This window comes from Mus caroli, unplaced genomic scaffold (genome assembly GCF_978045245.1).
Source record: "Mus caroli unplaced genomic scaffold, Mus_caroli_1 scaffold_4, whole genome shotgun sequence".
Taxonomy (NCBI): Eukaryota; Metazoa; Chordata; class Mammalia; order Rodentia; family Muridae; genus Mus; species Mus caroli.
In genome coordinates this window covers 119,382,715-119,451,518 of record NW_028227259.1, presented here as the reverse complement: position 1 = coordinate 119,451,518, position 68,804 = coordinate 119,382,715, and the positions used below count along the sequence as shown (strand labels likewise).

Here is a 68,804-nt window from a genome sequence, read left to right as displayed (position 1 = left end):
ACCTTTGTCTCAAAACGTACATCCAAAAAGGCAGCATATTTCTTACCTTGCCCTCTTCCGTTTTCTAACATTATTATTATGTATTTTCGGTGTGGGCCATGTCTCACGTTGCCAGAGGACAACTCAGTGAGGTTGGTTTTCTCCTTCTGCCTGTATGGACTTCCTGCAGATCACATTCGGGTTCTCCAGCGTGCATCGCAAATGCTTTTACTCTGGAACCATCTTACTGGCCCCTTTAAATCTCCTGATCTTCTAAGATGGGCTGGGATGTCATAAGACCTAGACATTTCACATTTTCAGTCATATTTCCCGAGTACATTCTTTTTCCTGGCATAGGGAGAAACCTAGGGCCTTTCTTACGCTAACCAGTGGCCCCACCCCTGAGCTACATCCCTAGCCCTAGACAGTGAAGTGGATGCTGAAGTTGGAATAGGGAACGGGAGAGACAGGACCCATGAACACTCACCCGGAAGGACAACGCAGGAGCTAATCCCTCTGGGGAAAGCACAAGGCAAACTTCATGGAGGGGATCTAAGTGTTCTAGGACACAACAGCATGGTGGTGAGAGGCAAACAGGAATTCAGGGGAAGGAGCCACTATAGCTGATACCTGATTAGACAGGGTTGGGGAAATGGCTCTGCTGGTAGAATATTTGCCTAGACTCACAAGACCCTGGCTCAGTTCTTGTACCCCTTAAAACTAGGTTTGGTGGCCTGTGCCTTAAATTCAAGTCCTTGAAATGTGGGAGCAGGGAGATCAGGGATTCAAGGTAACCCCAGCTGCACAGCTTCGCCAAGAACGTAAATACAGAGGGTCCCCTTGGGGCTGGAAAGAGCTCAGCAGTTACATATGTTCTTCTGAGGATCCAGGTTCAATTCCCATCGCCCATATGGCAGTTTACAACTCTCTGAAATCCCAGAGCCAGACCACCCAATGCCCTTTCCTGTCCTCCCTGAGTACCAGGCACAGATGTGGCACAGGGACATACAACCAAACACCCACAAACATTTTTTTTTTTTTTTTTTTTTTTTTTTTTTAGTTTTTTCGAGACAGGGTTTCTCTGTATAGCCCTGGCTGTCCTGGAACTCACTCTGTAGACCAGGCTGGCCTCGAACTCAGAAATCTGCCTGCCTCTGCTCCCAAGTGCTGGGATTAAAGGTGTGCGCCACACGCCTGGCTACATTTTTTTTTTTTTTTTTTTTTTTAAGAGAGGAAGAAAAAGAAGATCGTCTCAGACACAACTGTTGTGAGTGGTATGGTGCTGAGCAGAGGTCAAGCACCCACTCACTGCTGCTGACTCGTTTCATTTAATTTATTGGGGGGGGGGGAGCAGTTTACACAGGATCTCATGTAGCCCAGGCTAGCCTGGGTGCCATCTATCCAAAGCTGGACTTGAATTTCTGATCCTTCTGTTCCCATCTCCCAGTGCTCTGACTCCCTCCTGGAGCCTGCTGGGGATCAAATATGCCGCCTCTGGCCTCACTCATACCAAGCAAATGCTCTACCGACGGAGCGGTAGCCCAGTATTTTCTTATTTTTATTTATTTAATTTATTATGTGGGTACTATTAGTCATAAATGCCAGAGGAGACACATCTTAAGATCACTTTTTTAAGATATGTCTTCCTTTGTATAAATAAATCCTCAGCCAAGAAACTTTGCCCAAATGGACATTCTATCTGAGGAAGCAGCCTCACCTGTACACACTCCGCATCCACCCACATTCCAGATCTTGAGGTCCTCACTGCCTGGCATACAGGCTCTACCTCCTGGATATGCGATCCCTTTCCCGGAATCTCTCCTTCAATCATTAGGCTATCAGTATGTATACGGTCTCCTAGGGCAGTACCAGCTACACAGGGGCAACAGTACGAAATAAGCATGTAGTATCATGTTATAAAATTCAGAATTTAACCCGGTGTGATGGTGCATGGGGGAGGCGCCAAAAAGAACTGCGAACTTTAGATCATCCTGGGGCTACCTAGGGAGACGGTGCTAAGGTAGGGTGGGGAGGACACGGGCAGAAAAAACGAAAAAGAAAGAAAACAGGGTTCAGTGGCAGAACGTAGAACTTGCCTCTCAAGCCCAGGGCCTCCTCAGACACACGCACGCACTTACAAACTTCAGGAATGTGACAGCAGAGCTTCGAACCAAGCCCTTCGAGACCCTGAGTGCAACTGCATCGATGGCTCACCCTTGCTAAGCTCGAGGCCACCTGTCAAAGGCCAGAAATCATGCGGACCCCGGGTGGGTGGGGGGAGATGGTGGAAATGGGCGGCACCTGGGGCGGCAGCTCCCGGCCTTCTAGAACCTGCGATTCCAGAACACTCCCTGCGCTAACCTCAGTGGGGCCCCCGAGCGGAAGATGCCCGCCCTCACCGCCTTCCAGACTGCTGGGTGGTCCGGGAGCCAGCCACTCGACCCGGGGCTCCGCCTTCAGGGTGTGTGGGCCTCTGCACGCGTGCCGCGCATCGCCCGGGCAACCGACGCTGTGCGCGGTGCATTGTGGTCTGCAACAAAACGCGGGGGAAAGATCCTGGGGGAACCATTGAATCCGCGAGCCAATCGGAAGAGGCTGGCGGTCGCGGATGGCCAATAGCGACGCGGGGCGGGGGCGGGGCCGCGGGCGCAGGGCGGGGCCTAGGGATTAGGCGGCGGCGGCTGGCGTGGGGCGGCTTAGATGCGCCACGGCTTCGGTAGCGACCGGCTGTCCTCTGCTGCTTGAGCGGCGCCCGCACCTTCCCTAGGAGCTCGCAGCAGCCGGCTGGCCTCTGCTCCACGGTGAGACCGGGCTCAGGTCCTCCCTGTCCCCCCAACCTCGGGCCTGCGGTGCGGACCGCGGGAGCTGCCCCTCGGAAGCGGGTGGGGGCGTCGTCCTCAAGGGGGGTGCCGGTCGGGAGGGCAGCGAGCGCGGCCCGCACCCCGACCCCTCTCCCTCTTCCCTGCGCTTCGTCCCCACACAGGTAACCATGTGCGACCGGAAGGCGGTGATCAAAAATGCAGACATGTCGGAAGAGATGCAACAGGACTCGGTGGAGTGCGCTACCCAGGCGTTGGAGAAGTACAACATCGAGAAGGATATTGCGGCCCATATCAAGAAGGTGAGGACCCGGCGCCGCGTAGTTCACTGGGCGTCTGGCAGAGTTTTCCTGTAGCACTCAGGGCGGCTCGGGATATGGATAGTTCTAGAAAGGACGCAAGGGTTTCACGTTCCTCTGGGGAAGACCAGACCCTCAACGCCAGAAGTTTTTTTTTTTTTTTTTTTTAAACCCCCAGCTCCTTGGGGGAAAGCGCCACCTAGCAACGGTTACCAAGATCAGGGAGTTGCGAGCAGTTCCCCCTGCTGTAGGATTCCTGCGCCGAGGATCCATCTGGGTGTTCCGGAGGGGGGTGGGGGGGTTGCGCCTGCCTGCGTGGGTGTTTCCAGCCGGGCTAGGAGGAGATCTTGCCAGCCTTCTAGCCGGGAGTTAGTCGACAGTTCAGGGAAAGTGGGTGGCAGTGGTGGTTTGGGGGGCTTGGGTGGAGGCTTGGTAAATGGCAGTTTTGTAGAAAGCTGGCGCAAGACTGCCAACTTCTTAAGCTGTGTTTGCTGGAAGGAAACTGGAAGCCGAAGCTGTGGGAGGGTTCCAGTGGAGAACGGGAAGATGAAAGACTCACATGGAACAGAAATGAATACCTTTTTTCTTTTTTTTTGTTTTTCGAGACAGGGTTTCTCTGTATAGCCTTGGCTGTCCTGGAACTCACTTTGTAGACCAGGCTGGCCTCGAACTCAGAAATCCGCCTGCCTCTGTCTCCCGAGTGCTGGGATTAAAGGCGTGCAAGACCACGCCCGGCTTGAATACCTTTTTTTGACAAATGCAGCAGTATGTGCGTCTGGATTGTAAAAGACATTCTGCTTAATAAATGAGGCTTTCATACCGATTTCCCGATAAGATAGTAGGAGCCCTAAAGAATTTTACATCATCTCTGGCCCTGGTTCTATCCCACTAGTGAAGAAATGAACACATTGCTAGTTTTAATGTCCATGGGATGGGAGAATCAGGTAGCAGATGCTCTCTGACTTGCTAATTTTTAAGACTGGGTAGGAGATGTGGAGGAGAGCGATTTTTAAAAGATAAAGTCCTGGTACTTAACTGTCAGGTTCTGTTGCATTTCTTTTTCAGCCTGGCTTGATTTAAGTGGTAATTGAGACTTTGTCCTTTGGTCTCTTGGGGGGTGGGGTGGGAGTGGATGTCTTCCTGATTTGGGGTGCATGGCAAATACAGTGGTAGGAGCAGCCTGATGAACTCCAAGTGCTGATGTCATCTACCTCCATCAAATTGCTGGAGTCAGAGGTGAGGTGCAGATGGGCCTTTTAACCCCAGCACTAGGAAGGCAGAGGCAGGCAGATCTCATTGATTTTTGAGACCAAACCAGTTCTAGGGCGGTCAGGACCTCAGAGAGACCCTGTCTTTAGGGAAAAAAAAAAACAAAAACTCAAAGTAGTCAAGACTGAAACAGAACTGTCCTTGAAAATGACCCTTCTACTTTTGATCTTCTCAGCTCCCATTCCTGGTTTACCTCAGACTGCAAGCATTTTGCATTAGGTAGATGATTTAAAGCCAGGGAACATTCTCTTAAGAATTTGCTGGGGCTGTGGTGAATGCTTGCCTGCATGCCCATGGCCCTGGATTCAGTCCCAGTGTGGAGACAATTACAGACGCCAGGATTGCCCTTTCTGGTCCTACAGCCTCTGGAAAGTGAATCCTCCAGGTGTACCACTAAAATTCTGTTTCTTCCTAGGAGTTTGACAAGAAGTACAACCCTACCTGGCACTGCATTGTGGGCCGAAACTTCGGTAGTTATGTGACACATGAAACCAAACACTTCATCTACTTCTACCTGGGTCAGGTGGCCATTCTTCTGTTCAAATCTGGTTAAAAGCATGGACTGTGCCAAACACCCAGTGATCCATCCAAAAACAAGGACTGCATCCAAATTCCAAATACCAGAGACTGAATCTTCAGCCTTGCTAAGGGAACACCTCGTTTGAATCTGTTGTGTTGTGTACAGGGCCTCATTCTCTGTACAAGTCTGTGGTTATAAAATTAGTAAAACAGCTGACATTTGTATTTATTTTCTAGTCCATACTTCTGTACCCCCGTTTTTTTCTCCCTTAGGTCATTCCTTTAAAAATAAATCTGTTGGAGATGTATATGTCTCTGCTAGTTTGTTCAAGTAAGATAGGGTTGATGAGGCTTAGCAGTTGGTAAGTGACTTGGTCTGTTGTCTGAGGTGCTCCTGTTCTGTACGATTAGTGTAGTTCTCTTGCTGGAGTGTTTGGCAGGCCACACCTGTCTTTCCAGATTATTTGGATTATTAGCCACAGGTCTGAGGCCCTTTCCCTGTCAGCCTAGCACTTGGGAAGCTAAGGAAGGAGTAGAGCAGGTTCTAGGCGATCCTGGATTAGAGGACAGTAAGAGTTCATTTGCCAGGCTGCTGCTTTCACTGGCTGTGCTCAGAAATCATCAGTACATGTGAGTCATAGCTTCACTTGGGGACCTAATGAAAGCTGTGGGCCTGGAGTCACCAAGTTGCCTTGTTGTCAGTTGGAGCTACTGTAGCCCAAGGAGAGGCCTGCATAGGAGACTGCTGCAGGTAGAGGCTGAGGCAGCCAACCCACACTTCAGGAGTCATTTTCAGTTTCTCTGTGTAGCCCTGGCTGCCATCGTGATTTTTTTTTTTTTCTTCTGAGACAGGGTTTCTCTGTCCTGAAACTCATTCTGTAGACCAGGCTGGCCTCGAACTCAGAGATCGCCTGCCTCTGCTGAGGTTAAAGGCATGCACCACCACTGCCTGGCTTTGGCCTATGCTTCTTATGGAGAGCCTCAGGACAGCTTTGTAAGCTGAACTTGGTCAGACACTGTGTACTGTCAGGACCAGGAGTGTGAGACTTTGCTGTTCGTGTGTGTTGCAGTCAGAGATTCTAAGACTCAGCAGCATAAGCCATCTCGAAAGCCTGTTTCTTTGTGACAGTGTCTTAGGAAATCCAGTCTGGCCTCAAACTATGTCATGGTTAGGGATAACCTTAGTATTCCTTTTTGCTTTTGTTTTGAGGCAGGGTTTCTCTGTGTTTCCCTGGCTGTCCTGGAACTCGCTCTGTAGACCAGGCTGGTCTCGAACTCAGAAATCCACCTGCCTCTGCTGGGATTAAAGGTATGCACCACCACTGCCTGGCAACCTTAAGTGTTCGTTTGTCCCTGCCAAGTACTGGGATTGCAGATGAGCACCCCTCCTGATTGTTTTACCGTTTTGTGACAGTAGACATATGTCTCCTACTATCTGCAGAAACGCTGGGGTACTTGGAGTCATGTGACCACAGGTAGGGCAGTTCAGTTTGTCTATTTTTGAGCAGGTAAAAATGTTTGCATGAATGGAGTCCCTCTCCCTCCTTGTGACCCGACTAGTTTTGGCCATCAGACTGTAATTGCTAAGTCTCCAGTAGCAGTCCCCAGAGCCACGCAAGGCTGCATGGCTGGATACTAAGGGGTCTAACTTGATCAGAGCTGGTGACTTGTATTTTCAGGTTCAGATGTGAGAACACGTTGCTATAGAAATAAAATTGGTTTGATGGAGTTTCTCCCAGTGCTGGCTGAAAAACAAAATACAACACTGTCTAAGGTTTAGCATTTTCTCATGCTCTTTACTGCTGTTCTGAGGTGAGGGCTTGTGAGATCTATTAATGATCCCTAGTGTGTTGGGCCAAAAAGTGACATCTGAAGCCCTTTCAGATAACCCTACTTTATATTTTTTAAACAAATGTTTGTATAAATCCTAGTTTCTTTTTTTTTTTTTTTTTAAGATTTATTTATTTATTATATGTAAGTACACTGCAGCTGTCTTCAGACACAACAGAAGAGGGCACCAGGTCTCGTTACGGATGGTTGTGAGCCACCATGTGGTTGCTGGGATTTGAACTCTGGACCTTCAGAAGAGCAGTCGGGTGCTCTTACCCACTGAGCCATCTCACCAGCCCTAAATCCTGGTTTCTTAATGTCAGGTTCAAGATACATAGAAAATCCCTTAACATCACAATGGAGGGCAATGAGATCAGGCTCTGCCAAGGCTGATCTTGGAACTGGAGGAACTGGGCTATATGCATAGTCATTTTTCTTTTTCTTTTAAGCTTCTCTAGAGAAGTATGAGCTCAACATGCAGTCCTGCCTGGCCTGGAACTTACTCTGTGGGCTTGGCTCAGCATGCGGCAGTGCTGAGACGGCACTTTTGTGCCATCCAGGGCTCATACGATTTTTTAAAGATTCTTATTTAACTTATGTATATCAATGCATGTGTGTGTGTGTGTGTGCGTGCGCACACAATGCCCACCAGGTCAAGTGGGGGCATTGGGTTCCCTAGTAAGAGTTACAGAGTTGTAAGCCACCGTGTAAGCGCCAGGAGCCGAGGGTGGCATCTATGTTGAGCACTCGTGACAGGACACAGACATACATCTGTGTCACCTCTTCCAAGAAAGAGTAACAACCACACCCAAATTGTAAACTTTACTGCTTCACAGAATCCTACTTCTGTTTTCTTGCTTCTGGGGAGCACCAAACTCAGGGCCTCCACAGGCCAGGCATGTGCTCCACTGAGCTGCACCCCCAGCCCCAGATCTCAGAGGTGCTCCCCGCTGTGCACCTCACCGGCTGGGGTGCCGACATTGTCAGCGTTCTGCCGTGGCTTTTGGCCTTAGATTCCATTCTGGTCTGAAGAGCTGGTTCAGATTCTCCTTGGGTTCCAGTGACCCATTACCCCTCTAGAAAACATCTGTCATGGAAGAAGCTATGAACAAATTTCAGAATTGCAATCGTGCTGGTTTTACCTGACTCCCACACTACTGCACGGCTAAGCCTCTAGCAGGAGTCCAGCAAAAACCAGGCCAGACATTTCTGGGAGAAGACCTCAGCAGCCTGGGCAGCTACAAATGAGAGCTAAAAAAAAAAAAAAAAAAAAAAAAAAAGTGGCAGGAGTCCGTCTTTTCCTTTCTGACTCTGACACTGGTCATTGCAGAACATGAATCCAAAGTCTTAAGGGCTGTAAGAGGAGATGAATGGTCAGCTACTGTCTCATCAGGGAGATGATCTGGCCCCGGGGTTCAGTAGAAATGACCAGCCTGTGCTCCACAGTAGAAAAGGAGCTAGAGTTTGAAGCCAGAGTGAATGGCCACAATCCCTGTAGTCAGGTTCTCGTACGTCACCCTCTGAAAGCCTGCGTCTTCAATCATGTCCTTGAACTCCTCCTGAAATGCAAGAAAAGACACATGGGATGCCTGGGCTTCACCTTCAGGGACTTTGTTGTACATCACAAAAGCTTTAAAGCTTTGTACCTGATTTGGGAACTTCCGAATACTTTCCACAAGGTATTGGTAGGACTTCCAGTCTCCTGCAACGACCTCACCAATGACAGGGATGACCTGGAAGCTGTACAGATCATAAAGCCTAAAAAACAAAAACAAAGATTTAAAGCAGGATCTGGGCTTATTTCCTGGCTACTCTACCAGTAACAAGGAAAAGTGTGTTTGTGGGTGGGGTAGCCTGGTCTACAGAGTGAGTTTTAAGACAGCCAAGGCTACACAGTGAAACCCTGTCTCAGAGAGAGGGGTGGAGAGAGAGGGAGCTCCTGTGGGATGCCATCCTTTTATGGCCATCAGGACACTGTAGGCAGGGGTCGCTGACACAGGTGTCTACAGAGTCAAACAAGTGCCTGAAACAAGGCAAGTAAGCCAAGAGGAAGGCCGGGAGGCCCACAGCGTGGGACAGAGCGCCAGGAAACTGGAGGAGAGGTGGCTAACCTTGCCTCTGATCCCTGCCTGGGGAATGTGCTTTATCAAGCTTGTGAATCTGCTCTATCCACGGAAGCTGGAAATCAATTTCCTGAGTTTAAGTTTTTGGTTGGCCAGTGGGTTTGGGAGAGTCTCATTCTACAGACAAGCCAGGCCTGGAACTCATTATACAGACCAGGCAAGGGTTGAACTGGAGGTGAGCTTCCTGCCTTAGCTCCTGAGTAGGCCTGTGGGTACTGGTTGAGGGTCTTCTGGCCTCTGCATCTTCACTTGGGGCTCGCTGACCTCTGAGCTCACACTCAGCGCCTGTGGGGCTCACTGACCTCTGAGCTCACACTCAGCGCCTGTGGGGCTCACTGACCTCTGAGCTCACACTCAGTGTCTGTGGGGCCTACTGACCTCTGAGCTCACACTCAGTGTCTGTGGGGCCTACTGACCTCTGAGCTCACACTCAGTGCCTGTGGGGCTCGCTGACCTCTGAGCTCACACTCAGCGCCTGTGGGGCTCACTGACCTCTGAGCTCACACTCAGTGTCTGTGGGGCCTACTGACCTCTGAGCTCACACTCAGTGCCTGTGGGGCTCACTGACCTCTGAGCTCACACTCAGTGCCTGTGGGGCCTACTGACCTCTGAGCTCACACTCAGCGCCTGTGGGGCTCACTGACCTCTGAGCTCACACTCAGTGCCAGGCTCACTGACCTCTGAGCTCACACTCAGCGCCTGTGGGGCTCGCTGACCTCTGAGCTCACACTCAGCGCCTGTGGGGCTCGCTGACCTCTGAGCTCACACTCAGCGCCTGTGGGGCTCAATGACCTCTGAGCTCACACTCAGCGCCTGTGGGGCTCGCTGACCTCTGAGCTCACACTCAGTGCCAGGCTCACTGACCTCTGAGCTCACACTCAGCGCCTGTGGGGCTCGCTGACCTCTGAGCTCACACTCAGCGCCTGTGGGGCTCGCTGACCTCTGAGCTCACACTCAGCGCCTGTGGGGCTCAATGACCTCTGAGCTCACACTCAGCGCCTGTGGGGCTCGCTGACCTCTGAGCTCACACTCAGCGCCTGTGGGGCTCGCTGACCTCTGAGCTCACACTCAGCGCCTGTGGGGCTCGCTGACCTCTGAGCTCACACTCAGCGCCTGTGGGGCTCGCTGACCTCTGAGCTCACACTCAGCGCCTGTGGGGCTCGCTGACCTCTGAGCTCACACTCAGCGCCTGTGGGGCTCGCTGACCTCTGAGCTCACACTCAGTGCCTGTGGGGCTCGCTGACCTCTGAGCTCACACTCAGTGCCTGTGGGGCTCAATGACCTCTGAGCTCACACTCAGTGCCTGTGGGGCTCGCTGACCTCTGAGCTCACACTCAGTGCCTGTGGGGCTCACTGACCTCTGAGCTCACACTCAGCGCCTGTGGGGCTCGCTGACCTCCTCCTCTCCTCTTTGGGGTGGGGAGCCTGGGGAGCCTTTGGTATCCAGTTTATACAGCCCTGTTACCAGCGCTAACCTGGATATGAGGGGGTCGTTCACTTGGCCAAATTCCAGACAGAGAAACCGGCCTCCTGGCTTTAGGACCCGATGGGCTTCCTGGAGAGCCTGGGAGAAAGAGCAAGAAAAAGAGCCTCAGCGGGTCTCTCCTTAATTCCAAGAGGCAAAGGCTGGTTGTGCATTGCAACCATTTCCCATAAACTCCCTTCACATCCTTAGGGGTTACAGTGCAGATGTTACTCTGCATCACAGACCACTGCAGTCTGTGACTAGAGAAAGCTGCTGATACAGACAGAGGACACAGCTCCGGGAGTATAAAGCTTAGAATCATAGGTCCTTTTTTGGTTTTTTGGTTTTTTTGAGACAGGGTTTCTCTGTATAGCCCTGGCTGTCCTGGAACTCACTTTGTAGATCAGGCTGGCCTTGAACTCAGAAATCTGCCTGCCTCTCCCTCCCGAGTTCTGGGATTAAAGGCGTGTGCCACCACACCCAGCCCCCAAAAACCTTTTTTATGTGTGGGTGTTGTGGCAGCATGTCTGTGTACCCCCTGTTGTACGTGGTACCTGCAGAGGCCAGAAGAGGGCCTCATATCCCCTGGAACGGCAGTAGAGACAGGTGTGAGCTGCTATGGGTGCCAGGAATGGAACCTGAGTCCTCTGGAAGATCAGCCACTGAGCCATCTCTTCAGACCCCACATAACAATTTTAAGTAAAGGAGTCTATCTGACAGAAAATGACATGTATGTTGATAATTCATTTTATTCTTCTTGTTTGTTTGTTTTTGTTTTTGAGATAGGGATTATTTGTGTAGCTCTGGCTGTCTGGAAACTCACACAGTTAAACTAGGCTGGATTCGAACTCACAGAGATCCACCTGCCTCTACCTCCTTGGTGGCTGTACACCACCACTACCAAGAGTTTTATGTGATAACATGAAGGGAAATCACCATATAAGCCTCACCAATGGCTCAGGCCTGTAACCCCAGCAGCTTGGGAGACTGAGCACAGAGTATCGTAAGTTTAAGGCCAGTCTGGGTTATAGAGTGAGTTTAAGGCCAGGTTAACTTAACGAGATTGTTAATGAGCATATATAAAAGCCCCAAGTTTAACCTTATGCACACAGGCATACACAACCACTGGTTTATGGTGTGTGTGTGTGTATATGTGTGTGTGTATATATATGTGTGTGTATGTGTATGTATGTGTGTGTATATATGTGTATGTATGTGTGTGTGTGTGTATATGTGTGTGTGTGTATGTGTATGTATGTGTGTGTATATATGTGTATGTATGTGTGTGTGTATGTGTGTGTGTGTGTATATGTGTATGTATGTGTGTGTATATATGTGTATGTATGTATGTGTGTGTATATATATGTGTGTGTGTGTGTATGTGTATGTATGTGTGTGTGTGTATATGTGTGTGTGTGTGTATGTGTGTATGTATGTATGTGTGTGTATATATGTGTATGTATGTGTGTGTATGTGTGTGTATGTGTGTGTGTGCGTGTTTCTTTAGATGCTGGAGACTGAACTGCATGCTCTGGGTACATGAGATCCTGCCTCAAAAAAGCAAAAGCAGTATGATGGGGGAAATGTTTAGCATGATAATATCTGAGCAGTGATGTCACACACCTCTGATCCCAGCCCTGGGGAGGCATAGACAGATGAATCTCTGAATTTGAGGCCAGCCTGAGCTACACAGTAAGTCATAGATGGTTCCCATGCCCTATCGATAGACTACTTCCTGCTGATTAGGGGCATCAAGTTCCTTGGGACAAGTTTGATCTTCGCTGTCAGGATATCTGATTCCTTCTTCTTCTTTTTTCTTTGCATACGACTACTTAATAACTCACAATCAACAACCCAACCCGCCTTTTGGGGAACTAGCATTTATATATGCTCTGAAAAGTCACCAGAATTCCCAACATCACCCATTGTAGAAACTATATGCAGCTGGCAAAAATCACACCCCTCCTAGGGCACAAGACAAACCATAGTCAATGGCTGTTAACAATATGAAGCAGCCCCATATCCCACACCAGGGATTAATATGAAAACATTCTTGTATTATTTTTGTGTTTTTCAAAGAAACCAAGTTCTCAAGTCGGGCAGTGGTGGTACACGCCTTTAATCCCAGCACTCGGGAGGCAGAGGCAGGCAGATTTCTGAGTTCTAGGACAGCCTGGTCTACAGAGTGAGTTCCAGGACAGCCAGGACTACACAGAGAAACCCTGTCTCGAAAACAACAACAACAAAAAAAAAAAAAAACCAAGAAGAAAAAAAAGAAACCAAGTTCTCACTACACACAGGAGTTGGTCCTTTCCTGCTCTCTGCCTTGTATGTCCTGGGATGGAACTCAGGTTGTCAGGTTCGGTAGCAAGTGTATTCACCCTGCTCGCTTGCTCTGGCTCATTTACTTTTCACAACAGGGTTTCTCTGTGTAGCCTTTGCTGTCCTGGAGCTCACAGAAATCTTCCTGCCCCTGCCTCCAAAATGCTGGGATTAAAGGCTCTTTTGATCTTGGTTTCCAAGTCCTATAGAGAGGAGGAAAGAGGGGACAGAGAGGGGTAAGGGAGAGAGAGAAAACCAAAACAAAGAAACAGGGAGGGAGGAGTGAGGGAGGAGGGGGACGCCTCCACACTCCCAGGAGGTGTGCACACACTCAACTGATCTGTGGGGCTCCCGCAAGGCTCCACCTAAAGGTCCACAGAACCTTTCCACGGTGTCACCTTCAGGGCTTAGGTAAGTACTACCTGTATTCGAACCAAAGTCAGACAGTGGGAGCCCACATCACAGACGCCATTTGCACATCCCACACCAGGGATTAAAATGTGCCACCGCTGCCCCTCAGGTTTCATCTTTCTAAGTTACCGGTTGTTTTAGTCAGCAAATTGAGCCAGAGTCACAGACCCGTTCTTGGTTGCTCAGGTTGGTGCCTGCATTCTCTGGTGGCTGAGCCTGCTGTGGCACTTCCTGCTTCCTCTTGGGAAGCTGTGTGAGTTTGCAGGTCAGAGGCATGGCCAGATACAGGAAAGGACACACAGATGGTGTCAGGCAGAAGGAACATCATGGCTCCTCTAGAGCGAGAGGGAATGTTCTTTTCTTATTGGGATTCAGGTCTTTATTTCTACCTGAACATTCTGTTCAAAACAGTTCAAGTCCAGCCTGAGCTGAAGGGCAGCCAGAGCAGCACAGAGAAACCCTACCTGGAGGGGAAAAAAGAAGATGGAGGAGGAAGAGGAAGAGGAAGAGAAGGAAAAAGAGGGAAGGAAAGAAAAAAGAAAAAAAAAAAAAAAGAACTCAGGCTGGAGAGATGGCTCAGTAGTTAAGAGCACTGACTGCTCTTCCAGAGGTCCTGCGTTCAAATCCCAGCAGCTACATGGTGGCTCACAACCATTTGTAATGGGATCTGATGCTCTCTTCTGGTGTGTCTCAAGACAGCTACAGTGTACTCCTATACATAAATAATTCTTTAAGATGGCACAGGCAGCGGGCAGAGCTGCTCTGTGCCACTCCAACCCACGGAAGGTGCTGATCATCGGGGGTGGAGATGGGGGCATCCTACGGGAAGTGGTGAAGCACCCCTCTGTGGAGTCTGTAATCCAGTGCAAAATCGATGAGGATGTCACGGACCAGATTCCCAGGTGACTCTTGCCCACCCACCAAGTGTTAGAGGTCTCAGAAGGCTGCCTGGCTTGCCCTGCTGGGTGGACTCAGGACTCAGTCTCTGTGTCTGACTATCTCTGTGGCATTCAGCTCCACACCTATGTCCTGTGACCCAACAAAATTCATGTGTATTTATAACAACAACAACAACAAAAATTCTTTAAAAAAAAAAAAGAAAAGAAAAAAAGAACTGATCTCTAGGGCTGGAGAGATGGCTCAGTGGCTAAAAGCACTGACTGCTCATGCAGGGGACCCAGGTTCAAGTCCCTAGCACCCGTATCAGATGGCCTTTAATTGCCCACAATCCAGCTCCAGAGGACCCAATACCCTCTGGGCCTCTAAGGGCACTTCGTCTACAAGGTGCACATAGACTCACACAGGCACATAGATAGGCACATGCACATCAATGAAAATGTTTAAAAGAGAAGAGGGCTATGGAGATAGCTCACACCAATACACACTAATAAATACATTGAGAAGGAGAAAGAGACCTCTAAGCTTAAGATAGTCATTCCTCTTAAGTGCTGTGCTCAGAACAGACTCTCCCCTCTCCTCAGCTGAGGTAGGTCTACTCCAGGGACACCATTATCCTCAAAGTCACAGAAGCTGAGCATGCAGCTCTTCATACCTGGTCAATGTGTGTGACATTCCGGATCCCAAACGCAATGGTGTAAACATCAAAGCTGTCGTCATCGAAGGGCAGTTCTTCAGCGTCTCCCAGCACCCACGCCAGTCCTGGAAAACAAAAGCCACTATGGTGTACAGAGAGGTTCACTGGGTAGCTGTGTCCCATGCACCTGAGGAGTGAGTCTCAGGCTTTGTGGTACGTGCGCCAAATAAAAGGCACCAGTGTGGACGGTCCAGTGATGTGGAACCCATGATCCCAGGTCTGGGCAAGGTCAGAAGTGAAGTGAGGGAAAATCCGAGGACTGCCTGGTGTTGGGGTGGACCATGGGAGTTGTGTTGTGGGTCCCACAGGAGTGGTGTTGTGGGGATCATGGACTGCAACAGAAAGCATGACACACCTACCTTCACTGTATGCCTGCTGCTTTTACTGCCTGTCCTCCAATTTTGAGAATCTAATTTATTTGGGGACAGTTACCTACTGGCATTTTCTCTCTCAGTGCTGGGGACAAACGCTGGCACTCGGTCCTGGGCAAAGGCTGCCCCTGAGCTACACATCTAGCCCTTCCCCACGCAGGCGCTTCGTGGTTAGCACTGTGCTGAGGTCCCAGGCCTGGGGTTTTGAGACTACTTTCACCCACTGTTACTTAGGTCCCTTCCTTCAGCTGGGGCGGGGCATCAAACCCAGAGACTCACATACCGGATGCAAGTATTCTGCCACTGAGCCACAGTCTGAAAATTCAAAAATACCCTTGGTTTTGGTTTCTTATTTATTTATGTGTCTATCACATGTGTGGTGAAGGCCTAGGCCCAGACAGGCCAGAGGAGGTCACTGGTTCCTCTGGAGCTGAGCTTACAGACTGCCCACACGGGTGCTGGGTACCGGGTTCAGGTCCTGTGCAGGAGCAGGAAGCACTCCTAATCACTGCATCATTGCTCCAGGCCCTGCTTTAATTTATCTGTAAAATGGAAATAAACTGGAGGGGTTTTTTTTTTGTTTTGTTTTTTGTTTTTTTCAATTTCGAATGACTTGGTGAATCTTACGTGTTTATTTTCTCTCTCTATTGTCTCTTTGGTGAGCTCCCTACTCAAATCAGATGTCTATTTAAAAAAAAAAAGATTTATTTATTTTATGTATGTCCATTACAGACGATTGTAAGCAACCATGTGGTTGCTGGGAATTGAACTCAGGACCTCTGGAAGAGCAGTCAGTGCTCTTAAATGCTGAGCCATCTCTCCAGCCCAGACTGGAAGTTGGTTTTTTTTTTTTTTTTTTTAAAGATTTATTTATTTATTTTATGTATGTGATATACTGTCCCTCAGATCCCATTACAGATGGTTGTGAGCCACCATGTGGGTACTGAGACTTGAACTCAGGACCTCTGGAAGAACAGTCAGTGCTCTTAACCACTGAGCCATCTTTCCAGCCCCTAGTCTGGAAGTTTTGAATGTGTGACTAGCACAGACTTCAGCATGTGCCTATTTCTGCAGCTGCTGTTCCCATCTACAGACCCCTACCCGTGGATTCTATGTTGAGATAGTTAAAGAGGGGCTAGGCCGAGAGATGACTCAGTTGTTAAAGAGTAGTTGTTACTCTTGCAGAGGACCTGGGTTCAATTCCCAGCACCCACCTGGTAGCCACAAACATCTGTAACTCCAGTTCTAGGAAATCCAACCCCCTTTTCTGACCTCTTTGGACACCAGGCATGAGTTCAGTGCACAAACATCCATGCAAGGAAAGCATACATATAAAACAATAAGTCATTAAAAAAGAAAACACGTGACTAGGTTAAAGTGTTGAAGGCTCGCTCAGAGGCAGAATGGACAGACAGTCCTGGGTTCAGCCCGTAGCATCAACTCTGCCCCCTTCTCTCTGAGTGGTCAGTATGACAGACCCGTGTGGGGAACACATTTAAATGCAGCTGAGAATGACCTTGAACTTCTGATCTTCCTGGGCCACAGGGTTATGGGCATGTGTCTCTACCAGCTTGCAGGAATCCTCCTGCCTCTACTTCCTGAGTGCTGGGACTAGATAACTAGTGGATGCCACTGTCCCTGGCTCCAGCTCTCTTTTAACTTTAACTTCATTTGGGATGAATTAAATGAAACTGTCCAAGGCTACCAGGAATAAATCCACTTAAGCCCAGGCTGTCCTGGAGTTTTTGGGTTTTTTTTTGTTTTTTGTTTTTTTTTTGGTTTTTCGAGACAGGGTTTCTCTGTATAGCCCTGGCTGTCCTGGAACTCACTTTGTAGACCAGGCTGGCCTTGAACTCAGAAATTCGCCTGCTTCTGCCTCCCGAGTGCTGCCCTGGAGTTTTTGATTCTCCTGCCTCAGCCTCCAAAGTATCTGGGATTACAGGCCTGTATTCTGTGTTCAGAATTCCTTTCTGTATTCCGGCCTGGTTCTGGGTTCAGAAAACAATAGATTCTTATCAGCTTAACTGTTCCTGAAGGATGTGGGTTTGCAGCTAACTGATTAACTAAGATCAACAGGAGGCTCAGCAGAGAAGGTATCATCAGGCCTGACATTGAGTCTGACCCTGGAAACAGCACAGTGGAAGGAGAGAGCCGCTTCTCACTGACTGTTCTCTGACATCCACAAAAACACACTGTGCATGCACACATGGACACATACACAGAGGCACAGACAGACACACAAAACAGGCAAATTAATGTAAAAGACCTCACAACTGTCACATAAATGTTCCAGGAGGCTACTGTTTGGTCTAAGCTCCGCAATAGGACACTCCGCATGCATGCAGAAAATAACCTGTGAAAGGAGACAGAGAACTGAGGACTAACGAGCCTCCTCTGACTTGAATCCTTACAAAAGGCAAGTCAGCCGCACTGCAGCTGGCCAATCTCCACCCTTCCACACTTGTCTGCAGATCGCAACTCTGCCTCAGCCAGTCAGCTCTTGATTCTCCCCTTTCTGCTTTCTCTAGTCTTTACCTTTTTATAAAACCAATCTCCAGCGGCTGGAGAGACAGCCTGGTGGTTAAGAGTACTGGCTGCTCTTCCAGAGGACCCGGGTTCTATTCCTGGCATCCACATGGTGGCTCACAACTGTCTATAGCTCCAATTCATTCCAGGGGATACAGCATCTTCACAGACATACATGCAGGTAAAACACCAGTGCACATAAAATAAAAAAATAAATAAAAACTTCTTTGTTCAGTCATTGAAAGTCCAGGCTGGTCTTGAACTCACAGAGACCCAGCTGCCTCTGCCCCCAAGGGCTCTGATGACACTACTGCAGCACCATGCTTGAATGGGAAGCCGTGTCACAGTCTGTGACTGAGGCTCTGTGTTGAGTAACTTTGGCAAATGACAAACTCCGGCCGCTCAGCTGAGAGGGTTGGCTGAATGTGGTTTTTATGTGCACACGTGCGTGCGTGCGTGCGAGCCTTAGTGTGTGTAAGTGCACCGCACGCGCAGAGGAGGCCACAGGACAGGAGAGGGTCTGGAGCCCCTGGAGCTGGAGTTCTAGGCATCTGTAAACCACCCTTTTGCATGCTGGGAACCCACTGCAAGAAGAATATGGTCTCTTTAAAATACATTCAGTGGCCTTATTTTTTCATTCCATAGTGAGGCAGGCAGAGGGGGGCCTGCTAGCCTGGGCAATGCTACACCCTGTCTCAAACAACAGTGTCCTAAGCAGGTTCATGGCTACGCTATGGAAGAGACGGTTCCTGAGAGGAAACGTCACCTGTCGCTTACTGTTCTCACTTCTTACCGACACCAGTGAAGGGAAATACATTTTTCAGCGGGGGTAAGACACAGTGCCTTTGTCTAGTGACTGGCTGTCTTCTGACTAGTGTGGATGGCTGACAAAGAGTCCTTCATCATGAAGGCCAAGTGGGCTGTAGTCCGTCTAGGCAGCTCCTTCTTGGTGTGTGAAGAGGAGGAAGACAATAGTTGGCCTAAAATAACCAGACATTCCTGGTGGGGCGGGGATGGGGGGATGGGATGCTGACGCTGCCCAGAGGACTTTCTTGTGATGCGCCCATCTCTCTGGCTGCCTGCACTGCCTCGCCGGTGTGGAAGACTCAGTTCAGCTGCTGGAAAGCTGCATCAAGAGGGTGCTACATCCAGCATCACTGGTGATCTTACAAATAGTAAGGGCAAGCTTTTGTGGAGCTTGTTTAAGATGATCTCACTACATAGCCTGGGGTAGGTCGGAACACACGATGTAGACCAGGCAGCCCTCAAACTCACAAAGATTTACCTATTTTTGCCTCCCAAGTTCTGGGATTAAAAGTATGCACCACCACACCAGGCTAGAGAAGGAATTTTGAAATATTTAATGGCCAGATGTAAAATCACGGATAGCACAGGCCGCATGTGCAAGAACCCGAGTTCAATCCCCTGGTACTGGAAAAATAGAAAGAAAAAAGAAAAAAAAAAGGGCTGGAGAGATGGCTCAGTGGTTAAGAGTGGTTGGCTGCTCTTCCAAAGGTCCTGAGTTCAGTTTTTTGTTTGGTTTGGTTTTTTGAGACAGGGTTTCTCTGTATACCCCTGGCTGTCCTGGAACTCACTCTGTAGACCAGGCTGGCCTTGAACTCAGAAATCCGCCTGCCTCTGCCTCCCGAGTGCTGGGATTAAAGGCACGTGCCACCACGTCCGGCTTAGGTCCTGAGTTCAAATCCCAGGAACCACATGGTGGCTCATAACCATCCTTTTTTTTTTTTTTTTTTTTTTGGTTTTTCGAGACAGGGTTTCTCTGTATAGCCCTGGCTGTCCTGGAACTCACTCTGTAGACCAGGCTGGCCTCGAACTCAGAAATCCGCCTGCCTCTGCCTCCCGAGTGCTGGGATTAAAGGCGTGCGCCACCACGCCCGGCACGGCTCATAACCATCCTTAATGAGATCTGATGCCCTCTTCTGTGGTGTCTGGAGATGGCTACAGTGTACTTACAGATAATAAATAAATATTTAAAAAAGAAAGAAAGAAAGAAACAAACAAACAAAGAGAAAACTGTATGACTTCAGAAGATCCTGCTCTGAGTTCAAGGCCAGCCTGGTCTATAGAGTAAGCTCCCGGTTAGCCAAGGCTATACACAGAGTTAAGGAACTGTCTCAACACAAAATAAAACAACAACAACAACAACAACGACAACAACAACAACCTTGAGAAAGAAGGTTCTTAGACCAGTGAGATGGTTCCGTGGGTAAAGCTGACTGCTGCCAACCCTGATCCACAGAACTAATTCCCACAAATTGTCCTCTGACCTCCACAGGAGTGCGACGGCATCAGCATAATTCACGCCCCCTTTCTCCATTAAATAAAAACTGTAATTAAACTGTAATTAAAAAATAATTGGAGCTGGTGAGATGGCTCAGTGGGTAAGAGCACCCGACTGCTCTTCCAGAGGTCCGGAGTTCAAATCCCAGCAACCACATGGTGGCTCACAACCATCCGTAACGAGACCTGGCTCCCTCTTCTGGAGTGTCTGAGGACAGCTACAGTGTACTTACATATAATAAATAAATAAATCTTTAAAAAAAAATAAATAAATAGAAATAAAAAAAAATAAAAAATAATTGCCGGGCATGGTGGAGCATGCCTTTAATCCCAGCACTTGGGAGGCAGAGGCAGGTGGATTTCTGAGTTCGAGGCCAGCCTGGTCTACAGAGTGAGTTCCAGGATAGCCAAGGCTATACAGAGAAACCCTGTCTTGAAAAACCAAAAAGAAAAAAAAATTAACAATGGCTGGAGAGATGGCACAGCAGTTAAGAGCACTGGCTGGTCTAGAGAACCTGAGTTTGAGTTCCAACATCCAGTTGGCTTACAATCCTCTGTAAGTCCAGTTCTAGGAGATCTAATGCCCTCTTCCGGCCTCTGTAGGCATCAGGCACCCTCATGCTGCAGAGACACATATGCAGGTTAAACACCTAGACACATTTAAAAAAAATCATAACGGAAAAAGAAGATCCTTGAGCTCTGTGGGCCACACAAAGCTACTGGTCAAGCTTAGCGTGTGGCTCCAATTCTGGGGCCCACCTACGAGCTGTGCTAAGCACACACACCATCTTCAGCTGCTGCTGACTGCTCACACTTCCACAAGCTGGAGCACTCGACAGTTCAGCACCCGACGGGCACCTCTTCCTGTACACACACGCAGACAGATGCTGCCCGTGTCTGCCCGGGGACTCACCAGCCACACACGCAGACAGACGCTGCCTGTGTCTGCCAGGGGACTCACCAGCTGTGTGTCCTTGGTCCAAGGCCTTCTGCTTCCCAACCTTTAGCATCTCCCTGTTGATGTCACAGACCGTGACAAGTGAGCCTCCCAAGGAATCCTCTTCACTCTGGTACTTTTTGGCAATTTCTTCCCAGGATAGATTTTGCTGAGTCCTTAGCTGTCTCCTCTGTCTCCTCTGATGCTCTGCCTGAACGTAACTAAGGAACCGGAACGCAATGTCACCTGCGGGAAGCCAACAGAAGGAAAGATGCAAACAAAACCAAGCAAACCCCTACGAGCGATAAGAGGCCAAGAGGGGATGACGCTTCGCCTCCTTTCTGCAGAGACCGGTTCCTCATTCCCACTCTGACAACGTCTATGCTGTCCTCGAGGCTGGCCTTCAACTCCTGATCCTCCTGCTAGGATCTCCTGAGCTGATTACAGATGCATGCCCCCATTCCTGACTCAGCAGTTAAGAGCACTGACTGCTCTTCCAGAGGTCCTGAGTTCAATTCCCAGCAGCCACATGGTGCCTCACAACCATCTGTAATGGGATCTGATGCCCTCTTGTCCCATACAGGTGCATGGAGATACAGCACTCATATATATATACAATAAATTAAATCTTTAAAGAAAAGAAAAGCTCCAGGCCCACCAGGGTTGGTGGCGCACGCCTTTGATCCCAGCACTTGGGAGGCAGAGGCAAGTGAATCTTTGTGAGTTTGAGGCCAACCTGGTCTACACAGTGAGTCCAGGACAGCTAGAGCTACACAGAGAAACCCTGTCTTGAAAACAAACAGAAAGGCACCAGGTGCCAAGCTGCTTTGGACCAACAGGTCTGCCCTCTCTCTGACCTTCTAGCCGCCACCTTCTACCTAATGTGGGTGAGGCAGCCACTCCAACAGCAGACAGACACCAAGGCTGGCATTACCTGTGCCTCCAGCCATGTCGAGCAGCTGGGTCCCAGGCAGCGGGTGCATCTTCCTGATGAGCAAATCCTTCCAAGCGCGATGGATGCCGAGACTCATTATGTCATTCATCAGATCATACTTCTTGGCCACGTTCTCAAACACCTGGTAGACTGGGGCAGGACAGACTCTGTGACCAACAGGAGTGACTTGGGGGTGCAGGACAGACACTGTGATCAACAGGATCAACTTGGGGAGATGTAAATAAAGATGACAAAAGGGAGCTTTGCCTCTTGAAAGTGTCTGTCTTTGCATGGTGATGCTAAGACAAAATACTCCATGTCCAAGATACAACTTAACATTATGTTTCCCCCTCTTGTGGTGCTAGGGACTGAACCCAGGGCCTTGCACATAGCAGGCAAGAACTCTATCAGACAGTGACTTCCTTAGCCCTCAATACCACCTTGTATCAAAAAGCTTAAAAGTCCACAAAAGAAGTCAACCTCGCTGGGCAGTGGTGGTACATACCTTTAATCCCCCCACTGACCTCTGACCTCCACAGGAGTGCTACAGCATCAGCATAATCCACCCCGCTTTCTCCATTAAATAAAAACTGTAATTAAAAAATAATTGCTGGGCGTGGTGGCGCATGCCTTTAATCCCAGCACTTGAGAGGCAGAGGCGGGAGGATTTCTGAGTTCGAGGCCAGCCTAGTCTACAAAGTGAGTTCCAGGACAGCCAGGGCTACACAGAGAAACCCTGTCTCAACAAAACCAAAAAAGAAAAAAAAAAAGAAAAGAAAAGAGGAGGACTGGGGGCGGTGGTGTAGGCAGAGGCAGGGGTAGCTCTCTGAGTAAGAAGCCAGTCTGGACAACTGAGTGAGTCCCAGGACAGCCAAGGCTACACAGAGAAACCCTGTCTAGAAAAAAAGAAGAAGCAGAAGACAGAAAGGAAAGCATAGGGGTGTGTTCTAACCCGTGACCAGTTAAGTCATCTGCTTTATAGACAGTTTACACTCAGGCCACAGCACAGTACTTCTAAACCTAGGTTGCATACTAGAGAACTGAAAGAGGAAACTGAGCAACAAGAAGGGAGAGAACAAGGGGATGAGGGCGTAGATCATGACTGGATGAGGAAGCCCGGGACTTAATCCCCTGCACTGCGGCGAATGAGAGTCCAGCAAATGAGAACAGCCACAAAGAGCACAGCACAGGGACAGAAACCTACACTGGTGGGAGGATCCCTGCCAGTGCGGTGGCATGCGGAAGAGGGGGACGCAGCAGAGGAGTCCTGTGAGTGAGGGTGAACTCTCTGACCTAGAGGAGGCAGAAGGGTTGTGCCAGTCCGGTTCAAGGTGTTTCAGAGGAAGAAGTGGCAGGAAATAAAAGTCACAGGGCCAGGGAGATGGCTCAGTGGGTAGACCACTCCAAGCCTGAAGATGTGAGTTTGGGGGAACAGGACTCACATGGCAAAGGAGAAAACTGACACCTACAAGTAGTCTTCAGCTCTCACAGAGCCCTCAGACCCACCCACACACACACACATACACACACACACACACAACATACAAATATAATAGAATTTTTTCAAATTTCCATTCAAGAGGTTCTTGGAGGTACTTCCTGATGTTGAAAGCAACAAGGCTAGAAGCTGACCAGGCTACCTCTCCACCCTCCAAATAAAAGCTTAGAAAGGGGTGAATCTGCAAGTCACAGGAAGCATGCTTAATCACTACCCTAAGCTCTATGACAAGGGAAAAAGTGTTCACATCACTCCTGTTACATTTTAAAACAAAAATCAAACAATATGATTCCCCTCAAAACTGTAATTTTTCTTAGGATTTATTATTTTAAACCAAAATTAAGAACTGTAAAAAATGTTAGTGGGGCTGGTGAGATGGCTCAGTGGGTAAGAGCACCCGACTGCTTTTCTGAAGGTCCAGAGTTCAAATCCCAGCAACCACATGGTGGCTCACAACCATCTGCAACAAGATCTGATGCCCTCTTCTGGAGTGTCTGAAGACAGCTACAGTGTACTTACATATAATAAATAAATAAATCTTTAAAAAAAAAAGAAAAAAAATGTTAGTGAAATCCCATTTGTTGGACTTTTAAAAATATATTAATTTTTATTTTATGTGTGTGAGTATTTGCCTGCATGTATGTCTGGGTGTCACATGTGCGGCCATGGAGGCCGGAAGAGGCCTTCGAATTCCTTGGAATTGGTTTCAGTCTGTGGTTCTCAACCTCCCAATGCTGACCCTTGAGTTTGGTTCTTCATGTTGTAGGGACCCTCAATCACAAAATTATTTTCATTGCTACTTCATAAGTACATATTCTTTAGTAAGAAAATAAGGATGTAAATTCTGTGTTAGACAAATAGTTACTCTTCTAACTTACTTACAAGTTTGTCCTTATCTTTGTATAGACAGTATCTCTCTGTCTGAGATCTCTCTGTCTGAGGCTGGCTTCAAATTCACAGTACAGTAAGAGAATTACCTTGCACTTGTAACCCTCCCCTACACATCTGCCAAGTGCTGGGAACACAGTTTACATCACCACACAATTTATGCGGTGCTGGGGATGAAACTGAGCCGCAGGAAGTGACAGGCCAGCAGCACTCGACCAATTGAGGCACAGTCCCAGCTCCTGGCTACCATTTTAAATAGCGCAAGCTTAACCTTAACCCTATATTCCCTCAGAAAAGTAGTAACAACAGTCACTAGTGGGAAACTGAAGTGAGACATGGGTGGGGGAAAAATCTGTACAGGGCACCTGGCATACGTATAGGACAATCTCGCAGTTGGTCAAGGGTCATGCTGTGCTTCAAAGAGGGACAAGTTTGGTGGCGCACGCCTTTAGTGGCAGCGCTCCAGAGGCAGAGGCAGGTGCATCTCTGTGAGTTCGAGGCCATCCTGGACAGTTCCAGGGCAGTCAAGGTGACACAGAGAGACCCTGACAAAAGGGGGCGCGTCGCCGGGGGCAGCGTCTCAAATGGCTGCAGTGGCAGTGACAGCAAATGAGTCCTCGAAAGGGAAGCTGGGTCTGGGAAGTCAGGACAGTAAGGAACACAGCTCTGGGGCCGACAGGGCATCCAATCAACCCTCAGTGAGAAAAGGAAGCCCGACAGGTCCCTCCATCCACCCTCGCGCCCTCTGTCACCTTTGCCTCCTTTCTCCCCTTCCGACACGGTCTCAAACCCGAAGTGCGTTTCCGCGGCTCGCTTCTCCTGGGACAAGGACCGCGTTCCCAGCGTGGCCCATGGCCAGGATCTACGACACCCGGGGAGCCTGCAGTGTCCCGTGGCTCGCCACCACCCGCGGCCGCAGGAGCGCCATAGAACGCAGCTCCTGGGCGCCGCCATCGTGACTGACACCCGGGCGACCGCGGGGCGGGAAGAACGTCGGGTTGCGTCACCAGCCGATTGACGGCGGCCGACAGGAGACACATTAGTGGAACACCCACCCCAAACGCTTGTTTTTTAAAGGAGTCTGCCTGGTTTAGGATTTGGAAACCTGAAAGCCTTTCCTGTGTTCCCTGACTGAATCTAGAGTTTATCAGGAATAAGCAGATTTCAGAGTGAGGCCCTAATTATATTTCAGCGGCCATATTTCCATCCTGTCAGCTAGGACTAAAGACTACTATGGAAATAGACAACTGAATAGACCAGGCTGGCCCGGAACTCAGAGATCCACCCAGGTGCTGAAGTGCGCTCCCTCATGCCCTGCAACTTTTGTTTTCTGGTGCAGGAACTGGGTGAAATTGAGGCATGTTGTAAGTAAAAGACCAAAATTACGTGATTTGAAAAATTTATATATATGTATACACATATACATATATGTATATATATGCATATGTATATACACACATACATATATGTGTATATATGTATATGTATACATATATGTACACTTACAAACATACATCTAAAGTATATACACTTGTGTGTCTGTGGGTGTATGTGAATGTGAGTGCAGTTGCCTGTGGAACCCAGAGATGTCAGATATCTTAAAACTGTAGTTTTAGGTGGGTGAGCATAATGATTTGGGTGCTGTGATAAGCATTATAACTGATGAGTCAACCCCCCTGTGTGTGCCTCAGGTGAATATATATTTTTTAAAAGCTGAAACTGGTTTACCTAGTCCAGAGTGTACTTGAACTCATCGCATGCCTGGCTACGTCAGACAGCACAAGTCTGAACTCCTCCTACGTCGTTTTAGTGGCGTCTGGAATGGTGTGCAGGTTCTAGTGCACACTTGAACAGTGCTGTGCCACTAAACCCTACCCTAGTGCCTTTTAAATGTATTTAACTTTGGTTTGTTTGTTTTATGAGACAGGGTTTCTCTGTGTAGCCCTGGCTGTCCTGGAACTTGCTCTGTAGGCCAGGCTGGCCCAGAACTCAGAAATCTGCCTGCCTCTGCCTCCCAACTGCTGGGATCAAAGGCGTGAGCCACCACCAACTGGTAGTATATTTAATTTTAAAATTTTTATTATTTGTCTTTTTGATGTGTGTGTGTGTGTGTGTGTGCGTGCACGCGTGTTCTTACACGTAGGCACACACATGCCGAGATCCATGTGTGGAGGTCAGGAGGTGACTTTCAAGGGTCAGTTCTCCATGTCCCTGGGAATTGAACTCACATCTTCAGGTTTGCAACAAAAGCACTATGACCTACTGAGCCACCTTGCCAGCTCTTATCTTTTATGTTGAGATAGCATTTCACTAAGTTGGCAAGGCTTCAACTCACTTTGTCACCTAGACACAAGCTTTGAACTTTTGATCTTCCTGGTAGGTGGGATTAAAGGCCTGTATCACTACACATGGCCTTTTAAAAAAATTTTAAACTGAAGCCAGGCAGTGGTAGGCAGATTTCTGAGTTTGAGGCCAGCCTGGTCTATGGAGTGAGTTCCAGGACAGCCAGGGCTACACAGAGAAACCCTGTCTCAAAAAATTTTTTTTGATTTTTTTTTTATGGTCAAGATAACATATTACAGAACATCTTGTCCAAAGGCAAGTATAGAGATTGCTGAATTTTGCTTGAATGTTTCTGTTTTAAATCCCTTTTTAAATGTATATTTTCTGTAAATATTTCACAAGGAGAAGATGCCAAGGATCCTAAGAAAGAAATTTGAAATGAAGAGTGTCTTCTCCATTCAGTATATCCTGACAGATGGACACCTCCTGCACTGGGATCCTCTGCCCCTCGCTTCCATTTTTATCAATGACAGAAGGAAGAAATTATTCATCCACACACTTAGCATTCTCGTGTCTTCGTTCTGTGAAGTAAAGTTTCACCACAGGATTTTAGAACTCGCTGTGTTTCTGTTGTGTGTCAGAGTAGACCTTGGGGTTTAGCTGTTCCTTCTGGACATCACACTACATAAGCATGCTCTCTCTCTCTCTCTCTCTCTCTCTCTCTCTCTGTGTGTGTGTGTGTGTGTGTCTTAGTCAGGGTTTTTACTCCTGCACAAACATCATGACCAAGAAAGCAAAGGGTTTATTCAGCTTACACTTCCACATCACAGTTCATCACCAAAAAGTCAGGACAGGAACTCATACAGGGCAGGAACCTGGAGGCAGGAGGTGATGCAGAGGCCATGGAGGGATGCTGCTTACTGGCTTGCTCCCCATGACTTACTCAGCCTGCTTTCTTGTAGAAACCAGGACCACCAGCCCAGAGATGGCCCCATCCACAATGGACCCTCCACTAATCTTGATCGCTAATTGAGAAAATACCTTCTAGCTGGATCTCATGAAGGCATTTCCTCAAGGGAGGCTCCTTTCTCTGTGATAACTCCAGCTTGTGTCAAAAGTGTGTGTGTGTATGTGTGTGTGTGTGTGTGTGTGTGTGTGTGTAACTGTGAAGAATAGAGACCTAGACATGATGGTGAAGCTCTGTAGCCCCAGCTACTTGAGCTGGGAAGCTTAGGCGGGATAATTCCAAATTCTAGGTTAGCTCTGACACCACAGTGAGCCCTGTCTCAAAATAAAAAGTAGGAAACAGACTGAGGTATAATCTTTGCCTAGCATGTGCAAACATGTCTAAATTCAATACCTACTATCCCTTTCCACATACAAACAAAAGCATAAAACCAAACAAGAACTACTAGAGATCATTATTTGGGAGGCCAAGAGTAGAAGGCCAGCCTTGGCTACATAGTGAGACTTTGTAAAAAAGGACAGTCTGCTTTGGTGGTGGTGCACACCTTCGATCCCAGCACTCAGAGGGCAGAGACAGGTGGCGTATGTTGCCAACCTGATCTACAGAGTGAGTTCCAGGACTGTCAGAGCTTCATAGCAGACACGCTGTCTCAGAAAAAAAACTTAAAATACCAAAAGAACCAAACCAACAACAAATAAAAAAAAATCCAAAAAACAAAACCACTTTCCCCCTGAAGTGCCCTCCACACTTCCTTGTCCGTTTTGTTTTGTTTTGTGTCTCTTCCAGGCAGGGGTTTCTCTGGGTATCCCTGGCTGTCGTGGAACCCAGGGTGGCTTTGAACTCAGAGATCCAGATCCACCTATCTCTGCCTCCTTAGTGCTGGGATTAAAGGCATGCTCCAGCACAGCAGCCAGGGTGTTTACTTTTAGTTTAGTGTATGAGTGTTTGGCCTGCATGTATGCTAAATGATTCCATGCGTATCTGGTGCCCTCGGAGGCCAGAAGGGGGCGCCAGACACCTGAAACTGAAACTAGGAGTGGTTGTGAGCCACCCGAAGAGGATGCTGGTAACCAAATCCTGACAGCCAAAGGAGCAAGCGCTCTTGACCACTGCGCTTCTCTCCAGCCTCATTACAGGGGAATCTTTTTAAAGGATACTGTAGGTCGCCGTGTGATAGCTCTGAGTGTTACCTGCCAACCTGAAACAACCTGAATTTCATCCTGGTAGGAGAGAACTGACTTCCACAAGTTATCCTCTTACTGTACATGTGAACCATGGTATATACATTTTTCCATATGCACGCTGTGAGCGCGTGCGCGCGCGCGCACACACACACACACACACACACACACACACACACGAGAGAGAGAGAGAGAGAGAGAGAGAGAGAGAAGAAACAAACAAAAAATAAATGCAACAATTTTAAAAAGCTTTTACTGGTTATAGCGGTATACACCATTAATTACAGCATATTCAGGAGACACAAGCAGGGGGATCTTTGTAAGTCTGAGATCAGACTGGTTCTATAGAGAGTTCCAGGTCACCCACGACTAAAAAGTGAGATCCTGTCAAAAACAAACTCCTTGGGGCCAGTGATGAAAGGAAAAGTATCTCTCAGGACCCCCAGGACCAAGTTCTCAGTTTACAAACGAGATTATTTCCTCCAGAGGGACAGAGGGCAGGGATAAGGGCAAAGACAGGAGATAGAGGAAGAGGGAGAAGATGAAGGGAACAGGAAAGAGGGGGAGGGGCATTTGTCCCAGAGGAAGAAGCCCTGCCTCTGGATAGAGAGGAGACAGACATGGCCCATAGGAAAATAGCAGATGCCCTGCAGTGGTGGCACATGCCTTAATCCCAGCACTTGGGAGGCAGAGGCAAGCAGATTTCTGAGTTCGAGGCCAGCTAGGTGTACAGAGTGAGTTCCAGGACAGCCAGGGCTACACAAAGAAACCCTAGGTCGAAAAAAAAAAAATTAAAAAGTAAAAATAAAAAAGATAAAAAAAGAAAAGAGAAAGAAAATAGCAGTTTATAAAGGTAAAAGGGGAAACCCCATGTTAGGATGAGGCCTTTAACTTTAAGTGGGCGTGGGCATGTTAATTAGCTGAGCCAAAGGAGGCTTCTGATTTCTTTTTTTTTTTTTTTGGTTTTTCGAGACAGGGTTTCTCTGTGTAGCCCTGGCTGTCCTGGCACTCACTTTGTAGACCAGGCTGGCCTCGAACTCAGAAATCTGCCTGCCTCTGCCTCCCGAGTGCTGGGATTAAAGGCGTGCGCCACCACGCCCGGCTGGCTTCTGATTTCTTGACTTCAATACTTTGATAGCTGGACCTTGGTGGTCAGCCTCAGGAGGAGGATGTGGCCAAATAAGGGAATAGACCTTGGAGGCTGGCTTTTTTTTTTTTTTTTTTTTTTTTTTTTTGGTTTTTCGAGACAGGGTTTCTCTGTATAGCCCTGGCTGTCCTGGAACTCACTTTGTAGACCAGGCAGGCCTCGAACTCAGAAATCCACCTGCCTCTGCCTCCGAGTGCTGGGATTACAGGCATGCGCCACCACACCCGGCTTGGGGGCTAGCTTTAGGAAGATAATTTCATTTTAGAAAGGCAGAAGGAATAGGGAGAGAAGGCAGGGCTTGCCAGAGCCATGCTCACCACACTCAGGCTAGTCAGAGTCCTTTCAGGTGAGATAGCTCAGCAATTAAGAACACCAGCTACTCTTCCAGAGGACCTGGGTTCGATTCCCAGAGCCCATATGGTGCTTTAATTCTAGTGCTGGGGTATACAATGCCCTCTTCTGGTATCTAGAGACACATGGCACAGACATACTAGCTGGTAAAACATGTGTAAACACAAAAATAAAACAACATGCAAAAACTGAAAAATTATACTTTCTTTTTTAAAATGGATTCATTTATTTTATATATGTGAGTACACTGTAGCTGTCTTCAGACACACCAGAAGAGGGCAGTGGATCCCCTTACAGATGGTTGTGAGCCACCATGTTTGTGATTTGGGAATTGAACTTAGGACCTCTGGAAAAGCAGGCAATGCTCTTAACCTCTGAGCCATCTCTCTAGCAAGTCCCCCCGCCCCCAAGTTATAGTTCTATGGATCTCCATGTCACTTTAAACTGATTCCTTCCATACTAAATAATATCTCATATACCATATGATAATAAGGAACCAAATAAGAGTCTGACTCCTGCTTTTTCATCTTTCTTCTTTCTTTTTTTCTTTTCTTTTCTTTCTTTTTTGTCCTGCCTCTGTCTCCCAAGTGCTGGGATTAAAGGTGTGCGCCACCACTGCCTGGCTTGGCCCGCACATTCTTGTTCCTTTCCCCGCTATGATACTGAGGAACAAATCAGAACTTTGCCCATGCAAGGGCCCTGTGACTAAACTACAATGTCTGCTTTTATTCTTTTTCTCTCTTATAAGGGACATGGTCTCACTATGTAGCACATGCCAGCCTTACACTCTGCACTTCCTGTCTTTGTTTATTTATTTATTTTTTGAGACAAGGTTTTTCTGTGTAGCCCCAGCTGACCTGAAACTTGCTCTGTAGACCAGGCTGGCCTTGAACTCAGAGATCCACCTGCATCTGCCTCCTGAGTGCTGAGATTAAAGATGTGCACCACTGGCATCCGTCTCCTGTCTCTGCTTGAGTATTAGTGATACAGGCATGAGCCACTCTGGTTCTCCTACATACACGATTGCTAAAATCCCACTCATCGGCTGGATGAGGTAGTATCTCAGGGGTAGAAAACTAGATTGTGAGCATGGAGCCCTGGATTTGATCCCTAACACCCCCCCCCAATTCCATTTGTCCTGTGTGTGTCACGTGACGCAGCATTTCTAAGAAGTCCTCTTTTATCCCTCTCGAGCTGGGATGCTTTTCTATTGAAACGTGTTTGACTAGCATCTCCTTACTTAACTGTACTATGTTGTTTCTCTTTTTGGTGTTTCGAATGTTGCTTCTTACCGATTTTTATATATGAATGTGGCATGCGTACGTGTATGAAAAATCTTAAACGTATGCACAGGTGTACCTGGAGTTCTGAGGCTGACATTGAGTGTTTTCCTCCACGACTCTCCACATTCTTCACAGAATGGCTAGGTAGATTCACCGTTTGAGCTAGTCTGGCTAGCCAGTTTGTTCTGGGAATTTCCTGATCTCTTGTCTCCGGTGCACGGGAATTGCAGGTGGGCCGTCACACACTCCACTTGGTTTTCTAAAAAAGTTTGAGTATGGGTGTTTTGTCTATATGTGAGTATGTCTGTATACCACGTGTTTGCTTGGTATCTTAGGAGGCCAGACACCCACACATCTTTTTTTTTTTTTTTAAGATTTATTTATTATATGTAAGTACACTGTAGCTGTACTTCAGACACTCCAGAAGAGGGAGTTAGATCTCATTACGGAGGGATGGTTGTGAGCCACCATGTGGTTGCTGGGATTTGAACTCTGGACCTTCGGAAGAGCAGTCGGGTGCTCTTACCCACTGAGCCATCTCACCAGCCCCCCATCTTTTTTTTTTAAAAAAGAAAAAAATTCCCAGCACTGGCGAGGCAGAGATCGGAATATCTGTGAATTGGAAGCCAGACTGTTGCACACCGAGTTCAGGTCCCGTTAGGACTACATAATGAAACATTGTCTCAAAAAGAAGGAACCCGCGAGGGAGGCGGGAAGGAAAAGAAACCTCGAACAGGGAAGAGAGGAAAAAAAGCATTGGCAGGCACAAGCGGTCCCACCCCTAGGACCCGGATGTAGGTGAAAGACTACACTTCCCAGAATGCACCACGCCCGCCTGGCAACTATATAAATAGTCCATCCGGGTTCTTGGAGATGCTGTTTGGCGACTCGTCGCCATTCCCGGAGCAGCTCGGCCTCGGCCCAGAGGCGAGTGTCGGTCGCTGTGTCGGAGACCCGGGTCCCCGGCACCGAGACAGCCAGCCCTCTCTCCTGCCCCGCGGCGGGAGAGCGTGTCCGGCCGGCCGGCGGGGCTCGCGACCCTCCCGCGCCTCCCCTTCCCCCGCAGCCTCCGCCCCGCCAGGCCCGGCCCGGACCTCCGAGCCCCGGCCTCCTCCTCCTCGTCCTCGTCCTCGTCCTCCTCTTCGGTCACCGCCGCCTCTGGGCCCCACAGCCCCACCTTGCCGCTTCTCCTTCCATTTTGAGAAGCTGAGGAAGGAAACAAGGAAAAATGTCGCCATGAAGGCCGAGAACCGCTGCCGCCGCCGACCCCCGCCGGCCCTGAACGCCATGAGCCTGGGTCCCCGCCGCGCCCGCTCCGCTCCGACCGCCGTCGCCGCCGAGGCCCCCTTTGATGCCGCAGAGCTCCCCCAGCGCCGCCGCCACCGTCTCCGACATGGACAAGAACAGCGGCTCCAACAGCTCCTCCGCCTCCTCGGGCAGCAGCAAAGGGCAACAGCCGCCCCGCTCCGCCTCGGCGGGGCCGGCCGGCGAGTCTAAACCCAAGAGCGGTAAGAGCCGGCGGGTCTGCCGGGTCACTTGGGGGAGGAGGGACTAACGACCCACCTTCCGCTTGCACTGACATCCAGTATTTACGGTTAAGCCGATCTGCGCTGCGTTGTTAATTTGGGCCCTTGCATTCATATTCAAAACAGCTGGCTGAAGTAGGCGCTATTCTTAGCCCCATTTTGCAGATGAGGGATCTGAGATTTTGGAAAGGGTTAAGGTCATCCAGGTGGCAAGCACCTCACAGCAGGCCTCAAGACCTGGTTTTGTGTGACTCATCCTCGGTCGAGGCTCTAAAACAATTTGACTTTGTTTTCTCTTCTAGTGTCGGATTAGCTTTGGGTGGCATTCAAGTTTGAATAAGAGAGGGTGAGGCCCGAGGATTTTCAGATTTAAATCTGGCACCGGGTCTGCTCCTCTGTTTAAGAGGACTCATGTTGGGATGGCGTTGCTCGGCGTGATAGTAAAGCATGCAGACCCTGCATTCAGTTCATTTAGGTTCAGTCCTTGAGTTTGCTAATACACACTATTAAGTAAATGGGCTAAGTGCTTAGAGTACTAGACAACTTTTTGCCTAAATATTATGCCTGTTTGTGTGCGGTAGGTTATAGGGGTTTGGCTTTCACGGTGTGTGTGTGAATATATATATGTATGTGTGTGTGTGTGTGTGTATGTATGAGTGATGTGTGTAGTCAGGCTTCTTAGTATTACTATAACATAATAGCTACCAGTTACTGATTATGCACAAAGCACATGGGTAGGCTTTTAGGTGTGATAGCACTACTCTAATCGTTTATCCTGTCTAGCCAGGAGTTATTCCACCGCAGAGAATAAACTAGGCTGTGGATTAGGAGATGGCAGAATCCAGTCCAGCATTCTCCATCTTGTGTCAGAGCTGTGTACAAATCTCTTTTAAACTTTTACCATGTTGGCAGTATTTTTGAGATAGTAATTTTTTTTTTTCAATCTTTTGGTTTTTCGAGACAGGTTTCTTTTTGCGTCCTTGCCTGTCCTGGAACTCACTCTATAGACCAGGCTGGCCTTAAACTCAGAGATCCACCTGCCTCTGCTTCTTAAGCACCTCCAAAATCTCAGACACAGCCAAGTTTCAGATTGTGGTTTAATTACAGTGTTTCTCCTTCCCTTTCCTCCCTCCAAAGCTTCCTGTGTAGCCTTCCGCTCATCTCCTTCATGTCCTTCTTTGACACATCTGTATGCATGTGTATATACATGTCAGCAAACATGTGTATGAGGGCTATGTATATCCACCAGTGAACCTGAACATGGAGAGGAGCCTAGGAAGCCTGAACCCTACACAAAGAACTCCAGGAGACTTGGTAACACTGGGAGTGGGAGAGGGGGTCTCCCTCAAGAGCACACCCATTAGTTTTCCAGTGCCAAACATCACTGGATGTAATTAGTGCAAAGATGTATGTGCAAGTAACTTTGTTTGGATTCCGCAGTGTGTTTTTGTGAGAGTGAGCGTGTGTAACAGATGGGGAACTTTGAGCTGACAGTCTTAAGATTCAAAGAGCTGGACTGTATGGGTCAGTGGTAGAGACATTGCCTAGAATATGCAAGGCCCTGGGTTTGATCCTTAGCATCTCCCCATCCCCCTCAAATTAAAGAGCATAAAAAAAAAGCACTAAAATTATAAGGCTTATTGACTGAGAGTTTATCTGTAGGGTATGACAAACTCCATTACCAGGTATACCTGAGGACTTGTAGAAGTTGCCTGTGTAACTTGGGTAGAGACCAGTTGTCATTGGGATATACCAGTGCTTTACTGTAAGCAGGTGTTAGTGGAACCTGTATAAACTGATTCTGGAGTTTGCACATGTGTAGTTTTATTGTAAATCTTGGCTGTTGTTGGAGAGAGGTCTGAGGGTTTCTCAGAGTAATGGATGACTTCAGCCTTGCTTGTAGAGGTAATGCTAAGCTTTGGTTCTCCAAGAGTTCTCAACTTAAATTTTTTAGGGCCCTCCTTAAGTCAATAAAATACATTCTTGCATGAGTCAGCTGCAATAAATGCTTTGTTTATTGTTCAGTGAGCAGTAGGCCAAAGCTTGTGACATATCAGACAGCATAAGAGAGGGTAGGAGAGTTGAGTGAGGTAGGATGGCTTAGCAGTTAGAGTAGGTGTTCTACCTTTCCATGCTCTCTTGAGAGGAGGGAAGAAAGACCTGACTTCACGCCCTTCCACCTGCACATCCTGCACACACAGAATGGTGATACATTTAAAAGGTTAAGCAAGAGAACTGATGTGATGAAGGCTTTTTACCACATTCCTGACTGACTTTTCTTTAACCTATTTTTCCCTACATGTGTTATTTTGGGTAGGTGGTCAGACTTGGTGGCAGGCCCCTTGACCAGCTGGAACTATAGACAGGCACCATCTCAGGGCCTGGCATTGATCCTCAGAAACACATCAGAACCCTAGTAAAGCAATCACAGAACTATGAATGAAGCAGGGGCTAGAGAGGTAGCTCAGTGGGTACTTGTTGCTCCGACAGAAGGCTTGGGTTTAGTTCCCAGCTCTACAGGGCTGTGGAATTTGACACTGTCTTTTGCCTCCACAGTCATAAATATACATGTGGTGTGCAGCCAAACTTGCAAGCAAAGCACCACCCATACACATAAAAAATAAAATAACCCGGGTGTGGTGGTCCACACCTTTAATCCCAGCACTTGGGAGGCCAGGCAGGCAGATCTCTTGAGTTTGAGGCCAGCCTGGTCTACAGAGCTAGGGTTACACAGAGAAACCTTGTCTAGAAAAACTAAGAAGAGAGAAAAGAAAGAAACTAAATGAAGGCTTTAACTAAATGAAATTAAATGAGTGTGTGGGGATAGCCTGTAATCCCAGCACTCACTGGCTGAAGCAGAGGATCAAGAGTTTGATGCTACCCTGGGCTACTGAGCAAGTTCCAGGGCTTCCTGGTCACATAGTAAGACTCTGTTGCCGACAACATGAGAAAGCATTGCCATTGAGAGGGCTGCTAGAGAAGGAGATGTGACTAAGATGTGCACCGAGCAATGGGTAGTGTCAGGACTGTTTCAGAGTCCTGACTCGAAAGAATGGGATTGTGGAATGAAGATACCATTTCACTTTCTTTTGCCAACACAAAGAAAAACCCACAAAATGTGTTTGGTTTCTGGAGACAGTTTCATGTCTCAGGAACCAGACCCCATTCTGCCTTGAGGTTCCTGAGGGGCCTGTGCTGGAGCTGTAGGTGTGTGTCACCACCATGGCTTAGCCTCTCCTCCCTCGGCATCTGTAAGCTGTGTAAGTTTGTAAGTGGTCCTTTGCTTTCTAACTACATGAATATATTTGATATGTTTGTTTCCTGTGGCTAGCTTATGTTTGCTCTTCACTGGTATGCTGTCATAGGTAAATCTCACTACCAGGAGTTTCTTGATCTTTCAGTCTACACACCTTGGCTAATTGCCTTGAATACTTAACAAAACATCCCTTTTCTGGCTAATTTCTACAGCTTTCTTCCAGCAGGGCTAAGACTGTTAGAAAGTTTACTAAGAGACTGTCCCAACAATACAGCCCAGAGGAGAGAAGAAATTTAGGGACCAGGGGATGCCATAGAGAAAGAACAGAGAAAGTAAATATTTATAGACAAGACAGGTCAGGGATTTGTAGGCCAGCTGTAGTCCCTGTCCAGGAACCCTGCTCTTGTTCCTCCTCCCGAGGCGGAGGTTAAGGGAAGGTCGGGTATTATGAAGCAGTTATTTTGAGGTTGGCAGTGTGAACCACTGTGCTGACTTTGTTCCTGTCACCTGGGATCAGAAGCTGGGTTACTGGGTAATCAGACTTAAATGTTGCTGTCCTCTCACAGCTAGGGTTAAAGGTTGTGCTGGACACCCAGTGTCCTGTGAGTGCTGGCACCTGAATTCCTGTACAGTTACAGATGATCGTGTGGACCCAGTGAGGGTCCTTTGGAAAAGGAAAGTCAGGGATTCTTAACTCCTGAGCTAGCTCTAGCTCTATTATCTATTTATTTTTGACACTGGTTCTGAGCCTGGTGTAAGTAGGCAGGGACTTGACCACTGAGTTGTGTCTCCAGCCTCTTTTAAAAATTATCATTTGAGCGTTAGCTGGGATTGGCTTAAGCTGAGTTTGTAACCAAGCAGGCAGGCCTTGGGCTTGTGACCTCATGGCAATGGCCTCCTGAGTGATTGAGGTCCCAGGCCTGTGCTACCAGGCCCAGCTTGCTTGACCTCCCTCTCCCACCTCTCTTTTTTCTTAATTTCTTAGACTTGGCTTTGCTGCATAGTTTAAGCTGGCCTTGAACTTGCTACTTAGTCCAGGCTGGGCTTGAATTCTCATCTGTGTTCTCCTGTCCTCAACCTCCCAAGAACTGCAGCACCCGGCAGCATTCGTAATCTTAAAGCCCTGGAAGTGACCGTGATGCACAGCTGAAACTGGGAACTGCCATTCTGAGGTTTAAGAGTGGGCCAGAAACAACAAAAATGAAAACAAAAAAATGGAGAAGACAAATAAAATTATAAAATAAAATTCTTCTAGGAACTTGACTTATTTTCCAAAATCTGATGTGGGTCCTCTTGTTCCTTCTGAGAGAGGAGGGCAGTTTCTCCCTGGTTGTTCACTAGTGTGTCCTGGCAAGTTGTCTACAAAACATTTCAAAAATAGCACTGTGAATTTTATCTTTGGGTCCCAGGCAGGACAGTAGGACCAATCCTCAGCTGCGTGTTGGCTGGGTTTGGAGATAAGAGCTGGTTGGTTTCTTACTTGAGATGTCTCCCTTCAGACTTTGTGGTATTTGGAAGACCAAGAGAGAAGGGAGTTGATTTTTTTTTTTTTTTTTTTTTTTTTGCCTGAAATCATAAATCCTTATGTGGTCAGTTGTTGTAATCTGATTTAGAAATACTCAGGTCACTGTCCATTACAGCGGGTCTTAGGAAACCATTTCCCTGAGAGTGTGGTAATAAAAATGAAGAAACCAGCAGTTGCCCCGAGTGCTACTTCATCTTCAGTCTTGTCAGCGTAGAACTCCGCGTCATCCAGATCTACACAAGCTGTGCTGGAGATCAAGCCTAGGCCCTGTGTGTTAGGCAGGCACTGCCACTAAACTACACTTGAGGGTGACATAGCTCTTGAGAGCCACAGTTAAGAGTCATGTTCTGTCAGCTTCAGATAACAAGATTTGGGGGATGTGTTTTCTCTCTTCCTTTCTTTGCTTTTTTCCCCCTTTTTTCTTTTCTTTTTTCTTTTGCTGAGGCTGGAGAGAGGGGGTTCTAAAATTAAGTTCCTCTTCCAAAGAATGCAGGTTTAACTCGTAGCATCTGCATGGCAGCTCACATCTGTCAGGAGCTCCATCTCCCTCTTCTGGCCTCCGTGGGTGCTTGGCATTTGTGTGGTGCAGACATGACTGGTTTTGTTTCCCAGGTGCCGGGTTACAGGTGTGCCACCATGCAGATTGCCACCTGCTAAAATGGCGCTGCGCTGTGCTCAACAGTGGCTGGTGCTGGGTGAAGGGTGGGCGGCCATAGGCCTGTAAGCTGCTCTCCAGCCCCGATTCCAACTCTCAATTCCAGTTACTGTCTGCAGTTAAGGAGTGAACGTGCCTTGGCAGTTTTGTGTGGTAACCTGTTCTCTTCCTGCTGTCATCCTCTGTAACTTGTTAGCTTGATTCCTTGGCTGCAGTTGGCTAGGTTTGGAGTGGCTGGTGTGGCTTCCATTCTTCCTTGGGGGTGTGATTGCTTTCAAAGTTTGGATTTATGGGCTGGCGAGATGGCTCAGCAGGTAAAGGCTGTTACCACGAAGTCTGACCACTTAAATTGAGTCAGTCCCTGAGACCACATGGTAGAAGGAGAGAACCAACCTCTGCAGGTTGTCCTTTGACCTCCACATACACACTGTGGTGGTGGTGATGTGTCTCTGTCTCTCTCAGTAGATGTAGTTAAATTGGACTCATGTCTCTTTTTTCTTAGGTCTTTAGCCTGCTGTATGATAAGCTTGTGCCATATGTAGACACGGTCTCTTTGTAGTTATTTGGTCTGGCAGCAGCTGGGTGTGCTTGCTTGGGCCTGTGCTCGCAAAAGGATTGGCTTGGGCTTGAGGCCAGTGTGAGCTACGAGGTAGTGAGTTCTAGGCTAGTCTAAACTGTAGAGTGAGAGCCTAGTTTAAAAAAAAAGTGCTTACTTACCTCTTTTAAAACAGTAATGTTTTTATATGAGAGGCACAATCTTTGAGGTGAGGCTTGGGTGAGTGCAGGAACCTCCTAAAAGCTCACCAGGCTGCCTGTGTGAACTAACATTCCACCAACATAGAGATTAGTACACACATGAAAATTTCCACACATGAAAATTCCTGAAGCACACCATATTTATTTATTATATATATATATATATTTTTTTTTTTTGGTTTTTCGAGACAGGGTTTCTCTGTATAGCCCTGGCTGTCCTGGAACTCACTTTGTAGACCAGGCTGGCCTTGAACTCAGAAATCCGCCTGCCTCTGCCTCCGGAGTGCTGGGATTAAAGGCGTGCGCCACCACGCCCGGCCTATTTATTATATTTTAAAAAGAACCCTAAGCAGACAAAGTAGAGGTGTTTGCAGAAAAGAAAAAGGTCGTTGTCAGTAGCTGGATATGGTTTTTTTTTTTTTCTTTTCTTTTTTTTTGGCTTTTCAAGACAGGGTTTCTCTGTGTAGCCCTGGCTGTCCTGAAACTCAACCAGGCTGGCCTCAAACTCAGAAATCCGCCTGCCTCTGCCTCCCAGGTGCTGGGATTAAAGGCATGCACCATCACTGCCTGGCCTGGATATGTTTTCTTTACAGGTGTATTTCTTTTAGTGTGTGCTTTGTGTATTTTGAGACAAGGTGTCATACTCTAGCCCACGCTGCCATGGAACTTGTGATTCTCCATTTCTCAAGTGCAGGGATGGCTGGTGTGTGCTACCACATCCAGCTTGTTGTCTGCATCCGATTTTATGGTGTGCTGATGATCAAGCCCAGACCTTTTTGTTAGGTAATTTTTATGTGTGTGAGTGTGTTTTGGAACTGATGTTAGGGATGGTTGTGATCTACTTGTAAGTCCTAGGAACCAAACCTGAGTCCCCTGGAAGGGCGAGAAGTACTTTTTAACTGTTGACCTGTCCTTTCAGCTTCACATTTGAGCATTTTGCCTGTGTGTGTGTGTTTGTATGTGTCATATATATACCAGGTGCCTTCAGAGGCCAGAAGAGAGGAGTATTGGATTCCCGAAAACTAAGAATGTGGCACCACATGGGTGCAAGGAAACTAGTTTGGATCCTCTGAGAGGGAGAGCAGCAAGTGTTTATTACGGAGCCATTTCTCCGGCCCCTAAAGCCAGAATTTTGTGCATGTAGACATGTTTGTTTGTTTGTTTGAGACAGGGTTTCTGTGTATAGTCTTGGCTGTTCTGGAACTCAAAGATCTTCCTGCCTCTGCCTTCCAATACTTTGATTAAAGGTGTATGACACCACTGCCCTGTAACTTGTTTTCAAACCTTTTTTTTTTTTTTTTTTTTTTGGTTTTTTCGAGACAGGGTTTCTCTGTATAGCCCTGGCTGTCCTGGAACTCACTTTGTAGACCAGGCTGGCCTCGAACTCAGAAATCCGCCTGCCTCTGCCTCCCGAGTGCTGGGACTAAAGGCGTGCGCCACCACGCCCAGCTTAATAATGGTTCTTAAACGCTATAACCTCCCTTGTAACCCACCACCCACCAGAGGTAGTAGAAAAGAAAGGCTAGGGGGAAAGAGGACCTGCTTACAAAGGTTATTGGAGCAACTTCCATCTGTTGTCTGGAAATTCAAAATTCAGTTCACAGGTTAGCAGCTGCAGCTCCATCCACTCACAGACGCTTCATGGATATACCAGTGGTCCAGTTCGGTATAGAGTTGAGCTACCAGACACAAATCAGCAGAAGTAGCACTACCTAGCAGAGACAGTCAGGCCTCAGACTAGGCTCGGGTCAGCAGGACAGACCAAGGAAGAATGCTGGGGAAGTGAAGATGAGAGAAGCCCTGAGGTTCATGGGCTCAGGAACATGCCATGGTGTGTGTGTGTGTAGGTCAGAAGGCAGCTGCAGGGTAAGGTTCTCTACTTCCACCCTGTGGGGTTGGGACTTGAACTTAGACTTGGTAGCAGTCACTCTGGCATGTTGGTCTATGTCTTCTTTCTTTCTTTCTTTCTTTCTTTCTTTCTTTCTTTCTTTCTTTTCCTCCCCCCCTCCCTCCCTCCCTCCCTACCCCATCCCTTCCTTAATAACTACAGAACATTTCTTTATTTTTCACTAAGACTTTCCCAGAGGATATAACTAACCTTGTCCCCATCCCCCCACCCCCTAGGAAGGGTTAGTGTGCTCACTGCTATAAAGCAGACTCAGATAGTTTCAAGGACTGGAACCAACCTTAAATGGCAAAAATGTTTTCTATTTGTATTATCATAAAAATGTTTAAGTAAGAAAATGAAAGTAAAGAAGCAGAGGGGCCACGGTGGCTTCAGGGTGACAAGATCATTCACGGTTCATGTCAGACATTCAATCTTGCCTTGAGTATAACAAAGTTGAAACAGGATAGCTATCGTACAAAAGGTTCACTACAGCACTCTGTATGTACCTGTTCCAAGTCCACCCCCAGCCCCAGTGCTTCCGACTCAATTACTTCCCAGCCTGTTGGGCCTGCCGATGGAGGAACATGTAGATCTTCTCTTCGATCCAGTCTTTGTTATATGGCTGGTATGTCTGTGTATCAGCTCGGTAAACCAGATAGCTGACGTCTGCCAGATCGTCAATGAAATCAAACAACTGACTGATATCGTATGTGATGGAAGGGCTGTTGGGATTCATTCTCTTCAGATGTTCTTCATCCATTTTTCAAACACCTTCCATGCACTCATTCACAGACTCATAGTCAGTGTAAGTCTGCCCTCTGGCCTCTTGGTAGTCTGTACTAGCTGCAGCCGCCACTAACACCTCCGCTGCCTGCCGCACCTACATCACCTTTCTTGATAAGCGTTGTTTTGCCTTTCACTTGTGTTTGGGTGTGCACATGTATTTGTGCATGCTCTCACCCTTGAATGCACATGTGAAGAATAGACATCAGTGATGGGCAGGAGACTCTCTCCAGTGTCTCCACTTTATTTTTTTGAGACTGTATCTCTCACTGATCTGGGAAGTTGTCTTTTTGACTAAACTGGCTGTTGATGAAGCCCCTGGAATCAACTGCGTCTACCTCCCCTGGAGCTGGAGCTGTGCACTGGATCCACCTAGTCTAATGCGGGTCCTCAGGCAGAGCCTCCTGCTTGCAGACTAAGCAGTTTACACTCAACTGAGTCTCTTACCCCTCCTTCCCCTCTGTCTAAGCTAGTACTGGCTTAGATAGTGTACGGACTCACGTTCCTTGTTAAAGTTCATTAGTCATGCCGGATGTTGGTGGCGCACGTCTTTAATCCCAGCACTTGGGAGGCAGAGGCAGGTGAATCTTTGTGACTTTCAAGACTATGGCCAGTGCTACACAAAGAAACCTTGTCTCAAAAAAGGAAAAAAAAAACTTATTAGTGATTTGTGGATGCTGGCAACAATTTCCTTAGTAAGAAAAGGAAAATGGACAGCCAGACCCAGTGGTGCACACCTGTAATTTTAGCACTTGGGAGGTAGAGACAGAACTGGGTTTCAGGTCGTCCTCACAAGTGTAGGGGGTCTGAGGCCGCCCTGGGGGGACATGAGACCCGGTCTCCCAGTGAAACTGAGCGATATTTGGTCGACAGATAGCCTGGAAGTATCTTTTACTAATTAGAGAAATTCAGGTTTACAAAGAAAACCAAAAATCTAAGTAAAGTAAAACTAGAAGCCATTGTTCCTTGTATGTGAACAAGTTTATTCAAGTTGCTACTGTTATTAACAGGGATGTGGTGAACTTCCTGTTCTCTTTTATGAAGCTGTTAGGATATAAATCAGTCATCATTAAGTTCTACAAAGCAACTTCAGGATATGTAATGGGCTTTTATGATTGTACTTCATAATCTCGTTTCACTTTGAATATTTGACATACTGTATAGACCTTATAAAACAATCTTCAGTACTGTTATGTGAAACTAGCAAAAAGACATTACTAAATGTATTGATCATGTTATCCTCACGGCAGGCAATTGAGTAGCCATTAATTGTGCTTTTGAAGAATAGGTAATTATTTTATGTGTGTGTTTGCCTGCATTTACATGTGTACCTTATTCTTGCCTGGTGCCTGCAGAGGTCAGAAGAGGGCATTGGATCCCTTGGGACTGGAGTTACAGACATCATGAACCACCATGTGGGTGCTAAGCTGAACCTAGGTCTTCTAAAAGAGCAACAAGTGCTTTTAACACTGACCCACCTCTTTAGACTTCAACTTTATTAGAGACAGCCTCCTATTTATATATTATTTACTTGTGGATTGAGGTAGGGCCTCTAACTGAAAATGGAACGTGCAGATTTCTGGTTAATCTAATGAGCCAGCTCCTTCCTGGCTCCTGGTTCTGGAATTACAGTTGTCTTACTTGCCTTCCATTAAATGGGTTCTGGGGGATCTGAACTCCATTGTGTGCTTCCATTGAATTATCCCCTCAGCTCCTTGGATTTTGATTCGTGGTCCAGGGAGATGGCTCACTGAGTAAGAACCTGGTGCCAAGCAGGATGACTGAGCTTATTTTTTTCCAGACCCTGCACATTGGCAGGACGGAACCCATCCAGAGTTGTCCTTTGCCCTCTAAATGTGTGCCGTGGCTCGTGTAAATAAACACATACACACATGCAAAATAAATAGCATGTAATAAAAAAAAATACAGATTTTATTTTATAATGAAGTTGTCCTAGAATTCACAGTCCAGCCCAGACTGATCTTAAGCTTGTCGGCGGCTCTCCTGGCTCAGTTTCCCAACGTTGGATCTGGAAGTCTGAGCCCCATGCCTGGCTGAGGACTAGGGATATATAAAACTGCTCATAACGTAGCAAGAATATTTTGTATAAGACATGGGGCAAGCATATAAAAGAAGCCAGGCCTAGTGAGCCCCTGCCTGCAGGCTCAGTGCTCAGGGCCTGAGACAGGAGGAAAGTTGAGGTTTATGACGGGGGTGGGGAGGGGAGAAAACACAGCACGTAATAATGTGCTATCTCACAGTTATTGCCAATTGTTTTATATTTTTATTTTTATAATCAAGTGGATGTTCTAAGTAGCTTGAACTGACCTGACGCGCTCCTGGAGCTCAGCGTGGGTGTGTTAACTCTGTAGCTTCCATAGCGTGTGGACGACACTGAACTGTCTGTGACAGAATGTCTCTTTGTCTCGGCTGTCCTGTAATTTACTCTATACCATGTTGGCCTCAAGATCCACCTGCCTCTGTCTTCTAAGTGCTGGGATTAAGGGGGTGTGACGTTATCTATGCCTGGGCTTGTTTTGTTTTTTTTTTTTTTTAAGATTTATTTATTATATGTAAGTACACTGTAGCTGTCTTCAGACACTCCAGAAGAGGGCACCAGATCTCGTTACGGATGGTTGTGAGCCACCATGTGGTTGCTGGGAGTTGAACTCTGGACCTTCGGAAGAGCAGTCGGGTGCTCTTACCCACTGAGCCATCTCACCAGCCCCTGGGCTTGTTTTTATGCCTGGTGAATATGTCTGCTAAAGCCTAGGCCCTTCCTCTGTAGAGCTCTGTATACACTCTATTACACTAAGGGCGGTGCCCGTCCTCTTCCTGTCAGGCCTGCAGACCAGGCACAACCTACCCTCCTGAGGCTCTTCCTCAGAGCACCAGTGCTATGGACTAAGCTTAGCTTTCTCACAGGCTGTGGAAAGGCCTATTTCCCCTTATTTAATAAGTTCAACTTTGCTGAAAGATAGACAGAAATTGGCCGTGTCTGGGAAAACATTAAACTTATTACTTTTATTTCTTTTGTTTTCAGATGGAAAGAACTCAAATGGATCCAAGCGTTACAATCGCAAGCGTGAACCCTCCTACCCCAAAAATGAAAATTTTAGCAACCAGTCCCGTCGCTCCAATTCACAGAAAAGCAAAACTTTTAACAAGATGCCTCCTCAAAAGGGCGGTGGCAGCAGCAAACCCTTTAGCTCTTCTTCTAATGGTGGAAGACGAGATGAGGTATGGAGAGAGAATGGCCTTGGTGGCACTGCCTGTCAAAGTGTGAGTGCGTGCAGAGCAGGCACCAGGCTGGCTATGCAGCTGGGGATGAGCCAGACCTGGGGCCTTGCCTCCTTTCCTCCCTGGGGGTCTGTGACACCCCTGGGGGAGGAGACAGGACAGCAGGTGTGTTGTACTTTATTGTCACTTCACACTTTATGTGCCCTCTGGAGCACTTGAGTAATAAAAGCCACACTAGTGGTGTCTATCTTGCAGAGTAAAATGCTGAACTCCTTAGTCTCAGACGCCCATCTGTAGGAGTTATCTGGTTTGTTTTGAGAGTAAAGGTTGATGTGAGGGATGCCCACTGCCTTTCAATCCTAGTTGCTGGATTTAGGAAGTCGCTGAAGTACTTATCAAGAAGACTTGTGCTGATTCCTGTGCTGTTGTTTGACCATCCATGCTGTGTGTGTAGCCATTACAGAGTGAGACAGATTGAGTAGATAAACTTAAAGAACTGCTTATCCTCCTCGTCTGTGATGTACCCTGAACAACCAAGGAGTCCAAGCAGCGCTGTAAACAGAGTGCTCATTGTTTTTGTTCTCTAGGGGCTAATTCTCTAGTCTGGCGTGTCAGTAACCAGTGTGTAATTTCCCTGATGGTAAGTGCTTATTGGATTAACCAGTGTAGGCAGGGAGAGAGGGGGAGGAAGAATGGCAGTGACGTGCCTAAGCGACTGAACTCGTAGTTGTTTGTTTGTTTACTTATTCTTGAGAGGGTTCACTGGATAGGCAGCCTGGGCCGCTGCGTTGGCGTCCTAAGGGCTGAGACTATTGGTTTGTGCCATCGGCCCGGCTGCAGAGGTAGATGGGAGAGATCTGAATGAAGCCAGGGAAGGGACACTGTTGGGACTTAAAGCAGCAGAGATGACTAGGTGATCCCTTCAGATGCTGTGAGGGTTTCTCTGTGTAGCCCTGGCTATCTGGTTCAAGGTCAACTCTGTAGAACAGGTTGACCTTGAACTCAGAAATCTGCCTGCCTCTGCCTCCTGAGTGCTGACGTTAAAGGAATGTGCCACCACCCGCCAGGCCACTGTTTCTTTTGGGGGTTTTGTTTTGCTTTTTTCTTCTCAAGTGTTGGCATTGCATGAATGAGCATGCTAAAAACCTCTACATTTGACTATACAGTGAAAGTATTACATTTGCCTTTGCTGGAGTTCCTTTTTTTTTTCTTCTTTTGCTTGCACATTAAAGTAAATAATGGCATTAAAAAACAGGTTAAAGGGGCTGGAGAGAAGGCTCAGCAGTTAAGAGCTCTGACTGCTCTCCCAGAGGTCCTGAGTTCAAATCCCAGCAACCACATGGTGGCTCACAACCATCTGTAATGAGATCTGATACCCTCCTCTGAAGAGAGCAACAGTGTGCTCATATACATAAAATAAATAAGTAAATATTTAAAAAGACGGCAGGTTAAAGAGGAGCCAGTGCTGGTGGCTCTGACCTTTAGTCCCATCACTAAAGCAGAGGCAAGCAGATCTCTAAGTTGGAAGTCAGCATGGTCTGCAGAGGGAGATTCAGCAGGGACAGCCAGGGCTACACAGCGACACAGCACGGAGTGCTAAAGGTTCAGCTCTGTTGGGGAGAACACAGCTGGACAGCTGGGGTTTGAGGCGAGCGAGTGAGCGGGACCCGTGTCTCCTGAGATCTTCCCACTGCGGTGCTCATCAGATCAGTGTCTCAAGTGAGGGCATGCTGACCTGGAGCAGCCCAGCGGTCGGACGGACAGACGGAGAGGAGTGGGAATGAGTGAGGAGGAGTTGTGGCTGTCTGCTCTGCAGTGTCAGTCGGTACTGTTTCCGTGCAGGGTTGTTGAGGACTCAGTCTGGACATTGGTTTCCTGCTACCTTTTAAACTGTGATTAGCATAGTGATTAGGTTTATTTCTTGTTGCAGCTAGTTCTTACCTTCATGCTCTAACTCTTATCAGTTTTAATTAATTGTCAAGAATAGTGTCTTAGGAGTCTTCTGGCAGTTAGCTGCTGCCCTCCACAACTTCACTGTGCCGGAACGAAACCCCCAAAATTATAGCTATAGCACGGAGGTGTGTGGAGTTGGCGAGAAGGTTCAGCAGTTAAGAACATAAGAGCTCTTAGAGAGACCTGAGTTTGATTTCCAGCACCCACAGAGGGCAGCCCTCAAGTACCTGTAACTCAGTGTCTTAGTCAGGGTCTCTATTCCTGCACAAACATCATGACCAAGAAGCAAGTTGGGGAGGAAAGGGTTTATTCGGCTTACACTTCCATGCTGCTGTTCATCACCAAAGGAAGTCAGGACTGGAACTCAGACAGGTCAGGAAGCAGGAGCTGATGCAGAGGCCATGGAGGGATGTTCTTTACTGGCTTGCCTCCCCTGGCTTGCTCAGCCTACTCTCTTATAGAACCCAAGACTACCAGCCCAGGGATGGTCCCACCCACAAGGGGTCTTTCCCCCTTGATCACTAATTGAGAAAATGCCTTACAGTTGGATCTCATGGAGGCATTTCCTCAACTGAAGCTCCTTTCTCTGTGATAACTCCAGCTGTGTCAAGTTGACACACAAAACCAGCCAGTACACTCAGTAACCCTGGCTCCAGAACTCCGGGGACTTTCCCCATCTGCGTGTGTGAGCACCTTCACTTGCCATTATGCATGCTCGGCGTGCATCAGCACTGAAGTTTTCAATTAGTTTTTTGAGAAAAGGTTTTTCTGTGTAGTCCTGACTGTAGCCAAGGTTGGCCTCCAACTTAGATCCACCTGCCTGTGTGTTCCAATGCTGGGAATAAAGGAATCCATTCCACACCAGCAAACTTTTCTTAAAGTCTTAAAGTGTGTGGGTGTGGGTGGGGGGGGTGTTGTGGAGTTATGGATGTAGATTTGACATAGAGGTAAAAGGTTTGCCTAGCATTCGTGAGACTCCAGGTTCAATACTAAACACCACCAATAAAAGAAGGCGGGACTATGGAGAGTTTATTGGCTAAGTTCCTCATGGTGCTACTATGTGACTAGAGAAGGCTGTGCAGGGCAGGGCTCTCACTGTAGTGCTGCTGAGCAGGGCAAACGGGACAGTCGGGATGCAGATGCTAGGGGACCGTCTCCTGTCCTCCCTGCCACGCACGGCTTAGGTGAGGTTCAGTGTTCTCAGCCATGTGGAAGGAAGGGGCACTGTGCCGATGTCTGCTGTCAGTGGGTAAATTCTTCATTCTGAAATGCTGTCATTCTTTCTAGGTAGCAGAGGCTCAGCGGGCAGAGTTTAGCCCTGCCCAGTTCTCTGGCCCTAAGAAGATCAACCTGAACCACTTGTTAAATTTCACCTTTGAACCACGTGGCCAGGCAGGTCACTTTGAAGGCAGTGGGCATGGTGGCTGGGGGAAGAGAAACAAATGGGGACACAAGCCTTTCAACAAGGAGCTCTTTCTACAGGCCAAGTGAGTACCCCATCCAGGGCAAGGGTGACCACACTGTGAGGAGGACACCTCATCTAACCAGTCAGGGGGAGAAACACAAAGGAGAGTGTCCTTCTCTCTGAGGGAGAAGTCTCAGTGCTTGCTGTGACTTATGGGACCAGGAGTGGTGTGTGGACTCAGGCTGCTGTTGAGTGGACTGCGAGGAGGTCATGGATGCTGAGAGGGGAGAGTTTTACTCCAGTGCTCACGTGCTGAGCCTAGCAGAGGAAGAACTGAGGTGCAAACAAAAGTCTTCCCAGGAGCCCTCAGGACAGGTCTCAGTAGGACAGATGAGCAGGCTGACTCCTGGTACTGGGCTGCTTCCCTCTGTGCAGCTCTCACAGGTGTTTCTTAGACTGTGAGGAGGAAGAGGAGGTGCCTTGGTTCTCTCTAGACTTGGACCCTAGTTAGCAGGCAGTGTTGATAAAATGTACAAAGTTAGTACTCTGTGGGCTGCAGGGCTGGCTCAGGTTCAGAGCACTGTTTTTTCTTGTAGAGAACCTGGGTTTGATTCCTAGCACCCACATGGCAGCTCACAGCCATTTGTAGCTTTAGGTCCAGGGCATCTGATGCCCTCTTTTGCAGCTGTGCACAGACAGACGCATGCAGCCAAAACACTCAGACACACACATTTTTGTTAACCTTTATTTTTATTTAAACAAAATCCAAAAAGGAAAAAAAGGTAGGCACTTCGTTTTTCCAAAGAATTAATTGTGCGTGTGAGAGGATGTATGCGGCTATCTATGTGCATATGAGTTATGCATATCCATATCCTGAGTTGGAGGTGGGCAGACTTGCAGTTCCCTGCGAGCTGCAGTTATTGCAGCTGGAAGCCCCCTGGCATGAGTGCTGCCAATCTCTGTAAGAGCAATGCTTTTCCTTAAACTGCCAACTCTAGCGTTTACTTGTTTGCTCCTGTGTGAACCTAGTGTGCATGTGAGAGCCAAGAGTTACAGTTCACAGTCCTAGGAAGATTCAGAAACAGAGAAGATGGAGTAGGCAGGAAAGTGGTTTCTACCCATCCCTTCCCCTTTGCTGAGTCATTAGACGTAAGATTGGACCTTGGGTATAAAGCACCACTGTGTATTTTGATGGGGATTGCTCTCAAGTGATTGGTAACAGCTTTCTCCTGCCTTAAAGATGATGAGCTGTGTTCATAGGGTCCAAGGGTTGAGGGAGGAAGTCTCAGTCTGGGTTAATTTTAGTTCAAGGGAGGACAACAGGGAGCTTGTTAGGGCTTGGAAGCAGAAGAAATAGTTTATGGATTTGGGTGTCTGCCTGCTGAGACTGGACTCCATGCAGAGCTGAGGCTGAAGTCTGTGGGTTATGCAGCCCCATCCTGGCAGCCACAGCTGCTCCTGGCCAGCATCTGAACTCTGAGGTGGGGAATTCCTGTGAGGTCTTGGGGTGATTTTTGACAGATTGCTTTCTGCCTGTCTTTCCTGCTGTTTTAGCTGCCAATTTGTGGTGTCTGAAGACCAAGACTACGCAGCTCACTTTGCTGACCCTGACACCTTAGTCAACTGGGACTTTGTGGAACAAGTGGTGAGTGGCTTTACCAAGTTTTCTAAGTCATTAGAGGGAGCGAGCCAACTAAAGGCTGCCTTTGAACAGCAGCTGTTAGCGCTGTTAAACGTGGGCTATGTTTTCTGATTGGTCTTTGATACCAGTTAGGATATGGAAGGCTTTTCTCTAAGGGTGTGTCTTAGTCAGGGTTTCTATTCCTGCACAAACATCATGACCAAGAAGCAGTTGGGGAGGAAAGGGTTTATTCAGCTTACACTTCCATACTGCTGTTCATCACCAAAGGAAGTCAGGACTGGAACTAAAGCAGGTAAGAAAGCAGGAGCTGATGCAGAGGCCATGAAGGGATGTTCTTTACTGGCTTTCTTCCCCTGGCTTGCTCAGCCTGCTCTCTTATAGAACCAAGACCACCACCCACAAGGGGCCTTTCCCCCTTGATCACTAATTGAGAAAAGGCCTTGCAGCTGGATGTCCTGGAGGCATTTCCTCAACTGAAGCTCCTTTCTCTGTGAGAACTCCAGCTGTGTCAAGTTGACACAAAACCAGCCAGTACAATTGACCCCTTGTCAACTTGACACACAAACACATCACTAGTAAGCCTCAACCCTTAGTTCTTATTCATCCCCAAGATCTAAATAACTTTAAAAGTCCCACAGTCTTTACATATTAAAAGTTCAATCCCTTTAAAATACCCAGTATCTTTTAAAATACAAAGTACTTTAAAATTCAAAGTCTCTTAACTGTGGGCTTCACTAAAAAACTTCCTTCAAGAGGGAAAAATAAACCATGCATGGTGGCACATGCCTTTAATCCCAGTACTTGGGAGGCAGAGGCAGGTGGATTTCTGAGTTCGCAGCCAGCCTGGTCTACAAAGTGAGTTCCAGGACAGCCAGAGCTATACAGAGAAACCCTGTCTTGAAAAACAAAAAATGGGCTGGTGAGATGGCTCAGTGGGTAAGAGCACCCGACCGCTCTTCCGAAGGTCCAGAGTTCAAATCCCAGCAACCATATGGTGGCTCACAACCATCCACAACGAGATCTGGCGCCCTCTTCTGGAGTGTCTGAAGACAGCTACAGTGTACTTACATATAATAAATAAATCTTTTTAAAAAAAGAAAAAAAAATAAAAATCAAAAAAAAGGGGGGGGGAATCAGGGCACAGTCACAATCAAAAGCAAAGCAAAATTCAATCTCCAACCATCCAATATTTGGGATCCAACTCACGATCTTCTGGGCTCCTCCAAGGGCTTGGGTCACATCTCCAGCCATGCGCTTTGTAGCACACACGTTGTCTTCTAGGCTCCAGCCGCCTGTACTCCACTGCTGCTGCTGTTTTTGGTAGTCATCTCATGGTATTGGCATCTCCAAAACTGTAACTTGGCTTCAACAATAGCCTCTCATAGGCTCTCTTCATGGTGCCAAGCCTCAACTCTTTTTGCATGACCCCTTCATGCCTTCAAAACCAGTACCACCTGGGTGGCCCTTACACATTACCAAGTCCCGCTGCAGCTGGAGTACAACCTTGGCTATCTCTAAAACACAGCCTCTTTGTGCTTTCAGAAAACACTTCCCAGAAGATGTCACCTCAACAATGCTGGTCTCTTCTTTTTTTTTTTTTTTTTTTTTTGCACACTTTTTTTTTTTTTTTAATTTATTTATTATATGTAAATACACTGTAGCCGTCCTCAGACACTCCAGAAGAGGGAGTCAGATTTCGTTACGGATGGTTGTGAGCCACCATGTGGTTGCTGGGATTTGAACTCCTGACCTTCGGAAGAGCAGTTGGGTGCTCTTACCCACTGAGCCATCTCACCAGCCCGCTGGTCTCTTCTTAATCACTGCTAATTTCTTAGCTCTAGCTAACCAGCATCAATAGTCCCAGTAATGTAAAGGTTTTGCTTTAGTAGTTCTGGTATCTTGTTAATCACAGCTGATTCTTTAGCCCCAGCTAATCAGAACCACAGAATAATCAAACTCCAAAATAGCAATGGCCCTGAAAAGAGTCTTTAATTTTCCCTCTGAAATTTCACAAGCCAGTCCTCCATTTTCTGCACTGTTCTCAACATTATCTTCAAAGCTCCTACACAACATCTGACAGAGCTCCATTTTTTTTTTTAAGATTTATTTATTGATATTTATATGTAAATACACTGTAGCTGTTTTCAGACACTCCAGAAGAGGGAATCAGATCTCCTTACAGATGGTTGTGAGCCACCATGTGGTTGCTGGGATTTGAACTCCGGACCTTCGGAAGAGCAGTCGGGTGCTCTTACCCACTGAGCCATCTCACCAGCCCCCTGACAGAGCTCTTAACAATGAATGGATCTTCTAGCCCAAAGTTCCAAAGTCCTTCCACAGTCCTCCCCAAAACATGGTCAGGTTGTCACAGGAATACCCCACTCTGCTGGTACCAATTTGTCTTAGGGTTTCTATTCCTGCACAAACATCATGACCAAGAAGCAAGTTGGGGAGGAAAGGGTTTATTCAGCTTACACTTCCATACTGCTGTTCATCACCAAGGAAGTCAGGAGTGGAACTCAAAGCAGATGAGGAAGCAGGAGCTGATGTAGAGGCCATGGAGGGATGTTACTTACTGGCTTTCTTCCCCTGGCTTGCTCAGCCTGCTCTCTTATAGAACCAAGACTACCAGCCCAGAGATGGCACCACCCACAAGGGGCCTTTCCCCCTTGATCACTAATTGAGAAAGTGCCTTACAGCTGGATGTCCTGGAGGCATTTCCTCAACTGAAGCTCCTTTCTCTGTGATAACTCCAGCTGTGTCAAGTTGAGACAAAACCAACCAGTACAGGGTATATAAGCAATAAAGGATCTACCTACCCCTCTTTGAGGAAGTCATAACCAGGAATCAGTTAGAGGGACAGTTACTCTTGACTACCTTGGAGAGAAGCCTGCCAGTAGGCAGGCAAGCATGGTGCCAGAGCTCACATGTTAATAACAACCACCAGACCGAGACAGAGCTGACTAGGAATGGGGAGGCTTTTGAAGCTTCAACATCCACAAGGCTACGCCTCCTAATTCTTTTCAAACAGTCCCACCAAATGGGCGACATTGTCATTCAGACTCCATAGGCAGAAGAGTTCTTTCCTGCTGAGCAGTTTCTCCAGCCATGTCTGCTGCTAACCATCTTGGTGAAGTGATGAGGTGCAGAGAGAGGCATCTGACTTTGCTGGCCCTGAGTCAGGGCTGAGCTGTGACGCTGTGTCATTGTGTTTCAGCGCATCTGTAGCCATGAAGTGCCATCTTGCCCAATATGCCTCTATCCACCTACTGCGGCCAAGATAACGCGCTGTGGACACATTTTCTGCTGGGCATGCATCCTGCACTATCTTTCACTCAGTGAGAAAACCTGGAGCAAATGTCCCATCTGCTACAGCTCTGTGCATAAGAAGGATCTCAAGAGGTAAGACTGCGGGGTAGGTGAGACCCTCGGCTGCTGTCTCCCTGCTCTGCTTCATCCAGACGCCTTTGTCTCAGTGTTGTCGCCACAGAGTCTCGACAGTATGCTGTGGGGGACACCATCACCATGCAGCTGATGAAGAGAGAGAAGGGAGTGTTGGTGGCCCTGCCCAAATCCAAGTGGGTGAATGTAGACCATCCTATTAACCTAGGAGGTGAGCACGAGGGGGGACTAACCCTTAAAGAATAGAGCATGCATCTTGATAATATCAGAATTTGCCCCTTGGCTAAGCCAGTTTTAAACTACCAGCATGAGAAGTTGTCTGAAAACAAGGGCAGAGGATGTGGCACAGGACCAAGTGGTTGCCGAGTACACAAAAATCCGTACGTGCAGCTCGCAGCACTGGTGACAGAGCAAGAATACAAGGAAGAAACCAGCCATGGTAGTGCACACATGAGATCCCTGCACTTGGGAGGCTGAGGCAGGAGAATCACAAATTCATTTTCTCCCTTGGCTGCATACATAACAAGTTGGAGACAGTCTGGGCTTCATGGGATACTGTCTTAAAAACTAAAGTCCTGGGGCAGGCAATGAGGACATAATTCACCCACGACCCTTCCCTAAACTGTAGTCAGGTGTCCTCAGCCCACTCGCTCCTCTCAGACTGGGATTGGCTGTGCTTGGCTCACAGCTGTTGGTGGATTTTGTTTTGTGTGAGACAAGGTTTCCCTGTACCGGAACCTGCTTTGTGACCAGGCTGGTCTCGAACTTACAAGAGATCTGCCTGCCTCTGCCTCCCAAATGCTGGAATTAAAGGCCACCATGCCAGAGTCCCTATTGTTCTTTTAAAAACTAGAATATAAGATGGCTGGATGATCTAGGTTTGTCCTGTCGCCAATGCCTCCTTCATTCTTAGAAGACCATCTTCCTGAGCATTTCTGTATGGCTAGACCTACGGGCTAACATGTTCTCATTCGCAAACATGCAGTGCGGCTGGGATGTCTTCTGGCTGCTTAGGTCTTTGAGCTAGCCCAGTTTAGGGTAATTGTTATATTTCTAGGAGGTTCCACTGTTAGTCCCATTTTCTGCCTAGGGCAGAAGAGGTAAGAGACAGAAGAGGTGTGGGACAGTTGTGTTCTCTGTGGCTTTCCTGCAGATGAGCAGCTCAGCCAGTACTCCAAGCTGCTGCTGGCCTCGAAGGAGCAGGTGCTGCACCGGGTAGTTCTGGAGGAGAAAGGAGCGCTGGAGCAGCAGCTGGCAGAGGAGAAGCACACTCCTGAGTCCTGCTTCATTGAGGCTGCTATCCAGGAGGTCAAGGTAAATAGATGGGAGCTGCAGACCAGCTTCCCGGAGCTCCAGGGAGGGGCTGAAAGGCCAGTTAGGTGGGAATGGGAAGGAGGGCATGTGGAGAGCTTTCAACTTTGTGGGGCTAAGCCACAGCCCCGAATGGTTGTCCTGACTCACTGTGACAGTGGGGTTTCTGCTTGAGCTGTATTCTTAGTTAATTAAGCAAGGCGATCTTTCTACTTGTCTAGGAAAAATTCTTTTTTTTTTTTTTTTATAACTTTTTTTTTAAAGATTTATTTATTTATTATATGTAAGTACACTGTAGCTGTCTTCAGACACTCCAGAAGAGGGCACCAGATCTCCTTACGGATGGTTGTGAGCCACCATGTGGTTGCTGGGATTTGAACTCTGGACCTTCGGAAGAGCAGTCGGGTGCTCTTACCCACTGAGCCATCTCACCAGCCCGGAAAAATTCTTATATTTAGTTTTCAAGTTGTTTTGGGAAATGTTGTGGGAAGAGTATTATGGTTTGCCCATCAGGCCTTAGCAACACTTACTGAAGATATTGGAGTAAGTAGAATTGGCCAAGGAAGGAGTAGCTCCTGTGTCCTCTGCATCAGGGATTCTTAAGCTTGAGCCATGAGAATCGCTGCTTGTCCTTCAGAGTGAGTCTGTTTGGGTCTTCTTTTTTCTGGTGGCCTTAGATTCGGGAAGAAGCTCTGTCAGGAGTGGCTGGAGGCGGAGGGGAGGTCACTGGTGTTGTGGCTGCTCTGGAACACCTGGTGCTGATGGCTCCCCTGGCCATGGAGTCTGCTTTCCAACCCAGGAAGGTCAGTGTACCCGTCACAACGAAGTGACTTGTCCTTCAGATCCCGCTGTTGTGAAGAAAAGATGGTGGCTTGGCTGTGTCCTCATGACTAGATCTGTCACCTTTTCCAGGGGTGGTACTGAATAGGAGAGCTCAAGTCAACACCTGGGGAGCATAGCTGCCTCTGCTGCATTGTTTCATGAAACAGAACATGGGACTTCGTGTTGACCTAGGGTTTGTTCCAGCAGGGTGTGCTGGAGTATCTGTCTGCTTTTGATGATGAAGCTGCACAAGTTTGTTCTCTGGCCCCCCCTGGTCCTCTCGCCCTCCCTTTGGTAGAAGAGGAGGAAGCAGTGTCTGAACCAGAAGCCTGTGAGGATGCAGAGGTAGCCGATGACAGTCTGGGAGAGGGGACTGTTGGTCCTGAGATGAGCCAGGAGAAGCCCATCACTAAGCCAGGCTTCACCCAGCTCAGCAGCTCTCCGTGTTACTACTTCTACCAGGGTGAGTCCCCAAGGAAAAGGGAGGGCTGGGCTGCACTCTGAACAGGGCAGGGTGTCTTTGCTAGGTCCTGGGGGTTGGCTCCCTGCTTTCCAGCAGCAAGCGGGAATGGTGGGCCTGGCTGGGAGAGAGCGGTCCATGCTGGAGACTGGCCAGGGCTTGCGTGATAGAGCTCTTGTCTTTAGCGGAAGATGGACAGCACATGTTCCTGCACCCTGTCAACGTGCGCTGTCTTGTGCGGGAGTACGGCAGCCTGGAGCAGAGCCCAGAGAAGATCTCAGCAACCGTGGTAGAGATTGCTGGGTATTCCATGTCTGAGGTGAGGTTTTCTAGAGAAAAGCACTATGTGATGTTACCATGATCTCTTTCGTGTAGGCCTCATCGGAGTGAGGCTGCAACTGTTTTGTTTTGTTTTGTTTTCCGAGACAGGGTTTCTCTATATAGCCCTGGCTGTCCTGGAACTCACTTTGTAGACCAGGCTGGCCTCGAACTCAGAGATCCGCCTGCCTCTGCCTTCCAAGTGCTGGGACTAAAGGCGTGCGCCACCACCACCCAGCGGCTGCAACTGTTGAGGCCTCAATGTACTCATTTGTTGTGGTTCCTTTCTTTGTTTGTTTTTGAGTCCGGGTCTCTCTTATGTAGCCCTGGCTGTCCTGGAACTCGCTCTGTAGGGCAGGCTGGCCTCAGACTATTACTTGGCTTTTGCGATGCTCTCTCATGCAGCCTAAGCTATGATACCTGATCTTCTGATCCTCCTACCTCCACCTCAGACCTGCTCAGGGCTGTTTCTGGTTTGTTTGTTTTTTAAAACTTATTGTAATCCTGAGTAAGCCCTACATGCCTCCCTGATTGTGCTAGGGTTCAGTGCAGTGTATCCTGTCCTGTGTCTCATGGTCAGTGCTACAGTTTGGGGTACTGATATCTTACTTTTCATTCCAAATGAAATTTGTTCTTGTCCCATACCCCTGCACACACACCCCTTTACATTTACTTATATTTATTTTATTTCTTGAGGCAGGAGCTCAGTATGAAGCCTTAGCTACCCTAGAACTAGCTGTGTAGATGAGGCTGGCTGAGCTCTAGGGTTAAAGGTGTGCACCACTACACCCTGTTTTGTCTCCTTTTTTACTTCTGGAAAGGAATGTTCAAAAACCCCAAAGTCCTTGGATGCCTTAAGCCAGGTTGCATGGGTATGAAATAGGTTTTCGGTTTGGAAATAACTTTGAATTGTGTGATGGTGATTTACCTATGTGAAATTTTGCCATTCAGTAAATATGCCTGTATTGGTACAGAATTGTATTTATTGCATGAAATAAATACAGAAAAAGAGTAGAAACTTAAGTTAGCAGGCTTTGGTTTCCAGTGTTCCGGGTCAGATTCCCTCAGCAGGGCCGTCCGTCTCTGTGCCTTCCCTCGAGCATCACTGCTGGCTCTGTTCATGGCTCCCAGTGTGGGCTGTTTGTTGTTTTGGTGTCAGCAAGTCCTCTCTCCCTGTTTTTTTTTTTTTTTTTTTTTTTTTTTTTTTTTGTGTGGTTTTTCGAGACAGGGTTTCTCTGTGTAGCTCTGGCTGTCCTGGAACTCACTTTGTAGACCAAGCTGGCCTCGAACTCAGAAATCCGCCTGCCTCTGCCTCCCAAGTGCTGGGATTAAAGGCGTGCGCCACCACGCCCGGCTCCTCTCTCCCTGTTCTGAGTGTGAGTGTAGACAGTGAGAGATAGTGGTCGGCTTTAGGCCATTCTGTTAGCAGGCTGTCTACTCCCTGTGTCCTAAGTTTGGTGGATGTCTTTTATTTTTTTTATTTTTTATTTTTTATTTTTTTTTTATCTTTTTTTTTTTTTTTTAATTTATTATATGTAAGTACACTGTAGCTGTCCTCAGACACTCCAGAAGAGGGAGTCAGATCTCATTAAGGATGGTTGTGAGCCACCATGTGGTTGCTGGGATTTGAACTCCTGACCTTCAGAAGAGCAGTCGGGTGCTCTTACCCACTGAGCCATCTCACCAGCCCTTTTTTTTTTTTTTAAAGATTTATTTATTTTTATTATATGTAAGTACACTGTAGCTGTCTTCAGACACTCCAGAAGAGGGAGTCAGATCTCATTACGGATGGTTGTGAGCCACCATGTGGTTGCTGGGATTTGAACTTTGGACCTTCGCAAGAGCAGTCAGGTGCTCTTACCCACTGAGCCATCTCACCAGCCCTGGTGGATGTCTTAATGCAGGCTGCACGTAGGGTCTGGCTTTCTATAGAGCAGTGGCAGCAGCGCTGTCCATTTAGTTCTGGTGCTGGGTGTGTGTGTTGGGATCCTTTGTTCTCAAGTAGTTGAGCATTGGTTCTGTTTGTAGGATGTTCGGCAGCGTCATAGGTATCTCTCTCACTTGCCACTCACCTGTGAGTTCAGCATCTGTGAACTGGCTCTGCAGCCTCCTGTGGTCTCTAAGGAAACCCTAGAGATGTTCTCAGGTGAGAAAAGCCCATTGTCCTTCTCTGCTCAGAACCCAGTGTGGGAGGTGGGGCTTGAGCTGTATGCTGAGACACGGGATGCATCCATCCATCTGGTCTGCTGTCTCGCTGGCTTAGCTGTGGTCATCTAGGGAGAGTTAACGGCGGCTGATCTGTCTTTCTTACAACTTGACCAACCCACAGACGACATTGAGAAAAGGAAGCGTCAGCGCCAAAAGAAGGCTCGCGAGGAGCGTCGCCGAGAGCGCAGAATTGAGATGGAGGAGAACAAGAGACAGGGCAGGTGTAAGTTCAGAGCTCACGGCTGCTTACTTTGCCTTGTGGGAGTCTATGTGGCCCCTTGCCTGCCTGCGCCCTGCCAGTGGTTTCCATTCTTCCGGGGTAAGGTAGTAAAGGTGATAATGAACTGTTCCATGGTAGGGAAGTCTCTAACTGCTGACTGTCTCAGATAAACCTGACCTGCTCATAGGAGGGCAGGGGCACATGCAGGATTCAGGCGTGAGAGAGAGAGAGAGAGGAAGAGGGAGAGGGAGAGGGAAGAAGAGAGACCGCTCTGCTGAGCTGGGAACAGTTTCTGATTTGACTCCAAACCAGTCATTAGATCCAGGGGATCAGTGTGACTGGATCCTGGGCCTGTCAGATGAGAATCAGAGGCCACTCCAGGCTCAGAGCGAGCTCATGCCCACTGTGGGCTGCCTGAGGAGACATGGGAAGAGAGTCAGAAGACAGCAAGGATGTGAGTGCTGGCTGGAAGGACCTGGCTCCCTGCTTCTGTCCATTAGAGTGGTCAGCACAGCTTGCTCTGGTGACCGAGGAGTGAGGATGTGCTTCAGCTTCTACAACTCTGTGGCCGACACACACCCTAACTCTGAAAAAAACAGATGTCTCAAGAGAAGTTTGTGAGACAGTAGCTCAGTTAGGCCTGGCTGACCTTGAACTGCCTACCCCCCAGAGGTGAAGGTATAAAGGTTTGCGCAGCATCCAGTCTTTGGAGGGGAGGATCCTGACATAGCTTAGGCTGCTCTTACTGCCTGGGCCTCCTGTCGGGATTACTGTAGAGTAAAGCAGAGACAGCCTGATAGTCATTTGTCTCCCAGGCCATTAGAGCAGCTCTGACCAGCTGTGTACATGGACCTCCATTGCCTTTGCTTTGCAGATCCTGAGGTCCACATTCCCCTCGAGAACCTGCAGCAGTTTCCGGCCTTCAATTCCTATACCTGTCCCTCTGATTCTGCTTTGGGTCCCACCAGCACTGAGGGCCATGGGGCCCTATCCCTGTCTCCTCTGAGCAGAAGTCCAAGCTCCCATGCAGGTAAGTAGTTGATATGTGATGGATTCTACTATTTAGAGCTCTAATTTAATTTTTAAATTTTATGTGTTAAGAGTTTTTTGCCTGTATGTATATATGTGTACCACATACATGCCTGGTGTATGTATATGTGTGTACCACATACATGCCTGGTGTATGTATATGTGTGTACCACATACATGCCTGGTGCTCTAGAGGTCAGAAGAGTGTCCAGTCCGGAATTGGAGTTAATGGATGCTGGGAACCAAACTCAAGTCAGTCTGCAAAAAGCATGAGTGCTCTTAGCCATGGGCCTTGACCATCGTAAGCAAACTTTAGTGTCTAAATTCACAGCTCTAACCAACCTGGCACATTGCAGTATTTAAGTGAAAGACTTTTAGAGTTAGTCCTAAGCTACATTAATTCTTAGGTTTGCTTCTGACTTCTTAGATCTTGTGGCTTCGTAAAGCCTGCATCATTTTTCTGACCCATCTGTTCTGTTTTCTCTTTTCTGATTCCCATGTTTAATGTTTATAATGTCCTTTCGTAATATTGATTGTAAAAGTCAGACTTACTGAGTACATGGTAGGGAAATGGCTTAATTAAAATTTTATAGGTTGGGCATGGACCATTGCTTAGGTATGCTGGGCCTTGGACATCAGTCATCAGTGAAGAACAGCCCTGCAGACTTGCCTACGGGCAGGCCAGTCCTACGGAGGCCTTTTCCCGACGGAATTAAGAGTCTTTCTTCATAGATGACCTTCGTTTGTGTAAAGTTGACATAAGAAACTAGTCAGCACAGACCTGAGACTGATGATCTACAGGAGCTTCAGTGGCAGGAATGGGGGCTAGACCATGGTTCTTAGAGACTGTAACCATGATGTTTCCCCACTGAGCTGGGAAGGAAGCTGCTTCGTGAAAGGATGCTGTGGAGCCCTGGGTACACTGTGGGTCAGAGTGCTCGTGCTAGGTTTAGATTGGCAATTGTGGATTTCTAAGGCAAGAATAGTTTAGTTCTCAGAGTGAAAGTGTCGAGTAGCATTGGGTGGGTGTGGTGTGGAAGGACCTGCTACTAGGAAAGAGACAAGGTGCCCACTGCCCGGTGCCCACGGCCTAGCAGTGCCTGCAGCAGTGCCTGATGTGTGGGATGCATCAGCTGTAGGTGAGAGAGGATGGACTGCTCCCGAGGACTCTGTAGAGGAAGACTGACTTGGTGTGTGTCTTCAGTCCTGACTGCCAGGGCATCATGGCCACAACAGTGATCTGGATGTTTTGTCTGAAGTTGTCCGTCCACATAAAACCAGTCCACAGCAAACATCTCAGCTTGGAGAGCTAGCAAGCCTTTTAGTTTTTATTTCTTAGACAGTCTTGCTATATCACTGGCTGTGAACTCACTGGTGCACCTGCCTCAGCCTCCCAAGTACTAGGATTACAATAGTTACGAGCCAGCCTTTGTGAGGGGTGTAGCATTTCCTAAGGAAAGGGCTGTCTGGCCGTGGTTGCATGCCAGTGTTAAAGGAGCTTTGAGAAGCCTCTTGTCTGCGTTCACTGGTGTAGGCAATGCCTAGTGCTCTGGAATAAGAGCAGGGCAGGATTAATATTTGAACCAAGGCTTACTTTTTCTTTGGGGAGGTTATGGCAGTTATCCATACCTGATTCTGTTCACCTCCCCACCTCTTCCCCCTCCTCTCTGAGGCAAAGGCTCACTCAGAAGACCGGTCTACACCTCACTATATTGCCAGAGTGGTCGCAGGCAAGGGCCAACATGCCTGGCTCTCATGGTTGTTTCTCATTAAAAGGATACTTACGTAACCAGGTTTCTGATTTCCTTTCAGACTTTCTGCTGACCCCTCTGTCACCCACTGCCAGTCAGGGCAGTCCCTCCTTCTGCGTTGGGAGTCTGGAAGACGACTCTCCCTTCCTATCCTTTGCCCAGGTAAATCTTTTGCTTGAGAAAGCAGCTCATGGGAGCTCTGCTGCTGTCTGGGAACCTAGTGCAGCTGTGAGAGCTGGCTGCATGTTGGAGAGGCAGCCAGAGCCAGTGCATCACCCACACCACCACCACATGCACAGTGCTGAGAGATTGGCTCAGGACAGAGCTCATGGAAGTAGTTGAGAATTCAAGTAGTTTTAATTATTTAAGATCACTAAAATCTTATAAAATGACCACAGTGAAAGATAAAGAAAGGTAAGTGCAGGCCTGAAATCCCAGCACTTGAGTGGTGATCAGAGGATGAGGAATTCAAGCCAAGCCAGGATACAGAAGACCCTGTCCCAAAAATAGAAGAACTTCAACCAGAATAGGTTACCCTGTGAAGCTAGCACCTCTTAGCACAGCACACTTCATCTCGAATAATGTGTCTCACTTTGGGACACAGGTGTCAGGGTCAGGCAGGCTTGCTTGAATTCTGTGCGGGGTGGGGTGGGGTGGAGAAGTCATGTACTTTTTAGTGTAGTAGCCCATGCCTACCCAGGCTACAAATCAGGAGAACAAATTCTGGTAGGTGCTGTGGGGCACATTAGCAAACGAAATACAGTAGAGCTGGCTTTGATCGTGTGAAATGAAGGCAGTTCTTGTAAAGGCAGAGGGACTGTTCGGATTTACCATATGTACAGAAAATAACTGTGCCACGGCTTATGACTGCACCTGAAAGGCAATATGTGCGTGCATGAGTGTGCAAAAAAGCACTGTAGGGTTTTCAGAGCAGGAGGCTCAGTATATGCATGGCTTTTAAAACTAGAAGGTATGCTACTTGTGGTAAACACCTTTAACCCCAGCACTCAGGAGGCAGAACCAGACAGATTTTTGTGAGTTTGAAGCCAGTCTGGTCCACAGAGTGAGTCTGGTCAGCCTGGGCTATGCAAGGAACTCTGTTCTTTCCTTACTCCCAGAGGGTTAAAACAAAGCAATCAGTCAAACAGACAAAACCCCTGGGGGACACGGTATATGCTTGAGGTCTCTATGCCCCATATTATCCTAAGACTCACATTGCCCTGACTGGTTTTGAATTGTAGGCAATCCTCCTGCCTCAGCCTCCCCAATTCTGTGGTTCTTGGTGTGAAGCAAGCACCATACCCAGCTGGCTGATGTACTTAGGTGCTCCAAGAAGGGCAGGGAAAACCGACCATCAGAGCAGGGGTTCCTGACTCATGGCTGAGGAAAGCTCTTCCACAGCCCTCTGTCATGTCCATGACCGACGGTACAGAGGCCTGTAGACAGTTCTGTGAAGCGCTGTGGTGGCACTTACATTCTTCCTTCTGTCCCGCTTGGCAGATGCTGAGGGTTGGCAAAGCAAAAGCAGACGGGTGGCCCAAAACTGCTCCAAAGAAAGGTGAGAGCGGGCAGACGGCAAAGGCAGATCTGAACAACCCCTCTCAATACAAGGGTTACAATTTTAACACTGCCCTTTTCAGATGACAATAGCTTGGTTCCTCCTGCCCCTGTGGACAGCGATGGGGAGAGTGACAATTCTGACCGTGTTCCTGTGCCCAGTTTCCAAAATTCCTTCAGCCAAGCTATCGAAGCAGCCTTCATGAAATTGGACACACCAGCTACTTCAGACCCCCTCTCTGGTAAGGGCCGGAAACTCACTCAGCTCAGAGCTCAGGCTTAGCCACGTGTGCTGCCGTTCCTGCCCGGGTCAGTGGCAGGTACCAAGTGTCAGCACGGGGCTTATTGTCCACCCTAGGTGAATTCTTAAGGTCCAGAAGTGGACTTCTGAGGAACTCTTTTATTATGTGTGCGTACCATGTGCATGTTTGATGTTTTGGAGCTCAAAGGGATCAAATCTCCTGAACTGGAGCTGCAGATGGCAGTGAGCTTCCCTATGGGTGCCGGGAATCAGCCCATCTCTAGCCATTTCACCTCAGTGCCCACAGTACATGTGCCTACCCTTGTCTAAGTGCACTCTCGCTGTTTCCCCTCAGAAGACAGAGGAGGGAAGAAAAGGAAGAGACAGAAGCAGAAGTTGCTGTTCAGCACCTCGGTCGTCCACACCAAGTGACACTATTGCCCAGGCGCCTTCTCCATCGGGTTTCCTCTCTGTGCTTTTGTTTTGCTGCTGTAATTTTTAAGTATTTGAGTTTGAACAGATTGATTAGCTTGGGGCGGGGGGAGGGGCTTTCCACAAAGTGAGGGGGAACCAAGAAAATTTTAAATACAGTGTATTTTCCAGCTTCCCCTCTTTACACCAGAATAAAGTATTGACACTCAACATGAGCCGCCTTCCCGACAAGCATATTCATTTGTACCTTAACCCTTGTGATGTTAATTTTCTCAACCCAAAGTGAGCTTGGAGTAGTCTTCATCCAGTGGGACAGCACTGCTCTGCTGCAGGTTTTTCTCCTGGGAAGTGGCTGTGCCACAGGCAGTCACCCGAAATGTGAGGGGGAGGCTGTGCCTGTTGATTCCCCTTCTTACCAAGAGAGGTTTGGCCCTTTCACAGCCCCTTTTTCTTAAAGGCCTCCGAAAAGGTGTTTGCATGCCTGTCTGTTGGTCCCTGCAACTGGAGTCACTCTACATTTGCTTGTGAGCCTGTGTAGGAGCTGGAAGCTGAGCTTAACTTGTTTAAGTGCCCGTTGTTAAAAGGCGACAGTCAGTTGTAAACCATCCGACAGGCAGGCAGAGAGAGCTACCCAGGACACTTTCAACAAGGCTGCACCTCCCAATCCTTCCAGCTGGGAGCTGTTCTCATTCACAGCAGCCCACCTCCCAAGGCCAGGAGTACACTCATGCCTCACTGGGGCCTGCTGAAAGGCACCTGAGCCAAGATCCCCTGCTATTTGCAGTCCTAGGACACAGTGCTGAACTAGATCTTTTTTTTTTTTTTTTTTTTTTTTTGGTTTTTTGAGACAGGGTTTCTCTGTGTAGCCCTGGCTGTCCTGGAACTCACTTTGTGGACCAGGCTGGCCTCGAACTCAGAAATCCACCTGCCTCTGCCTCCTGAGTGCTGGGAATAAAGGCATGTGCCACCACACCCAGCCCTGAACTAGATTATTCAAGTGTAGCTGGAGATTATTCACTAATGTTTCTGCTTGAACCCACCTCACCTGTAACACTTTCTCTGTGGAACCCTGGCTGTCCTGAAACTCTGTAGACCAGGCTGGCCTCAAATTCAAGAGATCTGCCTGCTGGTGTTAAGATTGCAGAGGTGTGCCACCAAGCCCAGATTTACATGTGGTCTTATATGAAGGGTCTAGGAACATTTCAAACTCATCTCGAACCACACGGGGAGCACATTCAAGGCACGTGCACATTTCATGGGTCAGGAATGTTTATTCCACCCCTGAGCTAAGCAGTTACATCCGAAATGTCTGCATAGAGCCTTCACAACCATGGATGCGAGGTGAGGCATCAAGCCCTCCACTTCAAGCTGCTCACCAGTAATTTCCATTGGAGAACTGTGGGATGCTGTCACCTCCCGTAACGTCCTGTTCCCACAAGTGGGCCTGGAAACAGGGTCACTCCATTGCTTCTGCAACCTCCTCACCAGCACTATCTGAAAGCTCTTCAACAGGCTCTCTGTCCAGCAGACAGCTTCTTGAGACAGACTTCTTGATGGCTTCCCGCTCTCCTACAGCAAAGGAAGATGTCCTAGGGCATTGTCCTCCCTGTTGAGCCTCAGTCCCTGCTTGCAGTGGCCTGGCATTGCTTACCTTCGTCAGTGCAATTCTGCAACAAGATCAGCAGCTGTCTCCTGTTGTACTGGATCAGGAACTTCTGACAGGTTCTGATGGTACCTGGCACATGAAAGAGCTTTTGTGGACAACAGCTTGTGAAACAGCTACCGTCTTCCAGGGGATGGGTGGTGGGAGGAACATCTTGTTCTCAGTGGATAGCAGCAAGACCCACCCACCTGGCAACAGCTCTGAACACCATCCACACCACCCGTACCTCCCACGTGTAATGTGTTGAAGAAGCACGGGTAACGGTGGCCTTTGTTCTCCAAATAGGTGATGAAAGGAAGAGCTGACCACACGAGCTGGTAGAAATCCTTCCGGCATCGCAGTAGCACGACTCCAGTGTAGGCATTGAGGTATCGGACTACAGGAGGGAAGGGAAATTGGGAAAGAAAAAAAAATCACAGAATTATACAGAAAAACCCTATCGTAGGCAAATGTCACATGGGAGGACGTGCTGCCATGGACCACCCCAGCCGGTATAGGGGTCCTTGGGATGTGGATTCTCGAGGTCAGGTGGCTAAGGATTCGGTGGTGATAAACAGAAACAAACGGGCAGTCTGAATGTGAGTGTATTTTGCAGCTCCCAGTCAAGGGTTTTTATACATAGAGAAACGGGTGTTAAGACAGCTCTGAAAAGTTGTGTTCAGTGAAACAGCAAAATAGAACAGACATAACAGTCATTTGGTACATCAAAATACAAAATCATCCAAGTTATAACTTCAAAAAAAGGTGTTTTCAGTAAGACATACAAAAGTCATCTGAGGCTAGGGGCAAATTCCCAAAAACAAGCTAATGAGTTTTTATGATCAGTTCTATTTAACCTCTAGTTCCTGATCTGTAACTCTTCAAAGCATAAATTTATTATATGTAAGTACACTGTAGCTGTCTTCAGACACTCCAGAAGAGGGCGCCAGATCTCGTTACGGATGGTTGTGAGCCACCATGTGGTTGCTGGGATTTGAACTCTGGACCTTCGGAAGAGCAGTCGGGTGCTCTTACCCACTGAGCCATCTCACCAGCCCCTCAAAGCATAAATTTAAACTTATTTTTCCTATATAAAACTTTCTTAAACAAGATACCAAAAACTACTTCTGATGATGCAGGTGCAGCCATAGAAAATATTGTTGGTAAAGTTTATTAATACTATCCAACACATTTATAAAGTGAAGTGCTGGCTTTCCTGGAGATGAGGTCATGTTTAGTGACTCCATCTCAAGGGATGGTTTTGTAGTCATAATACTCGCTTAAGATCTTGGCCTAGGCTATCAGGAACACCTCATATACAGGAAAAGGAATAGAAAACAAAACTGATAAGTAGCCAAAAGATCTACGACTCAATATTTTTTCTCCTGTGAAGAGTTCCACAACCTGTTTCAGGAGTTCTCCCCCTTTTGAGATCAAACGCCTCAGCCTGTGGAATTTGTCACACAATGCACCACACTAAAGATTTGTAATCGTGTGATGTTTTGCTTGCATGTGTGTATTTATACATTTGTGTCGTCCTCTGGAACTGGAGTTTCAGACTATTTCAGATAAGAATCCTTCGTCTCCCAAAGACCAGCACGTGCTCTTAACCGCTGAGCCCTCTCTCCATCTCCACCTAACATTCTTGCTCATTTGTTTTGTTTTTGTCTGCTTTTAGACAGTCCAGTTAGGACATCCTGGCTTGCCTGGAACCTGCTTTTGCTCCCTGGGGTTGCTAGGATAAAAGCATGGACCACAGTGCCCAGCTTGAAAGGAAACATTAGGGGAAACCTTCCGCCCTCAATAAGTCGCTGACCAATCAGGTCAATAAATAGAGAGCAAGCGCAGCTCCACCGTTATTAACATTAACGCTGCAGGGGAAAAAAATCCTTGCCGGGAAAACGCCTGTTTTCCTGTAGATCTCAGCGAAAGTAAGAAAACTTTGTGGTTTTATGTATGCTTGATTCTGCATAGTTCAAGTGTGCTTTCGGAATCAGGAGCTAAGCTAAGAAGCGACATTCTGAGAAAAACAAAGCTTCCATCCCGCGTTTCCATATGAGAATTACTGTCTGTTCGCCCTCGGAGACGGGTTTAAACTTTGAGGGATACATTTGACATTTTAAAACGTGCTAACTTGACCTGTCAAATCATGGCTCTTAGTAATTCTACATGGCTACTTTCATTTAGCCTAGTAAATTCAACACCCATCTTCCACTAAAACGGGCAGTAAACGGAATCCCCCAAGCCAACCCACCCGGGCACACACACCCGGGGCTGGTTATTGAACTTTTTGCCTTGTCCCACTACGCGATCGGCACCTTCTGTTCAGTTTTAGACCCGCCGCATTCGGATTTTCTAGAACCCTCCACTATCGTACGAAATGAGACATACGGGCCGGGCCTCGCCCCGGCAAAGCGTGCCCCGCACTGCATCTGCGGCGCCCTCGTACCTGCAAAGCCCACGGAGCAGGCGGCGGCGCCAAAGGCCCCGTGCACCCGGGCGATCGTGTCGCGGACCAGCCCGCCCAGCACGCGGTCGTCCAGGCTCAGGCGGCAGCGCGCGTCCTCGGACACCAGCTCGCACAGAAGGTACCTGCGGCGACAGCGGGGTGAGCGCGGCCCGGGTCACGGGGACGGCGCGGGGACAGCGCTGCTTACCTGTGCTTGAACCGCACCATGGCGTCCGCGCCGGATACCGTAGGAAGGAGGCACTAGGCTCCGACAGGCAGCGTGCCCTGTCAATCTCCACGCTCCGCCTCCCGCGGCGGGCGTAAGAGCGCATGCGTCCGCCTCGGGCAGGCGCTGGGAATTTTGCACACAAGTTCTGTGTGCGCTCAGAGTTCCCCAAGTGAACGTTTAAGATCAGCCCTGCACTTAAAGTCCGAGAGTGTCGATCTGGGACCTAAAAGTCAGAGCACAGGTTTTCCCATTCAGCCAAATACGCTAATTCTTTGAGGGGAGTTCTTTTCAAATGGTTTCCAAAAACAATATAGTATCCTCCTTCCCTCTCTTCCTGGTCTCTTTTTTTCCCCAAGCTAACCCCAGACTGACTGTGTAGCCAAGAATGACCCCGAATTTCTGATCCCCTGCCTTTTCCTACGAAGTGCTGGAATTACCAACGCATCCCACCACACCCAGACCTCTGTTTTCTGTTAAGAATAGAAGATTATGTTTTTAAATGAAGAACAGAGGGTTATGGTTTATAATGCGTTTTTCTAGCCCATTCACTTGAATATCTTTGTGTGATTAATAAATGATAAATTATTATTGTTGTTGGTATTGAGTTTTTGATACAGCGTTTCTTTCTGTAGCCCTGGCTGTCCTGGAACTCACTCTGTAGACCAGGCTGGCCTTGAACTCAGAAATCTGCCTGCCTCTGCCTTCCAAGTGCTGGAATTAAAGGCGTGCGCCACCACTGCCCCGCATTTAAAAAACAAACAAACAAACAAACAAACAAACAAACAAAACAGGGTCTCACTCTATCAA

The 68,804-nt window shown here is 47.9% G+C and overlaps 4 protein-coding genes across 8 annotated transcripts; 2 read left to right on the top strand and 2 right to left on the bottom strand.

The window, feature by feature from the left end:
• The first annotated feature begins 2,621 nt into the window (after positions 1–2,621).
• On the top strand, positions 2,622–5,193 carry Dynll1 (dynein light chain LC8-type 1). Its single transcript, XM_021163184.3, has 3 exons — positions 2,622–2,780; positions 2,963–3,100; positions 4,782–5,193. The coding sequence occupies exons 2-3, from the start codon at positions 2,969–2,971 to the stop codon at positions 4,917–4,919; spliced, it is 270 nt and encodes an 89-aa protein (XP_021018843.1). The 5' UTR covers positions 2,622–2,780; positions 2,963–2,968; the 3' UTR covers positions 4,920–5,193.
• Positions 5,194–7,522: 2,329 nt separating this feature from the next.
• Positions 7,523–25,069, bottom strand: Coq5 (coenzyme Q5, methyltransferase). Its single transcript, XM_021163202.3, has 7 exons — positions 24,838–25,069; positions 21,700–21,849; positions 20,790–21,011; positions 14,589–14,695; positions 10,314–10,402; positions 8,362–8,473; positions 7,523–8,274 (listed from the first exon to the last, which is right to left on the bottom strand). The coding sequence occupies exons 1-7, from the start codon at positions 25,037–25,039 to the stop codon at positions 8,173–8,175; spliced, it is 984 nt and encodes a 327-aa protein (XP_021018861.1). The 5' UTR covers positions 25,040–25,069; the 3' UTR covers positions 7,523–8,172.
• Positions 25,070–32,369: 7,300 nt separating this feature from the next.
• Positions 32,370–63,892, top strand: Rnf10 (ring finger protein 10). 4 transcript variants are annotated; one of them, XM_021161828.3, is made up of 17 exons: positions 32,370–32,805; positions 44,730–44,926; positions 48,167–48,366; positions 49,839–49,929; positions 53,144–53,328; positions 53,403–53,539; positions 54,482–54,642; positions 55,317–55,442; positions 55,669–55,924; positions 56,107–56,240; positions 58,268–58,385; positions 58,569–58,670; positions 59,542–59,697; positions 61,509–61,609; positions 62,948–63,005; positions 63,088–63,246; positions 63,604–63,892. In XM_021161828.3, the coding sequence occupies exons 1-17, from the start codon at positions 32,649–32,651 to the stop codon at positions 63,675–63,677; spliced, it is 2,412 nt and encodes an 803-aa protein (XP_021017487.1). In that variant the 5' UTR covers positions 32,370–32,648; the 3' UTR covers positions 63,678–63,892. The 4 variants fall into 4 exon arrangements, with proteins under 4 accessions (XP_021017487.1, XP_021017485.1, XP_021017486.1 ...); XM_021161826.3 differs by having other exon boundaries at positions 63,601–63,892; XM_021161827.3 differs by having other exon boundaries at positions 55,666–55,924.
• A 1,036-nt stretch (positions 63,893–64,928) lies between these two features.
• Pop5 (POP5 ribonuclease P/MRP subunit) lies at positions 64,929–68,115 on the bottom strand. 2 transcript variants are annotated; one of them, XM_021163468.2, is made up of 5 exons: positions 67,977–68,048; positions 67,769–67,911; positions 65,567–65,716; positions 65,329–65,412; positions 64,929–65,246 (listed from the first exon to the last, which is right to left on the bottom strand). In XM_021163468.2, exons 1-5 carry the CDS (start codon positions 67,994–67,996, stop codon positions 65,134–65,136), a joined length of 510 nt encoding a protein of 169 aa, XP_021019127.1. In that variant the 5' UTR covers positions 67,997–68,048; the 3' UTR covers positions 64,929–65,133. The 2 variants fall into 2 exon arrangements, with proteins under 2 accessions (XP_021019127.1, XP_085693189.1); XM_085837063.1 differs by lacking the exon at positions 67,769–67,911 and having other exon boundaries at positions 67,977–68,115.
• Between the last annotated feature and the right edge of the window lie 689 nt (positions 68,116–68,804).

What these genes read in the sequence shown, in the direction of transcription:
- Dynll1 (XM_021163184.3), top strand. Translation starts at nt 2,969, where the DNA reads ATGTGCGACCGGAAGGCGGTGATCAAAAATGCAGACATGTCGGAAGAG. An exon ending in TTGCGGCCCATATCAAGAAG is followed by an intron (nt 3,101 to 4,781) that starts GTGAGGACCCGG and finishes GTTTCTTCCTAG; the next exon opens with GAGTTTGACAAGAAGTACAA.
- Coq5 (XM_021163202.3), bottom strand. Translation starts at nt 25,039, where the DNA reads ATGGCGGCGCCCAGGAGCTGCGTTCTATGGCGCTCCTGCGGCCGCGGG. An exon ending in CGACATGGCTGGAGGCACAG is followed by an intron (nt 21,012 to 21,699) that starts GTAATGCCAGCC and finishes GGCTTCCCGCAG; the next exon opens with GTGACATTGCGTTCCGGTTC. An exon ending in TTCGGAAGTTCCCAAATCAG is followed by an intron (nt 8,275 to 8,361) that starts GTACAAAGCTTT and finishes CTTGCATTTCAG; the next exon opens with GAGGAGTTCAAGGACATGAT.
- Rnf10 (XM_021161825.2), top strand. Translation starts at nt 32,649, where the DNA reads ATGCCGCAGAGCTCCCCCAGCGCCGCCGCCACCGTCTCCGACATGGAC. An exon ending in CTGCTATCCAGGAGGTCAAG is followed by an intron (nt 54,643 to 55,316) that starts GTAAATAGATGG and finishes TGGTGGCCTTAG; the next exon opens with ATTCGGGAAGAAGCTCTGTC. An exon ending in TACTTCAGACCCCCTCTCTG is followed by an intron (nt 63,247 to 63,600) that starts GTAAGGGCCGGA and finishes GTTTCCCCTCAG; the next exon opens with AAGACAGAGGAGGGAAGAAA.
- Pop5 (XM_021163468.2), bottom strand. Translation starts at nt 67,996, where the DNA reads ATGGTGCGGTTCAAGCACAG. An exon ending in CTGCTCCGTGGGCTTTGCAG is followed by an intron (nt 65,717 to 67,768) that starts GTACGAGGGCGC and finishes TCCCTCCTGTAG; the next exon opens with TCCGATACCTCAATGCCTAC. An exon ending in GCAGAATTGCACTGACGAAG is followed by an intron (nt 65,247 to 65,328) that starts GTAAGCAATGCC and finishes CCTTTGCTGTAG; the next exon opens with GAGAGCGGGAAGCCATCAAG.